General features: G+C 34.6%; 2 protein-coding genes and 1 long non-coding RNA gene across 5 annotated transcripts; 1 reads left to right on the top strand and 2 right to left on the bottom strand.

Annotated features, from left to right (window-relative positions):
- Positions 1-2,783: 2,783 nt before the first annotated feature.
- On the bottom strand, positions 2,784-12,414 carry LOC127706813 (uncharacterized). Its single transcript, XR_007984583.1, has 2 exons — positions 12,358-12,414; positions 2,784-6,072 (listed from the first exon to the last, which is right to left on the bottom strand). It is a non-coding gene; the product is annotated as an uncharacterized LOC127706813 (long non-coding RNA).
- A 6,375-nt stretch (positions 12,415-18,789) lies between these two features.
- On the top strand, positions 18,790-28,829 carry LOC127706809 (uncharacterized). Of its 3 annotated transcripts, XR_007984580.1 has the most exons (7): positions 18,790-21,544; positions 22,098-22,311; positions 22,878-23,015; positions 23,315-23,377; positions 23,664-23,755; positions 24,173-24,262; positions 24,619-25,057. XR_007984580.1 is itself a non-coding variant. In XM_052211495.1 (5 exons), the coding sequence occupies exons 1-5, from the start codon at positions 25,173-25,175 to the stop codon at positions 28,782-28,784; spliced, it is 483 nt and encodes a 160-aa protein (XP_052067455.1). In that variant the 5' UTR covers positions 24,575-25,172; the 3' UTR covers positions 28,785-28,829. The 3 variants fall into 3 exon arrangements, 1 of the variants encoding a protein (XP_052067455.1); XM_052211495.1 differs by lacking the exons at positions 18,790-21,544; positions 22,098-22,311; positions 22,878-23,015; ... (1 more) ...; positions 23,664-23,755; positions 24,173-24,262 and adding exons at positions 25,656-25,834; positions 26,421-26,485; positions 26,831-26,925; positions 28,654-28,829 and having other exon boundaries at positions 24,575-25,185; XR_007984581.1 differs by lacking the exons at positions 22,098-22,311; positions 22,878-23,015; positions 23,315-23,377; ... (1 more) ...; positions 24,173-24,262; positions 24,619-25,057 and adding exons at positions 26,831-26,925; positions 28,654-28,689.
- Positions 28,830-34,354: 5,525 nt separating this feature from the next.
- Positions 34,355-55,843, bottom strand: LOC127706808 (uncharacterized). Its single transcript, XM_052211494.1, has 2 exons — positions 55,787-55,843; positions 34,355-36,282 (listed from the first exon to the last, which is right to left on the bottom strand). The coding sequence occupies exon 2, from the start codon at positions 36,263-36,265 to the stop codon at positions 34,580-34,582; it is 1,686 nt and encodes a 561-aa protein (XP_052067454.1). The 5' UTR covers positions 36,266-36,282; positions 55,787-55,843; the 3' UTR covers positions 34,355-34,579.
- Between the last annotated feature and the right edge of the window lie 16,246 nt (positions 55,844-72,089).

The following is a 72,089-nucleotide window of genomic DNA, read 5'->3' as shown; positions in this document are numbered from 1 at the left end:
TAATTGTATTTATACATTGAAAATATACACTTTAATGGTATAGGTGTAATTCAGTTAGAACAGAAAAAATGTACTGATTGTGTGTCATGGTTGGATACTCCATATCCTTTGTTTTTCTACACGTACCTTTCGTTATATGAAACTAGAGTAATAATCCTTTGCTGTTATGTCAGGAAAAAAATCAATGTTCACTTTCTATAATTGTTTTCTAAATATTCAATAATTTATGACCTGCACTTGTCTCAAAACACTAAGCAATTTTATTGGTTGCCTGTTTAAACTTTGCAAACCCCCTTTCCAAAAATATGATTACATAGGGACTTTTCATTTAAAGTGTTTGAGCCAAGAGAGGTAACTCTAAATTATGTGTGTTCCTATCATGGAATAAATGACACTTTTTTTTTAAGGTCTGTTTCTTCAAATTAGTTTAAGCAAAGAAGAAAGGAATTGTAATCTTGATTTTTGGTACCCGTTCGGAAATAGAATCAACGATCTCCCACACTCCAGACAGGGAAGTTACCATAAGATCACTAAAGCAGTATTAAACATATGTTAGAAATGTATTTCCGTTTTTTAAATTAATATTTAAAATGAATAATATTGTTTCAACTTAATATAGCCGTTTATTGATTTTTTAGATATTCATTTTGAAAACAAACAAAATCTTTTCTACATAATTAAGCTCAATCTAATTAAAAAAAAACAGGGGTCCATGAAACTGTTTTAAGCTTATCATTAAAATCATAGGATTATTTTGGATCCCACTGTTGCTGATAATTTGCGTACAAGCAATATTTCATCTAGCAAATTCAAATATATAATAAAAATATAGCTTCATGTGCTTCTTTAAGAGATGGAATAGAAATTTTTCAAATATTCTCAAAAAATCGGTTTCTTTGACATTTATATATTTTGGTTAGACATACCAAACTTTTTGGTTTCAAAAGATAAACACGCAGAAGGATTTTTGTAAAAACATTTTGAATATCTTTCTTTCATTTCGATGTTGTGTTTTGTGTAGTGTTACAATTAAGTAATCGTATGATTAAATTAATGGATCTCGTGTCCATAATTTATAGTAGTAATTTTACAAATCAGCTGTTTACGTTTTTACATCGCTGTTTTTACGATGAAATTTCACCTCGTTCAGAATATTTACGGTTGGTTGGAAGGTACGTTTATGATAGATGATGTGGGAATGTGTTTACCTTTTTAACTTACTTATTTTCTTAATGTAATCACTTGTATTTTAGCCGTAATCATCTAAATCACAACAGTGTCATAATTTATTTACTCGAGCAGCTATATTAGTTATGTATAGGCGGTTTATTACACGAGATTGCTTGTTTACATAACACACGTTTTGATTGGTTGATCTACTAACCCAAAAATTATAAATACAAGGTTGACAAAACGAACTTCAGATCTAATCTCATCGTCTCCAAGAGCAGTCAAAAATAAGCTAGTCATTATATTTAGTCAACCTTCTAAAAATGTCTAAATCACAGTCATCCTTAAGTGTGGTACGCAGGTTTTAAATGTTTTAAGAAAAACTAAACCTTCTAACGTTAGATTTACCCATGGCTATTGTTTGTTTTGCATAAGTCAGCCTTCAACCTCCGGGAAATTCCCCGTCAACCTTCGTTCTACTTAGTCAATCTTCTATCGGTATAATAATATGAGAGAGGTTTTCTGGAAATCCACTTTCATTTTAAGAGAGAGAATCAACTATTATAAGTATTTTATAATATCGGTAACGGAAGGTTAAAAAGTTCAACCTTCTACCGAATCAACCATCGAAAAAAATCAACCTTCTTGTAATTTTAGTCAACCTTCCTGACCTATAAACTGGATGATTACGGCATGTTGTATATAGATATAAATGTAAAGTTGTCAATGAATTGTAATTTTTTTTATTTTATAGATGATACATAAAGTACATCTGAAAGTTATACCTGACTGAGTTATTATTTCAACCTTATACCAACTCAAAGGATCCATGCAAATCATATTCGATTAAGCCTCTTATTCTAATTAATCTTATCCACTCGGTTTAAGGGACGAAATCGTTACAGTATATAAAAATATATGTGGTATGATTGCCAATGAGACAACTCTTCACAAGAGACCAAATAACACAGAAATTAACAACTATAGGTCATCATACGGCCTTCAACAATAAGCAAAGCCCATACCGCATAGTCAGTTATAAAAGGCCCCTAAATGACAAATGTAAAACCATTCAAACGAGAAAACTAACGGCCTAATTAATGTACAAAAAAATGAACAAAAAACATGTGACAAATCAACAAACGACAACCACTGAATTACCGGCTCCTGACTTGGGACAGGCACATACATAGAGAATGTGGCGGGGTTAAACATTTAAGCAGGATCCCAACCCTCCCCCTAACCTGGAACAGTGGTGTTACGGTACAACTTAAGAACGAACTATAAAAATCAGTTGAAAAAGGCTTAACACATCAGATGGATACAAATAGAAATACATCTAACAAAAAAGTACTTGTACATCCCAACAACAAAAAGACACTAAGTACAGATCTGAGAATACTAGTAGTTACTAACAGCTCGTTCAAAGCCAATAACAACTAATAAAATAAATCATGCGTCTAAGACTAAATTATCAATCATTACACATCCAACATCAAATGGATTTAGTGTAAAGACGTCATAAACAGTCAGAGAAAACATGACCTTGTGCAATGCCAAGATACAGGTACCGACAGATTGTAGATCCATGAATGTGCATATATATATAACAATAATATTTAGTTTGCTTTTAATTTACTGAAAACAAAATCAATATTAATACCAATAAAAACAATATTAAAAGATCTAATTACATTGTTGAATTGGTAACCTTTTAAAAAAAATTTTATTTAAAGGATCGTTTCTAAATTTCCGGGCACTGGAAACAACATCTCCGTAAAAATGAGGATGTGCTATCCCGTTTGAATTAAGTTTTCTACAGGTACAAAAATGTACAACCAAACTTCAAAACCAAATCTTTATATCTATGGAAGAATTTAGGTTTTAAGTAATTTGTGGTAACGAAATTCCTGACTTAATAATTTACCAAAAATACATAGATTACGTTTATTAAAATCGAAAACGTCACAGCAGACTCGGGCATAGCGAACGAGTTGTTATATATAAACACTGTAAGATGGTGCCAAAGGAACATCACCATCCAAAAAAGGAAAATTAACAATAGGTAACGAAAAATCATCTCTATTGTCGTAAATTTTAGTTTCCCGTGTAAAACTGAAATATCCAAATCTAGGAAAGGACAGTTATTACCGTTTACATTTGATTTATTTAAAATAAGTTCCTTTGGGTAAATTTCGGCAGTATATTTAGAAAATGCTTGATTATTTAACGAAAAAATATAAAAGATAATGTTGTTGAATTTATCAATTAAATGCAATTTAGACGGGTCTTTACTGAGTTTGGTCATAAACTGTGATTCATAACAGTACAAAAACAAGTTGCTATTGTTTATTTGTCTTTTTGTTTCTAAGCCACGGCAATGTCACTTTTTTTTCGTCTTATGAGTTTGAATGTCCCTCTGGTATCTTTCGCCTCTCTTTTTCTTTACATAAGTATGCTCTGTTTAACAATTCTTTGATACGTTCATTTTTATTAAATTTTCATGATTTAAAAAAACAGCCTTTCTATGTATATTTATATTTTTTAAAGTAACATCATCAGTGATTTGTTCCAATAGCTGATACATAATCAAGCCAAATGTTATGTTAAAATAGAAGGGTCCAAATGTTCTCGTTTTCTAGCGAATGATTCAAATAAGTTAAAATTTCATCTTTTCTTCATAAGTCAACATAGGATGTCGGAAACGAAAGTTACGTTTGCGACTCCATTATCTTCCCTTTAACTTTTACTGTATGTCCTTCAATCAGTAGAAATAAACATTTCATACTTTGACGTCGCGAATAATACCTTTTTTAGATCGATCTTGACATCATTACCTCTCCTGAATTTGTATCATTTCCCCATACGAATCCTTTCAACAACTTTTTAGGGACTCATAGGTGGCTTATTGTAAGGCTCAATTTCTGACCCTATCAATTATATCCTCATTTTCCATAATCAAACCAAATTTCTAGCCCTTCATCCTGGTCGATATCCTATTGCTTATTTATTGTTGTTCTAAAAATGCAAGAAATATGTGCCACTGGAGGTAAAGCAAAACAACCCATCAATTACTAGTCAGTTGCATTTTCCATGTTTTCCAAATCCAGACTTTGGAATATTTATTTTAAAATCTTCTATGCTCACAAATATTGATAATTGACAACAATTCTCATTTTAATCCAAACTTTTCGTGTTATTTTGTTCATTTCCGTTCAATTTTATATAAAAACGCTTCTGCACACCTCCCAGCAACCAATAATAAATTGGTTGTTCTGTCATAATGTAAGGCTTGTGTTTTTTGTAGATGACAACTATCTGGGAAAAGCTTTCTACCTTTTTGTCCATTTGGTGATATAACTACCACATTGCCTAAGTTTTCACCAACAGCATACACATTACCTTCGTTGTCCACAGAGATCTCTAATGGATGCTGAAGAATGTTTTTGTCTGTGAACTTCCAATTAACTGTACCTTCAAAGTCACAACATGTAACGGAATCGTTATCATAGTTTGTATAGTAAATATTGCTCCCATGGGTGTCAATATATGGGAATATTGAATGCTTAGTAGATATTATATCACTTACAATTTTACCAGCAAGGTCAATCTCCTTTATACCATCGGAAGAACAGTAAATTACCCTGTCGTGTCTTTTTACCAGACCACAGGCAACTGATCGAAGCTGAATATTCCTTTTAATCCTCTTTTCTCGAATATCAATGACAGAGATACTACTAGAAGAGGATACAGCAATACTGTTATCACTTTTTATGTATGTAAGATCACTTGCAGACGCCACCTTTTATTCAAAATTCTTTTCACCGTCATTCCCAATAACCAGGACTTTCTCTTTATCAAAGCAAGTAAATGCCATGCTCCTATTAGGTAAAATACAGCACCCCTTGACGTTTTTAGATTGTGTTTGTATTTGCTGTTGCAACTTTGCGGAAATATTGTCAATCGTTTTGTTGTCTGATTTAGGTACAAACATCTGGGCTTGTTGTTTCTTCTTTCTCCTTAGTTTTGTTTCAGAAAATTTGGTTTCCAAAATAATTTCTCCAAATCTTTGTACGCTTTGTATGATGGTGTTAACTGATTCATCAATTTTCTAAGTAATCGTCATGCTATTCACCTTGTCTCCATCAACGCGTGATAGAGTAAATTCTTCTTCTTTGGCTAAATCCTGCTCTATTTGTTTGATTGACATAAATAATTGTAGATCAGACGCATTGTGCTTGATATTGACAATTGTATTTTGGTAATTTTTTAATTTATCTTCTTTTTCTTCTAATGCTTTCGACAGCTGGAAAACTTTTTTACTTTCGGTTTCCTCTACTTCTTGCAGTTTATCTACCAACTTCTGCTGTATTTGATTGAGATGGGTATTGATCTTAAAACGAATGTTCTGAATTTGTTTTTCAATCTGTTTTCTGTTTTCTGATAGTGTAGTTATATTTCCCTTGTATACCTTTTGTATTTCTTTAATATTATCTACAACTTCAGCAAGCGTTTCCTCAATTTCTTCAAAAGAGGTCGAGGTCTTTACGTTCTTGACGATGTCGTCAAGATTGATTACTTCGCTGCACCCTTTATGGCCTTCCATGGCACATTTGCCACAACACGGTAATTCATGATCTTTACAGTAGAAAAGGAACTTTTCATCATGCTTGGTACACGACTGAGGGATCTGCAGAACATGTAGAGGTAGTTTCTGATATTCAGTTATTGGCATCGTCTTGTGATGTCTGGTTGCCTTCGCTAAGCTGTGGTGTTCTATACAACCAGAACAAAACCCTTCGTCACACTCTGAGCACCAGGATACGGTTGGTTTGGTCACATGACGAAGATCACAAATACTACAAATATGTGCTGCACTAGCCATTATAAGACTACGTTTAACTGCAAAATAAAAATTAACATTGCGTATGGAGATTTAAAACAGACAAATCAGATGAACGTCACAAGAAAAAAAAATGCTACATTTATGATAGTATTGTTACAGTTATCCTGTCTTTAATCTGAAGATGATTTTCTGAAACGTGTGCTACTTTATTTGCCCTCTTTCATTTAGTGTGTTTATCTTATTTATTATGCATTCCACCCAAATAATTTGTACCATGTATACGTACTTCCCGTTATTTTACATGATATATGTTTATCTTGAATGCCCCTGGTTGTATACATGCCTAGTTTGTTTATGTTTTAACAGTTATATTGTCGAGTAAATTTTACAACATTTATTATATGTGCTTGCCATATACATGTATAATGTATAATTCGTTGATATTAACCCGTTGCTGTGTTTATTGATCCACCGATGATACATGACATGACATCATCGACATTTATCAAACAATTCTACTCAAACCGGCACAAGGGAGCGTCTTAAACTTGTAGTTATGTGAGCCTGTTTGCTCCATTTTGAAACTCTCCCTGTTGTTTTGAGATGAAGTAGAGCAATAAAAGCGATTTCATGTTTATACAGTTATAGTCATAATATAAAATTGAGATGTGGTATAATTCAAAATTAAAGACCTCTTAATCATATAAACAGCAAACAAAAGGACGAGAATGTGAACCGTTACATGTTACATAAGGGCCTTCACAATGAGTAAATACAGTTCATAGATCTATAAAACACCTGATTTACGCTTATACATACAACTACTGACTTACAGTCTCCTGGGCTGGGATGAGCAAATAAATAAAACACTAAACTTGTTTGATAGCGATCATACATCCCAATAACCTTGGACAGTGATCATGCACTAAACATTTATCATGTTTATGCAAAGTATACAAATCATCAAAACATAATGAAATGACTAAAGACAGAAAGGACCGATCTAACAAAACATGCAACTACTATTAGAAGTACAGACAGCATGCATTTTTGGGTCACTTTGCAGGCATAAACAACAAATTATTTATGTTAACTCACTTACGGTAAATGGGGCGCAATTTGGCATTTTTTTTTTTTTATTAATTTTTGTTTGAAACAGTATAATTCATATTGCCTAGTTAAAATGTATATCAAAATAACTCTCATGCCTGCGGTAATATTGCATAAGTTGCAGGGATTTTGCAATAAGTCTGATAGATTATCGATTGAAGACCATTTATGATTTCTTAAAGAATCTTCCATCATATTAATTAATGCACCAAACAAAATCCCATAACCGTTTAAGAAAAAAAAAACATCCGATGAATTCAAATATTCAAAACTATATGATTTTGTAGAAAACCAAATTTGGCTTCTGCTTCTTATGTATGGGGAATAAATATACATGATGTAAAAATAGCTTGCAAAGCAAGGTATTTAAATGTTCACCAAGACTTTAGCAAACGAAGCAGCAATTTAGTTGCTACAGGTGATATGGGTTTTTATCAGTTGATGGTCTATCAAAATTTCAAATTATTGTATCGTGTTTAATGTGACAAAACCAGTATAATATGCAAAATGGTTTATACATTGGCGATTAGATGAAAATCGTTACGGGATTATAGAGCTTTACAGTTAGGGCGTAAATATGAGTGAATTGATAATGTAGAAGATGATATTAATTTGAGTAATTTGTTGGCTTCTATACAAACTTCTGAAAAAGAATCTTGTTATTAGGAGATATGGAATGATAAAAATTATTTCATTAGTGATAAATCAAGACATTATCGATTGTTTAAAACTTGTATTGGCACGGAGCCTAATGTTAAGTTCGATAATAATAGATGCCACCGACGTATTTTGTCCCTATTTAGACCTGGTTCGTTATAATCAATTTGAAGTTGAAACAGGACATATGCTAGACCACTATAATCTCTACAAGTTTGTGTATTTTTTATGATAGGGGCAAAATTGAAGATGAGAAGCACTTTCTTTTTAATTGTTGTTTTACTTTGATATTAGACATGAATTATATGCCAAAGCCTGTCTTTTAAATGTGGATTTTGATTATCTATCTGATATTGAACAAGTCAGTTATCGTATGTGAAATGATAATATGGTTCCACTTTCAGCTAGTTCAAAAAATGAACTAATATTTTATACATGTACAGTTGTTGTCTTTTGTGTATATATTGGATGCCTGTTTTAAGGATAGTGTCTCAAAAGTTGCTTTCGGCTAGCATCCTTTAATTAATGATAGGTTTTTTATGATCTTGTGAACATATTTATGTAGATAATGAATGGATGGTGACACTTTTATAAAACTGGATTATCATATATATATCTTATCTCATTAATCTTATCAAAATTGGTTCAGATGGAATTTGTCAGAGAAGACATGTCCCGGCAGGCACTCAACGTTGAATACACGTTGAAAATATGTTGAAATTTGGTTGTAGCTTTGATTAACGTAAATACAACGGATTATCAACGTCAATCGTATCAACGTTTAAATCACGTCATTGAATCATAATTGATTTTTGCATAAAAATATCAACATAGAATTGACAACGTTAAATCAACAATGAATTTAAGTTGATGCTTTCTAAGTTTTAAATAGGTTAAAAATACAACGTTGATAAAAGGTATATTTAGTGTCGATAGAAATTTCGATCCAGAATGAACCAAATTTGGGATAAAAAGGTTATATTTATGTTCAATATGAGACAGTTGTTAGTTGACAGAAGAAGTAAGAATTATTGTCGTGATACTTTTTGGTAATCAGACATATACATATTAGCGGGAAATCGTTAAACTGTTAATAATTTGGAATTCACTATCGGATAGATTTTGTTTTTTTTTTTGTTTTTTTTTTTTTTTGTTATTGATTTCTTATTGTTATTTGAAACCCGAAGACAGGCATACATCTTTAGCAGATTTCCCTTGTAGGACTCAAATCTATGGCGGGTTCCAGATCTATGGCAGATTCCTAATCTATGGTAAATATGACGTCATACCATCCCCAATCTATGTAACATTTTTTAGAATCCTAATCTTTGGTATTTTTTTTAGTTTCCTAATCAATGGCAATTTTTTAGTTTCCTAATCTAAGGCGGATTTCTAGTTTTCAAATCTATGACAGATTTTCTGCAAATGGCGGACTAGTCATGACATATCTGACCAATGATTTCAAAGCTGCCTTAAATAAGTCGAAATGTCAAAAGGTAGCGAAAAATCTGCTTTTAAGTAAAAACCAGTATAAGAAAAAAGGAGTCCGTCTAGGAAGCGTTACCCATAACCATTTGTGAAATGAACATAGATAGACTGTAGGGGTGAAATGATGTGCCCCAGAAGAATAAGCACTTTCTACTCTGTGCATGGTACCTGTTTGACCCTTCGTTTAACCAAGTCCCTAAACAACCCGAAACGCAGTTTGACTTTTAACCTAATGTTTATTTGAGCATTGATAAATATTTTTTAACTGATGACGATTTAAGTCATAGTCTTGTAATGAACTACGACTTGCCTCAAACACGTGGATTTCTTTAAAAAAATCCGTATTGCTCCAATAGTACAGTTATTCGACATAAATATAGCAGAAAAAAATGTAAAAATCTAAGACCGATTTTTTTTTTTTCACCAATCTCAAGAAAGATTATTTGCTACAATAGTACAGGTAGTCACTGTTATGTAGCTGACAACATGCTATTCGTTATGTTAAATAAAACGAAAATTAAACAGAACATATGGATAAAAAAAACAACAAGAAAACAGCATATCACCACGACAAATTATGAAAGAAAAGCAAAAAGCAAACCAAAAAGCAACAAACTCGAAATATAAACAACAAAAACACCAAAAACATATGCATTTGTGTGAAATTGCCTGCACCAATGATTTTGCTGCTACGAATGACTATGGGTTTGTTCGCTAGTATTCTTATTTTGTCCGAATCAGATGATTACATCTTCTCATTTGCAGTGATTTCGTTAACGTAAACTCGAATTCTGAAATATAATTCAAATTATGGATTAGGGTCCTTGAAAACTGGCCTTTTCTTTTCCTTCTATATATTACGTAATATCAAAATCGGCCATAGATTTGGAGAAAACAAAAAAAAAACTGCCATAGATTTATGATTTTTTTAACATTTGTGACGTCATATTTCCCATAGATTAGGAATTTGCCATAGATATGGAACCTATCATAGAATTATTGTCGTGATACTTTTCGGTAATATGACATATACATATTAGCGGGAAATCGTTAAACTGTTAATAAATTGAAATTCACTATCAGATTAATTTCGTTTTTTTTATTTTGTTTTGTTATTGATTTCTTATTGTTATTGTAACCTCAAGACAGGCATATATCTTTAGCAGTTTTTCCTTAGATATCCGCTCCAAAAATTATTATTTGACAAAGATTTCTTTTTGTTAGTATTGTTTCTTTCTGTTTATATATAGGTTTACTGATGTTATAGATATATTTAATAACTATAGTGTTGTTGATATAGCGATGATGAGTTGTTGAGATATCTTGTATTTATTTTTTGTATCTTGTTCTCTTATCAAAATAAATGCCTTCCATGTTGCATCTACCTTTAAACTGAGTCTACTTTAACATGTTTATTTAGTGGTATCAGCTTTAAAATATATTTTTGTTTGTGGTTTGTCTATTTTTCTATTTTAAAAGCACATATTTGGCTTTAGTTGGGACTTGGATTTGCCTTGTCGATATGTTTTTGTGATTGATTATCTTAAGTTTACGTTGTCTACAAATTTTAAAAGAGAAAACGGTTCACCCTTCCCTATTAATAGATCCTTCCTTACCCACTAGCAGATACATGTATTAAAATAGTCACTGTCTGCCACTAGAGACTAATAGACCTGACGTATTTTCCAGGTAGATTCCCCTTTCAAAAATTGCTGCATCCACATGTTTACAAGAAAACACGATATATATTCAAATTAACATGATAAAAGCGAATAAATATTTTTTAAATTTTCGAGGTAAAATATTTTAAATACGCAAACCTGATTTTTGTTTTTCATTTGGTGAATAAGTACGGCCGACATTTCGAATTTATTTGCGCCATTTTGAATACCTCAACAATTTCTCCAACGTTTTGTTTATATATTTTAAGTCAACAGTTTGTTTTTAGCATAGCAAAGTAAGTATATTGTTAATTCATGGCATGCTTTTATGTATAACAATTTGATGTCAACAGAATAGTAACTGTAAGTATTCGATGTCCCCACAGGCAGTGATTTGTGGCATATTAAAAAGAGATTTTGTCACCAATACTATTTAATGTGCTCTAACATATTTGATTACCCAATTTTTTTAAAGTTTATCTTATCGAATTCTTTCCAAATTAATTTTTTTGTCATCCAATCTGAACTCAATTTAAAAAAAAACCCACATGGTTACCCTCAGTATTTTTTTGTAAAAAATAACAATATCATCAACCTATTTTCTAATAATCAATTCCATAACATTTCAAAAACTTTTGATTCTAGTTTCAGGGGTTAAATTTGTTAGATACTGGACAATCAGAATAAATAATGCATTTGCCTCTTGAAATGAAGATTGAAACTATCTCAGGTATAGTAGACATTATATGGATTTCATTATTCTTTGTTATGTATTTTTTTATTTCATAGCTCCTTCCGTTTTCAAGTATTTATAAATCTGTGGCTTTCAAATATTTGGGTTTTTGAGATCCTCTTTAATGTCAATCGAGACATGTGCTTGCGACACCCCAACTGTAACAAGTGTTACTTTTACAAGCACAATTCAACAGTAAAGAAAAATAAGTGTAGCAAAGAATCGTCCGTCAATTTTTATGGATATAGTTTTTTCAACAGATACATTTTCTAAAAATATATATGGTTTACATGTTATTCTTCTGTTCAATTTTCGGTCATGATTGCCGTGCTAGTTGAACATGTTGAAGAGGTCAAGATCTTCAAAACAAAGTCAAATAATGTGCGTAATTCAATATCCTTTGGATTCATAATCATCTCGAGTTTGGTTTCAATTATGTCAATAGTTTAAAAAGAAAAAAGATCTTTGACACAGATTAACTCAGAAAGTAGATGCTCACATCCAGTACCACCCACTGACCTTAATATCATATGAGCTAAAAATAATCGATCTGCTACGTAATTAAACATGATAAAAATGAAACAACATTGTCGTTCAAAATACTGCCTTAAAAAATATCAGATTCCAAAGTATCCGATAATGGAAAAAACCTATTGACATATCAATGTATCAAATGGAAGCCTTGTAAATACCTGAAACGAGCTTTGAGTTCTGACAAAAACAGCGACGAAAACGAGGAAGGTATACAGGTAAAAATAGAAATTGATCACGTGGTGGCCGGGAGATATGACTACAATGTAAACCGATAAACAAAGCAGTTCAAGGATGTTTAAATGGCGGTTTAATTCAAAGGTTGTTTCGAGATTAGAGAAAGTATATTAAATAAGGTAAGATTGATCAAACAAAACAGGAATCGTTGATTATTGTGACAAAATATAAGTTTAAGACATAATAAAAACCTTCGACACCATATGTTTTACAGATCTAATCACCACCACAGCTGTTGAATTACAGGATTCGACATCTTTCAACGGGATGTTATCATACTGATATGTATTTACAACCTGCTAACATTTTAGGTAAATGAAGTAGGTTCCAATACAAAAAAAAATATATTCTTTGACTAAAGACAGGGAACTCGATATAAATTTACTTCTTATTCTTATCTACTAAAATTACCCGCGCAAGGGAGTATCTGGAAGGGGGCTTCATTTCTGCATTGTTAAACTTTAACTGTTTTTTTTCGATTATCATTCTCTATCTTTTTTAAATTTTGTCCATTCTTTAAAATATTTTGTATTTTTTTTTCTACATTCTGTTTTTGCTCATTATAATCTGATAATATACTCTAAAAACTTTTCTAAACGTTCAGGAGGGTTACTTTAAATTAAAAATTTGAAACATACAGCCGGATCAGTCTTTTCTTATATTTCAATAATTCAAGTTTGAAAAATTTCAACAGTAAATAAAATATTATCATGATTCAACCAACTTTAGTGTTAATATTTTATCAATGAAACTGAACTTTTCCGGCTAGGCTATAATATATGTTAAACTTGGACGGTGCAAATGGACAATACGTTAATAATATAAGGTATCGAAAAAAACATTTGCTGGACATTATAAGTAGTTATTTACTATACATTGAATATAAATGAATTTGCATGGGTGTAATTTGCAGACTCAACAATAGTAAAACACAACTGGAAACGTCTTTAAATCTAAGTACCAAGTATGAATATGTGTGCACTTCAGAATATTCTATGGTTTGTATCCAATTTTCAAAACGAAAACAAGATTATGTTTTAACATGTTTAAGACTATATATGATTATGCAAGAACAACCTGCTCTCAATCGATGTTATATTTGTTCAAGTTGTGATTCGCATTTCCCGGAAGTCCCGCTAATGCATTTTATTCGTATCATATGTTTTACAGTACATGGACATGGTGATGAAATGTATTTTTATTTTTTTTCTTTGTATTTGTCTCTTTTTTTAGTTTTACAGACAATAAAAAGACATGAATAATGGAAAAGCGGAATTAACAAAAAGAACAGTGTAATTACTAACGTGAATATGAATTTCCTTTAAACCTCTTTGCATGTGTCTGGACCAAAAGTGAAATATTTAAAAAAAAATGTACATTATCTGTGATTCAAACAACTTCATTGGTTTAAGTTCAACAAATCATACTTATACTAATATCTAAATCTCTTTGTGCTCTCAATAAAAAGGTATAAATGATCCAAAATTCTGTATTCGATTTCTTGATCCAACTGTACAGTAGCAGTTATAGAACATACGTTGTTCGTTGGATGATATCTCTTAGTATTCATGTTTATCTTCAATCATACAGATAAGTGTCGCTTAGTCAAAATGAAAATACTCCATATATTTCTCAGTAGTTCCTATTTCAAGCGATTGTTTAAAGTGGACCACACCTGAAAGCCGGTTCATTGATTATGCATATCAATACAAGAAAATATAGGATATACTTCATTCAGACATCAGCCCAATCATAGCACAATATCAAAAAACACTATACTGTCTTAGATAAGTACATATGCAATCTGTGAAGCACTTTATTGTTTCAAATCTAGTGAAGGAATGACTGTAATATTTTGTTTCTGTCTATGACGAAATAACATAAAAAAAAGTGATGCACACTGCATCAACTGCGTAGTGGGTTATTTAAAAGTGTGCACTATATTTTTCATGCATTTGTATTTGACAAAAAAAATATTACAATCAGTCCTTATAATGTAATTCAAAATTCCATGTTTAAGTAGTAAATCACGAAAAAACTTGGTGACGTCATGGTCACATGACAAAATGAGCTGATAGACAAAAGAATTTCAGCCAATCAGAAGACGTGTTACATCCAAAATTAAATTACGAACTGTTAATTATTTTAACAGAGATTATCAAATAGCTGTCATCAACACCAAATCACCGTATTATTACAAAACGGGATTGAGATATAACTAAAAAACAAAACAACACAAGGTTCTTTACCTAGTGGAGGCGCATTGCACCATGCGTTTTCTTAAATTTGAACCATGTTTCTTAATTTGCTCGAACAATTTGAAATTATTTAAATTAACAAAAACGAAAATATATAAGCTGCAAAAAATACATTGGGACTGTCGAAGAGATAATCCCCGTATCATATACTTAAATAAAATTTTATGTATATGGTATGCGAGATTTTGTTTTAAAATTCGATGTATCAGGCATGTGCACAGTTCCTTGAAGAAGTAAAATAACCAGATTCAAGGTAAATGAGTTACTTTTCAGAGTTATAAGTTTGATACTCACAAAATGTTAAAAGTTCGACTTTTAAATAGAAATTAAAAAACAAACATTTTAGAATAAATATTTTTTTCCCTACGTAGCCTAAAAGTGTCAACTTCATTTGATGTCAAAATTCATGATAAATCAGGTAAAATTTCGAAAACAAAATCAAAATACATAGTTTTGAAAATCATATATTGATCAAAAGTGATCAGTGATCCCGAGGATTGACTTAGGTATAGAAAAATAGTCCCTTTGACTTCTACTATCTGGCAATAAATTCCATCGTGAGGAGGTGTTTGCTGGATATATAAATACACAGTCACGTCCGGTCAGAATGGATACGTTAGACCTGAAGAAAGATTGCTATCAGTCTATCAGCTCATTTTGTCATGGGACCATGACGTCACCAAGTTTTTCGTGATTTACTCCTTAAAAATGGAATTTTGAATTACATTATAAGGACTATTTGTAATATTTTTTTTTGTCTAATACAAATGCATTAAAATGTGGTGCACACTTTTAAATAACCCGCTACGCAGGTGATGCAGTGTGCATCACTTTTTTTTTTTATGTTACTTCGTCATAGACAGAAACAAAATATTACAGTCATTCCTTCACTAGATTTGAAACAATAAAGTGCTTCACAGATTGCATATGTACTTATCTAAGACGGTATAGTGTTGTTTTGATATTGTGCTATGATTGGACTGATGTCTGAATGAAGTATATCCTATTTTTTCTTGTATTGATATGCATAATCAATGACCCGGCTTTCAGGTGTGGTCCTCTTTAAACAATCGCTTGAAAAAGGAACTACTGAGAAATATATGGATTATTTTTATTTCGACTAAGCGACACATATCTGTATGATTGAAGATAGATAATTTGCAACAACTCTTTGAGTGTTGTTACCTGTTGCAATTGATACTTTAGACTGATTGCCTTCCCATTTCAATTTTACCCTCTTTTTCAAGTGGCAGGGCAAATTTCCCGTCATTGGTCGAGGCACACCAGTTTTGAAAAACCTACTGTTTTGATAAGTTCTTAAATTTTGTTTTTGTCCTGGATATACATTTAAGCCACCGGCGTCAAATTAATATCAATCAATCAACCAATCTGTATAAAAGTTTTAATTTACAATTCGATACATGTTAAAAAAAACGGACAGTAAAAACGCAGAAAAGTTAACTGTATTTGTAATGTCCTCCTGTTTTTTCTCTAAACTCTTTCGCTTTCATGCACTTTCCGTCTTCATGTCCCACCCTTTCTTCGTTACTGTTTCAGTTTTTCCTGTTATTAATTTTACCTTATTTAGCACACAAGTGCATCATTGCGTTGACAGTAGCTACGCCACTCTCTCAAAACATTGGTCTCATAATGACACTGTTGCAGGATATTCTGTTTCAACTAAAATTTACAGGTGTATTATACAGGAAGTTTTTGAATTAATAATCTTTTAAACGATGTTGGGTTTTTGCGTACGTGTGTCCTTTGGTTGTTGTCTCATTGACATCTATCCCAAATTTTCTTTTATCCTTCTTTATTGTTTTTTTATATATAGAACAATAATCAAATCATTCATAAACCGTCAATAATGCATTTCAATTTATATTGCTAAGTATTTTTAACAAATAAAAAGACGATCATTCGAACCACTTTAACCTTTAAGTGCTCTATAAAATGCATACAACTATTCGTTTTCAAAGCCTTTTGTTAAAGTTGTGCGTCATTATCACTACAAACCAGTACAAATCTGAAATGGTCTATATCTGTACTCGACTGTACTGATTTTTACTCGACCAGTCTGAATTGGTCTGAATTGTACTTGATTTTACTCAACCTCAATCTTAACCATACTCAACTGTACTGAATTGTACTTGACCCTTTATCTTTGTCATTCAAAAAGTCTGAATTATTACTCGAACAGTCTCACCCCATTCTCGATCTGTACTCCACCAATACTCGACTAGTTCTCTACCTATTTTTGCAGTCTGAACCATACTCGACCAAAGGTCTGAACCAAACTCGACCAAAGTCTGAACAATACTCGACCAGTTTGAAACATACTTGACCAAATAACCTTATTTTTTTTTTATTTTAACTGTTTATATAACTATCTTTTTAACTGAAATATCAACAGCCTAAATAAAGTAAAGATATATTTACAGATATTTTATTCTTACATGATTATCAGATCTATCAAATCGAGATAGGCAAATTATTTAATTTTAAAGTCTGAGTCTTGGTAAAAAACAGATTTTCTTTTACCTGAAAAAAAACACCTGTTCTGAGGGTAATAAAACCTTATCAAGGTGCTTCTTGTTTGCCTTGTAGGTAGTTCATTTTAACAAAAATTAGTTCACCTAAATTCTTAAATTAAAACTTCATAGGTTTCGTGGTTACATACAAAAGATATGTATTTATCGTTTTAACTGACATAATTATAGTCAACAAAATCACTGAAATTGTTTAACCTTGTATCAAAATTATATCTAATCTTATTCTAATTTGGAATATTCATATATAAGGAATAAAAAATTAAATAAATTATTGAAATTGTTCTTCGGCTCAATGGCAAACTATAAAGTAATCCCAGCAGGCACTCAACGTTGATTAAACGTTGAAATCAGGTTGAAATGGTAGCATACGTTTATTCAACGTTGAAACAACGTTAAATTTTCAACGTTTAATTATAAACATATATCCAACGTTTATTCAACGTTAAGTATTTCAACGTTTAAATTTCAACGTTGAATTAACGTTGTAAGGAATTTTGAAAATAACTATATATATGTATTCCTAAACAGTAATTAAAAATTAAAGAAATTAAAAAAATTGATAAAAAAAAATTATTGGCAAAAACTAAAAGATGAAAAAAATGGTCTGTTCATTTTTCCCGTTTTGAAATCAAATTAAAAATTAATATAGTTAAAATTAATTCGTGTAAATTTTTTGAATAAATTTAATCACACTGATATACATGGCAATTTAACTTTGTCATTATGATAATGAAAATTATATCATCTCCGGATTTAATAACAAAATAACGAAATCTCAGTTTGTCTATAGTAGCTATATATTCATATTTCGCGGGATTAATGCATAACAGGAAGTTTGAACACTTTACGCATGCGCAAAACAACCACGCGGCCTTTTTGCTATTGTATACGAATATTTCAAAAGAGCTAGGAACGAAGAAAAACTATTTATTTAGTATATATCGATATATAAATGGTAAGTGATTGTTTTTATGAGGCCATTACGGCTATTTCAAATACTGAATTATATCAATATTGCACAATCAGTGAAAATGATGTCAACAAATGTTTATTATCTTCACACGTAAGGAAGGGATTGAACCCTCTGAATTTTACTTTTGAAGACCAATGTTAGAGCGTGTATGTAATCTGTTCACTTATGTAGAAAAGTTTGTTCAAGAAATAAGATTAAAACGATGATTGTCATCATTTAGACAAAGAAGATGTACATGTAAATGAAAAAAGGGGGAGGGCGGTACTGTATGCTAAATTTAGTCTAGTAAATTTGCATAAAATTTCTCAAAAAATTGTCAAATTCCAAACCATTCAGTTTTCTGTAAACTTTTAATTTAAGACAGACGAAATATGCCTCCTGTCTGTTTGTGATGCTCTGCGTCATGTACACTAATATACAGAGTTCTACTTGAAGAACGAAAAAAAGATATTTATATACATGTATTGACAGGAATAAATACAATCTGGCCACACAAGTTTTGGTTGTCACGCCACATGATAATATTAGTTTGAGTAATTGCATGATGCATGTTTAACAATCGTGTGCCTGAGGGACACATATGTGTTGACTTGACCTTGGTTTTGCCAATGAAACACATTCTCTTACATGTACATTGTAGGTCAATGTTTTAATCTATGCAAGCCTCTCGTCATGTCATGGGGATCAAAGAGTATTTTTCTTCAATTGGTTTCAATTAATACAATACCCAAAACACCTGATCATATTTATGCCTCCACTGTAGCAGAGGTGCATTAAGTTTTACTCTTGTCCGTGTGTACGTTCGTTTGTACCCAAGTAGGTTTCTCATAGATTATTCAAAGATTTAGAATGTGTCAACAAAAACATTCTCTGTAAACAAACTGATTTTTTACAAAGAAATTGAATACAATAGAAAACTGTTCCTGCCTGCCGTTACTGATAATTTTTAAATGTTTGGGGGAAACCAACATTTATTTTTTCAATGGCCTTAAATGTATGGAAAGCAAGACTGTCAAGAGGGATAAACACACCAGCATGTGATACACCTCTGATTCTGAGAAAACACTATGGTCAAAAAAATATTACAGAAAAGCATTAACTTTTTGAGTGTGCAGGAAACATAAAACTGGAATTTCTTCCAAACTAGATTATGTATGTGTACTTATTTTATTGTCAGATGAATGTCCTGATAAATATTATTGTTTTTAAGTCATAAGTCATAATTGAAATGCTGTGGTTTAATTTGGACATAAATAAGTCTAGGTAGGTTGTAATTTGTACATTTCAAAGTTTGTTGACAATGTGTGTTACTAACTTTACTAATACAAAGCATGTTTTATTTTAACAGTTGGCATGTCTTACTTAAAAAACTGGAGAAAATATCATACAGAGGCTGACCTTCTTGCTCAGTCCAGTGAAAGTGAGAACAATGAACAAAATCAAAATGCTGTAGATAGATCAAGAACTGATAGAAATAATTCTGCATCTGATAAACATTTTTGCGATGGTAATGATAGTAGTGATTCCCTTGATCACTCATTTGTACCTGTTTATACAAGTAGTAACGAAGAATTAAGTTCTACAGAATCAGAATATGACACTGATGAAAGTGAAAAGGCAGATGTTCCAGATTTGGTTCAAGATCTGTCAGAATGGGCTACCAAAAACAACTGTACACGTTCTGGTTTAAATGATTTGCTCTCTATTTTAAGAAAGCAAGGTCTACGCGTTCCGTGTGATGCAAGGACCTTATTGAAGACTCCAAGATCAATCGCGTCCATACAGAAATGTGGAGGTGATTATTTGTATCTAGGTATAGGAAGTGGACTGCTTAAAGTACTTGCCACTCAACAAGAATATTTTGAGAAAAGCAAATGTAGAAAGTTAGCATTAACATTCAATATAGATGGTGTCCCACTCTTTAAATCTTCTGGAGTGCAAATGTGGCCTATTCTTTGTAGTATTAAGAATTTTGAGCCTTTTGTTGTTGCTCTTTTTTTGTGGAAATGCAAAGCCTAGTACAGTAAATGAATACCTTGATGATTTTTTGCATGAACTTTGTGCACTTAAACAAAATGGATTAAGGTTTAATGAAACTGATTTTAATATAGTTTTAGAAGCTATGATTTGTGATGCGCCAGCAAGAGCTTTCTTGAAATGCATTAAAGGACACAATGCTTATTACAGCTGTGAAAGATGTGTGATAAAAGGCACATGGAAGGGTCGAGTAGTGTTTAACATTGGTGATGATTTACCTCCTTTGCGTTCTGAAGCATATTTCAATAACTTTGAATACAATAATCATCAAGTTGGATTATCACCATTAGTGCATGCAGGTATATCTTGTATTAAAAATTTTCCACTGGACTACATGCATTTAGTTTGCTTAGGAGTGGTTAAGCGAATTTTACAATTTATTAAACAAGGTCCAAGAGAGTGTAGACTTTCTCACCAGCAGATTCAAGTTTTATCTGATCGTCTAATGTCTTTAAATGGGAAAATGCCCAGAGAATTTGCAAGACAACCACGCTCTTTGTATTATTTAGATAGATGGAAGGCTACCGAGTTCAGGCAATTTTTATTGTATACAGGCCCAATAGTTTTGCGCTCACTTGTCTCAAACCAACTGTATGACCATTTCCTGTCGTTGACAGTTGCTGTTTCAATCCTCTTGGAATCTAACGATGAGCGTAGAAATTCACTAGTTGAATATGCAAGAGAACTACTTGTATATTTTGTGCGAAACTGTCATTTAATTTATGGAGAGACATTTGTGTCTTACAATGTCCACTCGTTAATACATTTGGCTGATGACATAATGAACTACAACAAATCAATGAATGATTTATGTGCTTTTCCATTTGAAAACCATTTGCAAAAACTAAAAAAGAAGGTAAAGAAAGCTCAAAATCCAATTGCTCAAGTAGCAAAACGATTACATGAATTGGAAAAAGCAAAGTGTAGACAAATACCACAAAAAATCCATATATATGTATCAACAAGAAAGAAGGACAGTTGTTTTTTATTGAAAAACAATAAGTTTGCCTTCATAAAGGAGAAACGAAATGACAAATTTGTGTGTGATGTTTTTGGACGACATTATTTAGAAAGCTTTTTTTCTAAACCATGTGACTCTAAGATATTGGACATTTTAGTGCTGAAAGATATAAGAAGAGGTTCACAGAGGATTTTATTGGACCGTAACGATTTCCAGAGAAAGGTTGTTTGTCTACCTTTTGACAGAGGTTATCTTCTAATTCCGATGCTGCACAGCATGGAACGTTTCTAAACACTTCTAGAACATGCTGAACTGTAATTGTCAGCTTGGGTAAGTGTCTTTTAATGCATCACTGCATGTTCACTCATGAATGTATTGATCATGTTGATTCCTTATAGTTTTTGATTGCAACAGCTAAAAATGTTAGATCTCACTTTAACATACAGAATCGCATGTATTTATTGGTAATGACTAATGTATGATGTTCAGTACATGTACATTGTAAAGTGATCAACGATACCAAGAGAAAATTGGACCTCAGGTCCAAAATACTTGTCAGCATTTGAGAAAAAGTATTGCAACACTTTACACATGAATTTGAGTCAAGATCATAAAGATCAAACAAATGACCTGTATTATTAAGAACATTATAATAAAAAAAATTAAACATATTTTATTCAGTTTTGAATTTTAAAAAAATCATAGAAATGATACATTTTTTTATACATGTTTTAATATATCAGTATATACTACACATAAATTTTAACAGACTCAATGAATTTCATTTATATGTACATTGAAAATCCAGAGGTTTTTCTTCAGGTTGCTCTTCATTATTCAAGTGTGTTTTTGACGTTGTTTTGATGACTTAATTTTATTACAGGAAACAGTCAACATAAGGAAAAAGTGGTGTAGGGCAGTATGGATAGAAGAAGATCATGAAGAAGAAGGTGTAATTCCTATGATTTGGACAGATGGATTAAATTTTGTAATGTGGCCATCATGGTCCAAAAATATATCAAAAGTGGTGCAAGAAGGACGCCAACCAGATGATCGGTGGGAAAAATTCAAGCTGAAAAAGATCAAACATAGATCTGGTTAGATTCATTAGAATTTATTATAGCATGATCATTTCTTCAGTTCGAGTTATTTATACATAGATAAAGGAAGATGTGGTGTGAGTGCCAATGAGACAACTCTCCATCCAAATAACAATTTAAAAAAAAGGTAAACCATTATAGGTCAATGTACAGCCTTCAACACGGAGCCTTGGCTCACACCGAACAACAAGCTATAAAGGGCCCCAAAATTACTAGTGTAAAACCATTCAAACGGGAAAACCAACGGTCTAATCTATATAAAAAACCGAGAAACACGTATATATTACATAAGCAAACGTCAACTACTTTACATCAGATTCCTGACTTAGGACAGGTGCAAACATTTGCATGTATATGTTTCAACACTCTAAACTACAGTAAAACTAGATAAATACCTTATTTTTTTATGTGATATTGTTTTCATAGGTTAAATTTAGATTTTCATAGGTTAAAATTTAGATTTTTATCAATAATTTACAACCCAACTTCCAGGTCCTGAAGTCTATTGTATGAAATTGTAGTTTCAAATCTTGTTTTTTATATGATTTTTTTGTGCTTTGTAGATAGCAGAAGAGAGTGTGACCTATATGATGACACAACAACTGCAGAAATGTCTGTTGACGATGAAAATGATGATGATGATACTCAGGAGGTTTCAAAAAGAGTGTCCAAAAAAAAAGTGTATGCTGATTATTTTGTTGGTATGTAATACAACTCTATGGTGCATAATTAAGCAAAATTTGTCTTTTTTTGCTAACAGTATATAATATATAACTGGTCTATCTACAGCTTTGTATGTCTGATATGTGTCTTCACTTTTAAATGTATAAAAAGAAAAATATATCAGTGTCTAAATTTTATATTTTTGTCCCGAGGTTAGTATAGCTCTGTACATGTAGCTCAATATACATGTAAATAATTGACCTTAATAATAGGTTAAAGTTGATTTATGTAAACAAGGACTTAATTTAAATGAACTACATATTATCTTTCAATGTAGATAATGACCAACCAGCTGTGGCACAGAGTCAGAAGAATCCAAGATGTAAAGGAAAAAAGAAAGGTAATTTATGAAATTTTCTTAACCCAGCTGTCTATATTTAATTTGAGAATTTTAATAATTAGATAAAAAGTTGAGTATAAATCATATGATTGAAGAAAAGATTTTGTATTATATAAATAAATGCTAAAAAAAAATTGGCGTGTAAATGTACATAAATAGTTAGATTTATAAGGTTTTGTTTGATATAGTTGTTTATTATTATTGAGCATTTTTCTGCAGTGAATTACGTATTATGTTAAGATCATTTACTGAAATGATGTTTTTATTTGATCCTTTTTCATTGTAGTGAATGACCACCCACCAAATATCAAAGAGGTACAAATACCAAAGCTTCCATACCACCAACACCTCCATCCAATATAAAGGATAGAAATCAAGGTAAATAAGTGCATTTTTTTATGGTAAAGACAGATTATTTTAACATTTTTTTTTATCTATATGTCTGTTCTGTATGAGATTCAAGTTTTAGTTTGGGAACTCTATGGGAACATCAACCTGTTAAATGTTTTACACAAAAGGAGAGATAATTTATTTGTTAGACAACCATGACTGTAAATAAAGTTGAATATGGAAATGGGGAATGTGTCAAAGAGACAACAACCTGACTATATAACAGACAACAGCAGAAGGTTACCAAATGTTTATTTATAGAGATCACTGTTTAATAATAAATATTGATGCTAGATTAGAATTTTGACTTTTTTTCTTGATTAATTGATCATGAGAATGAGATAATTATATCAGGCCATTATGTCTCCTTTGTCATATTTTCTCATGTTATCTTCTGTTTTGTAGATAATGACATGGCAGACACAACTGAAAGCTCGCCAAGAGGTCCAACACCACCACCATCACAACCATCCAGTACTCCTGAGAGAAATCAAGGTAATATATAAACACAAAGTTTTTTATCAAACTGATTCAAAGTTTGAAAATTACAGGCAGTGAGTGTCATGAACTCAATCCACATGCTGCAAATTTTATTTTCATAGCGTTTATTTAACAAGTTCGCAACTATAACAAATCAGGCTATACAAGGTCTGCTCTGACTCAGAATAATATCACAGGGTCAATATTCATGTCGTATTATTATGTGAGTCCTGAATTTGTGTTTTTACTTGCAACTGGACTTAAAAATATTATTCATCCCTATATATTGAACAAAAAAGGGTTCACCCTGGAAAATTTATATATTTTTAACCAGATTTATCAGGATATTTTATATAACATTTTTTTCATAGGAAAAGAAGTCTCCAGTGATGATGAGTCGATATTAAGAAGTGGTTCCAAAGTCTTGTCAAGTTCTCAAAGGACTTCATCTTCATCCAAATGTAATAAGACTTCTGGCAGATCAAGATCAAAATCATCTATTGAGCCTGGCAATACAAACAATACCCCAACGTCTTCATGCCGTTCAGGCAAATCCAGATCATCAAGACAGTCCCAATCATCAAGACAGTCCCAATCATCAAGACGGTCCCGATCATCCAGACGGTCACGATCTTCAAGGCGGTCCCGATCATCAAGACGGTCCAGATCATCAAGACGGTCCCGATCATCAAGAAGGTCTATATCTTCAAGAAGGAGTAAATGATCTTCAAGGAGATCAAGAAGTCATCGTAGGGAGAGGTCTAGATTTCCACCCTACAGGGCCGTTCCATCTTCATCTAGAAGACTTCCTTCAAGATCAATTTCACCAATCAAATACAAATCCAGTCGTACCAAGAACTTGAGGAGGTCATCTAGATCAAAATCTGCAAGTCCCAGACCTGTGAGACATAGGGATTCATTTCCCATGGAGAATGGAAGTAAGTACATGTATATGAAAACTAATCAATATGTATAGATGGGATAATATTGTAAATGCTTAAGTTATACATTTAGTTTAATGAATGCTATTGGAATTGGATCTGATGTATTAAAAAGAGTTGCACATGAAAAAGTTCTCTTGCGCATGTTTTTATAAATAAAAAATAAAAAGACTGAAATATTTGTACATATTATATGAGAAATCTTCAAGTTGTTAATGTTTGTGTCATGTTGGTTTTTTGTGGATAGTTGTCTCATTGGCTATCATACCACATCTTCTTTTTTATATTCAAGATTCATTAGATTTGGTAGAATATGAATTGATGAACTTTATTTTCATATTCAAAATATGACCAATATGCATGATATGGTGTAATTGTTTTTTGATAAACATATAATTTGTTTCTCAAAATGAAGGGTCAACAATATTTGATTTATACATGTACATGTGTGTTTACTTTCATTACAGAATATCAGAAGAGGGTAATATACTTACTCACTGAGACAAGAGACCTTTTAAAACATGGTGTCAAGCCCACTATTGAAATTGAAGACGATAGTGATGAACTTGTGTGTTGTGAAAGTTCAATTGAGTTTGAGTCATTTGATACAGATTTATTAAATGACAAAAAGAAATATTCAGTTGTTGTGAGTATTATTTTATTGTCTTGTAGACTGACGACATACAGGCATTTTTCATCTCTACCATTTATTTGATTTCATTAATTAATTTATTCATGTTTTAGTCATTTCTAGAAATGTACTCTCGTATTGATAATCTAGTGAAAGATATTCAATAATACACAACATTAGATTAATGCTTCATTATAATACGTTATTCTGATTGGCTAACTGTACATCACGTGTTATTCCTTAAGCAATTGCATCACTCAATAAAACTTATCATTCATGATGACACGAGGTCCCATAATAAAGTGCACAGGTAAATTAAATAAAAAATTTATGTAAATCGTGTTTTCATGATCCTAGCTAAAAAATGTAATTATAAGTATTGAATGCTTCTTTTTGTAACTTCATAGGGTTGTAAAAGCGTTGATTGTGCACACATTTTTAGAATGAAGCGCTTCCAGGCTTTATACAAAATGTACTTTGGTCAACACTTTTGAACCCCAATAAAGTTACAAAAAGAAGCATTCAATTCGTAATTGAATTTAAACTAAACATGTAAATTGTATATTATAGGAAAAAGTAATGTTTTATTTTTATATTGTAGAAACATTTGATCAAAAGAATTGGAGGTTCTGATTATGGAGATCACATTAAAAAGGCAATGTCAAGGTATATTTTGAATCTCTTTTCGTTACTTTTATTTTAAGCAAAATATTTTTCTACAGCAATTTAACACTGTTAATTTGTGCAATGATCAACAATGCTACTTAATCTTACCTGCATCAATTTTATGGTCAAATGGATTTGTAACATGTTCATGTTCATGCTCATTAAACATAGCTGAAGGTTCAGGTTCTTATAAGATGTTGCATATAAATTTAAATAATTTGAATTAGTTTGTAAGAAGGGAACATGGCATAACATATTATCTCTTTATCTTGTTGCTAGTCCTGCTTTTTAATTGTAAGTGTAGAATTAACAGCTATCCATCAACATGAATTCTCTATTTTACAGATGTTTGTCGAACAAAGTGATGTCACAGATGAATTTGAGTGGTGCCAAATCAAAATTAAGTTTTGGGAACTCTAATGTGTATAAAATCATCAAAGGTAGGTTATTTTGCCTGTATACATCAGTTGTGTAATATATTTTTCAAAAGTGCTTTATAACCATATTTTTTTATCTTTTTATTGTTTTCATTTAGCATGTTAAGATAAGCTAGGTAAATTGATTTGAATTAAGACATTCATACAATAGAAAAAAGTAACATTAGCAGGCGCGGATCCAGAGGGGGGGTTCCGGGGGTTGGAACCCCCCTTTTTTTTGGACGATCAATGTATTTGAATGGGGACATGTAGTTGGAACCCCCCCTTTGTCCTGGGTTAGGAACCCCCCCTTTTTGAAATGGCTGGATCCGCCCCTGATTAGATATACCCACCATGCATATACTATGCTAACACATCAATATTACAACAATCTCATCAGAATTCTAAACATTTTTATATATATACAACTCGTCTAAACATCAACCCACCAATGTTAGATCTGTAAATAAGCTTTCGCAACATTTTTGTTCTTCCCACACTGGAATTGGAACCCATGCTACCGAGATATCATGACACCAAATCGCCTGCACTGTAACCAGCGCACTAGACAACACTACCACCTGGGCTTTATAAAAATGAAGCTTTCGGTGGCAATATATATATATTAGGTTACATTGTTATAGACCACAATGATATCGTCAAATCTTCTTTGAATAAAAGGAAACTTGTACACGAGTACATATATAGTTCAATGATAAATGATAGTATCCATTCATAATTTTATAATTCTTTTTTTAGCTCACCTGGCCCAAAGGGCCAAGTGAGCTTTTCTCATCACTTGGCGTCCGGCGTCCGTAAACTTTTAGAAAAATCTTCTCCTCTGAAACTAATGGGCCAAATTTAACCAAACTTAGCCACAATCATCATTGGGGTATCTAGTTTAAAAATTGTGTCCAGTGACCCGTCATACCAACCAAGATGGCCGCCATGGCTAAAAATAGAACATAGGTTGCTGCCCCTGAATTGATAATTTTAAGGAAATTTTGCTGTTTTGGGTTATTATTTTGAATATTATTATAGATAGAGATAAACTGTAAACAGCAAAAATGTTCAGCAAATTAAGATCTACAAATAGGTCAACATGACCAAAATGGTCAATTGACCCCTAAGGAGTTATAGCCCTTTTTAGTCAATTTTTAACAATTTTCTTAAAATTTGTAAATTTTCACTTACATTTCCACTGAAGCTATTTGGCCAAGTTTATTATAGATAGAGATAATTGTAAGCAGCAAGAATGTTTAGAAAAGTAAGATCTTCAAACACATCCCCATCACCAAAACACAATTTTGTCATAAATCCATCAGTCTCCTTTGTTTAATATTCACATAGACCAAGGTGAGCGACACAGGCTCTTTGGAGCCTCTAGTTTAATTTTCTCGTTAGTATTTGGAATGTTTTCGGTTATTAACAAAAAAAATAAAAACCTTATATTAGCTAATTTAATTATTCAAATCTTGGACAAAAGTTTCTTCAATATATATCAAAAACCACCCATGATAAAAATTTATTTACATGTATTTCCAATATTCTCATATTATTCAATAAATTTTTATACAAGTCATATGATTTCTAAATGAGCGTTGAAGTTATGGGTTTATTGTTCAATGATTTTGTAAGCTACTATATATATATATAAATATATTTCATGAGGATATCTGGAAACAAATTTAAGGTGAAATAAGGAAATCTTAGCAAACTAAAGTTTGTATTTATTATTTTTATTTTTTACAGAGGTCATTCTCCTGAAGTACCAGGAAGTATCAGAAAAAGATATAGCAGACAAAGTCTCTGCCTATTTGAAGTTTGCCCCAGACAGAGCTGGAGGAGGTGGCAGAAAAAAGGATAAAAATAACAACAATTGAGATTATTGAAAGAAAAATGAATTAAAAATTATCATTGCATACATAGCTAGAGTTCATGTTTTTCTTCAGTGATTTGATTTATATTCATGTAAAATAGGATATCTATAGGTGAACATATTATTATTAATTTACAATATTTGGTATGGTTGATATCTTGGGTTTCTTGTTTCTATATGTTTTAGGATCTTCCTTTCCTCTTGTGGGATCTTTTTATAATCTACACTTATTTTCGGTGTTAGAACAGAACTCTCTTGTTTAATGATTGTCTGACGAGTGAGATGAGGACATTTTAGGACTAATTGAGACCTTATTTCTGTTTACTTATACTTTCATTTGAATCAAGAAAATTTTAGGAGACTATATATTGCCTTTATTAAAGTGATTCATTATGTATTATGCGGTTTTATGAAAAAGTAATTCCTGAAGAGCTAATTATTCATGTGACCAGTGTAATCTATCAATTGAGCTTATGAGAACACAAATAACTGCAAATAGAAATTGCTGAAATGATGGAGCTTAATTGTATTTATCTGGATCAAATGACATTAAAAACTTGTATAGCCTGTCTATCACCAATAAAAGCAACACAAATTTGGAAAGCAGGTAAAAAATTATGTATGCAGGTTTATAATTATCAACCTACTTTCAACCCCTGTTCAACCTTGAGTCAACGTTGAATGGATGTTGAAACTTCAACGTTGAAATGACAACGTTAATTCCAATTTTCAAAATCAAACATAAATTTGACATTGTTTCAACGTTGAGAAACAACCTTGTTTCAACGTTGAATAAACGTTGTGTGCCTGCTGGGATAACTCCTGCTTGCACCTGGGCAGAGAGTAATAAATTTTAAATACAATCCTTTGAAATTAAAAAAACATCCTGTAAAATTTAAATCACAAGGCCTCTTGAATTCATTAGAAAAATAATACACGAGTTTAAAGAAAAATGTGATGTTCTTTTTACCTGTAAAACACACCTGTACTGAGGTTCTTAAACTTTATCAAGGTGCTTTTTGTATGTCATGTCTTTAATTTTGACAAAACTTTCAAGTATGGTTCAGACTTGGTCGAAAATGGCTAAGACTTGTTCAAGTATGGTCCAGTCACCTATAAAGTTGTTAGGAACTGGTCGAGTAAAGGTCGAGTACAAGATCAGACTGGTAAGTATGGTTCAGACTACAGTCGAGTAATATCGAGTATAAGTATATACATACCAACATTGTTAATTAAAACATTTACTTTTAAGCTACTATGTAAAATTTGATTCAAAATGAAACTTAATGTGTTGGTTCCTTGAATATATGTTTAAACTAACTATTCGAACGGAATTTTTTTATAATAGTAAGATATAAAGAGATGTAGTGTGCCAATAACAATTATCTTTTAACCAAAGGACAATGTGAACAATGAAGAGCAACAGTACAATATTTAACAATGAACAAAACCCGCAACGTATAATAAGCAAAAGAAGGACGTAAAACCTTCCAACAGCCACACGTGTATGTGACATTTACATCCAGTATGTAACTAAACTAAACTAAGTTTTATACGTTCATTAGAAACTTGTACATGTTACACTTAACGTAAACGAAACTTTAACAGCTTATTCGTTTGCTATACTGCAACCAGGAACTGGAGCAGCACACAACTATATTGCATATCGATGGAAAAAGGGCAATAAGAACAGTGTGGTCACATGTATGTAAAAGAGAGGTCAAAGGTAAAAGGTCAAACTTCAAACATATCATAAATTGACGCATGAGGAAAAAAAGAAGGAATTTTCTATGATTTTCTGAGCCAAGAGTGTCAAAACGACAATTTTAACTAATTGAACAACTGCCATTGCAACTGTTACATTTCTTGTCACTTTTCACCACAGTGTATGAGAGAATTATTTTTTTTAAACTGTAATACACCGGTTTCTCAATATATTTGAGTTATTTTTTTCCTTTAAAAACAAAATTCAAATACTGGAAACCGTGTTTTTCCATTTTGCATTCTGCCAAGGCGAATGCAAGGTTTAAAAAAAAGCTGTAACCTATCTGTAGGTTCAGTGTAAAACAAAATGAGTTGTATGCCATACACATTCTTTTTGTGGCATAATTCTGGTAAAAATGTATAGTCTTATTATTCTTTAGCGAATTGATTGATTAAAATGTTAATCTGCCAATATTGTAATTTGGCAATTGGCCAAGACCCTTATATAACTTGTGTTTGAAGAGTCAGAAACATTAGTTCTTGCCTTCTTCAAATATGAGATAAACAGAAAAAATATTGCTTCACACTGGACAACTTTAAACAAGAATCAAAGGTAGAATTCAATCTCTTCGTCATTGTTTGAGCATCTGCTTATCGTTTTAACACGCTTCGCGTTCTTGACTCAGACAAAGTTCAGTGCAAGACAGATTTAGAGGTACAAAGTAAATATTGCAAGTAATCAGCAGACATTTGTCCCTAAAAAAAGGTGGGATTTAATCCATTTTGGTCTTTACAGCCAACGTCTAAAGGAGACTGTTGTAGTGACTGTGCACTATGCGAAAAATTTCAAATACTGGTCTTAAGCGAAGCTCTCAGGACATGTTGCAAGTTGATTCGTTTGACGGATAGAAATGTACACTAATAATGAGGACATCTGTATCTTGAGATTTTATCACTATTTGACTTTCTTGTTTCGCCTTCCGATCGCTTTGTCAGCAAACATTGAACGTAGGATCATTCGTATTTGCATCTTCGTGTGTCCTGAATAAATGTTGAAAGTCAGTAACCTCTGCTGAAGAGAACTTTTTCACAATAATCGGGTAACAAAAAATACCCACTAGAAATAGTTCATCCTCATGCGAGGTCAACAGAGGGACTTGGCATGATGACGCTCAAAATAATTTTTCCACTCTGGTATGGTCGACCATCTATTTCTTGGATTACCTTTTTGACTAGAATTTACACCAGTTCGTTGATCTCTTTTGGCAGGTTTAATAGAAAGTTTAATGTCTGTTTTATAAAGACATCCATAACTGTAGAAGCATTGAGGATGCATGATTTCTGATTTTGAATGAAATGTAGGGCCAAGTATCTGAAAGTGTTTAAAGTTAAATGTCTTAACATTTAACAACTGTCCTAAGTCCATTTCGTTTCTGATCAGAGTGGTTGGTTGACCTTTTTTGGGACGTCAGGATTAAGCTATTTGATTCTCGGGAATTCGGAATAGCCATTTCAATGGTAGGGAATTCGTGATTTTATCATATCGTGATGCGGGAACGAACATATTTTTTCAGCAGGAATTCGGGATTTAATTTTATCGAGATAGATTGTTTTCACTCGATTATATATTATCTCTCTTGTACCATTAACGAACCTTTCATATGACACTTAAAGTGACAACTAAACAACATATCACATAAGATCGCCGCATCTGAACAGGATGGACACTCTTTGACTATGACTGTAGACACTAAAAGTAATTAAATGTTAACGTATTTTACTTCTTTATGTTTTTACTTGTACATACAAGTTATATGGTTATATATGGCGATTTTTAATAGCATCTACTTCAAATTTCATTAGAATTCGGGAATTGACATTTGTAATTATCTTGGTTTCAATTTTTAATCTAGGTATTTGGCCATAAAATTCACAGTTGTCTAGTTATAGAAACGAGACTACTAGATAACGGGCATGGATATTCGGTATACTTTAATTAGGCCGTAAGTTTTTTCGTTTGAATTGTTTTACATTATAATTAGTCATTTCGGGGTCTTTTATATCTGACTATGCGGTATGGGCTTTGTTTGTTATTGAAGGCCGTACGGTGACCTATAGTTGTTAATTTCTGTGTCATTTGGTCTGCTATGGAGAGTTGTCTAATTTGCAATCATACCACATCTTCTTTTTATATTTAAACAAATCTGCCTAACGACACATGACATTTTCAAAAATTTATAACATATTATTTACCTGTATCAGAAGCTGTTATTTGTATATTATTTTTGCGTGGACTCGATGCGAAGATATTTGAAAATGTTAAGATTATACCATTAATTATAGTTTTGCTTTTACATGCATATGCAAACTCGAATGCATTGTAATCGATGACAACTCAACTAGAAGCTCTAAAGAGCGCTGTGTCGCTCACATTGGTCTATGTACATATTCAACAAAGGACACTCTCCAACATTGTAGATGAGAATAGAATTAATGAAAAAAGTATTGTATTGCTGATTATTTAGTCTGTTTAGTTTCTAGCTATCTTCTTTACTTTTTGCTCAAAAAACAAAAGAGGGTAAAAAAAAAATCCTCATTTAAGGGCAATCACTCCTTTAAAGAGTGACAGTCTCCAATCCATATCAGTAAAGTTTGACTTGTTAGTAGATCTTGACTTGCTGATCCTTTTTGTGATTTAAAGTGTCTATTTATCTAATACATTTATATCATATAACATGTATAAGGCAAAACGCAAAAATAAACGGTGAAAATGTTATAGAAGTGCAATACCTCCAAAACGGAATGCTCTGACAAGTTTTTCCATGTGTCTTAATTGTAGATCATGTCTTGCTGCTCATTTTTGCTTATTTAAGTTTATATCTATTTATTATAATTGTTTAGATATAAGGCAAAAATGCCAAAAAATTGGTAACAATCGTCATCAAAGGGTAATAACTTTGATAAGGAGCCGAATGACGATTTCGACCATTGTGAACTTTTTTGTAAATCTTGGCTTGTTAATCATTTTTGCAATTTAATGTTTCACTTTATCTAGTATACTTTTCAAGATAGTAGACAAAAAAGGGGGAAAAATGGTAAAATTTGTCATTTAAGGGCAATAACTTCTGTAAGAAGTCGTCTAACAGTTTTGGCGTATAAAGACAATTGGTAGACCTAAACATTCTGAACATTTTGGCTCTGTAAGATTTTCTCTATTTATAACGGTTTTCAAAATAATAGACAAAACTTGCATTTTACCCCTATGTTCTAATTTTAGTCACGTCGGCCATCTTGGTCAGCAGGCGGGGTCATCGGACACATTTTTTTAACTAAATACCTAAATGATAATTGTGGCCAAGTTTGGTGAATTTTGGCCCAGTAGTTTCAGAGGAGAAGATTTTTGTAAAAGTTAACAGACGAAGACGTACGACGACGGACGACAACGGACGACAGACGGACAGCAGACGATGACGGACAACGGACTACGGACGACGACAGACAACGGACAACGGACGCCAAGTGATGAGAATACGTCATCATCATCATCATCATCATCATCATCATCATCATCATCATCATCATCATCATCATCATCATCATCATCATCATCATCATCATCATCATCATCATCATCATCATCATCATCATCATCATCATCATCATCATCATCATCATCATCATCAGCATCATCATCATCATCATCATCATCATCATCATCTTGGGGGAATCGCATGACAACCAAAATGATCTCTATATGTCTTTCTAATTGATTGTGTCGCTTTAACATATATGTTCAGTATCTCCTATTTTCTTTTAGTCACAATAAAGTAAATTTGCTACTTGAATATACATTAACTACAACAGAACAAATTGTGGTGCAAAAATTAATAATCAGTTTAGAAAACTATCAAAATAACTATAACAATGTGTAAAGTCATTTTTAATGTATTTCATATCCTTAAGCTAGAATCTCATCGTTCAAAACATAGCATAATAAGCGGTCATTTCACATGTTTTTATTAATTTAGAAATCATTATGTTTTCAAATGGAAATGTATATATATTTGCTGTTTGTTTTTGTTCATATATTTTCATTCAGACAATAGTGTACTTAAACACATTGTCCTTGCCGTTGGCAACCAATAAGGTATTGGTTCGTCTTTCACAATAGAGTGATTGTGGACTTTTAAGGCCGTCTTTTGCAGATAAAAGTTCCCTGCAGTTTTGTCCATTAGGTTCAATAACAACCACATTACACGAATCTCCACCGATAACAAAAATATTGCCACTGTTATCTACAGCGATACCAAAAGGTGTTTTCAAAATGGTTGTATCTTTGAATGTCCATTTCACTCTTCCCTTAATATTGCAACATGTTACTGTATTTTTTTCAAAGTTTGTGTAAAACAGATTGTCATCAAATGTGTCAACATATGAAAACGCGGGGATATTTTCATAACTGATATCAGTTACTGAGTTATCTGTTAAATTTAACATTTTCAGACCACTTGTTTCAGAGCAAAAAAATAGCATGCTCTGTCTCTCTGCTATGCCGAAATTCATATTCACTGTATTCAAAGAAATCGATTTCTTCACTTTCTTGCCGGCAATGTCAATAACCTGAATACAGTTATCTGGTAGATAAGACGTAACAGCAATGGCATTTTCGCTTTTAACATGAGCTACAGCAACAGCAGACGGTAATCCGACAACAAAGTCTTCTGAGCCATCAGTCTTTAAAAATATCACTGTTTTGGTCGTAAAGCAAGACAAAACCATTCTGCCATCAGGTAACTGGCAACAACCCCTAATATTTGTTAATGAAGTGGAGATTTTCTGTTGCAACTTTAATTCAGTATCATAAATGGATTTAGTTTGGACTTTTGGAATAATCATCTGAGCCTGTGCTTTTTTCTTACAAGCTAACGAAAGATCGCATAATTTGGTTTCAACTACAATCTCCCCAAATCGTTTCAAGTTAGTCATAATATTTTCAACTGCTGCATCGATATTCAAAACGATGCTCTTGCTTCTTTCGCTTTCATCATATGACTTGAGAAATGCATCCTCCGCAGATATTTTAGTCTCTAGTTGTTTTCTTGCCATAAATGCTTGGAAGTTTGAGGCATGATGCTTAATATTGTTTATCTTCTTCCGGTATGTCGTAAAATACTGTTCCTTTTCGTCCAAAATTTTCATCTTCTGTTTTATTTCAAGGCTCATGTTTTCTTCTGAAGTTCGTACTTCATTAATTGATTTCTTCTGTATTTGATCAAGGTGATTATTCATTTTCAAGCGTATTTTCTGAATCTCGTTTTCAATACTTTTTCTGTTCTCTAATATTGTACGCAGATTCTCTTGGTGAAATTTCCGTACTTTTTGCATGTTATCAACTACTTCAGATAATGTGTCTTCTACTTCTTCGAACGAAGAAGAAGTCTTTGCATGTTTTATTATATCGTCAAGATCAACTACTTCTTGGCATTTTTTATGACCGTCATTGACACACTTGCCACAGCACGGTGTTTCGTGATCTCTGCAGTATAAAAGAAACTTCTCATCATGCTTGGTACAAGACAGAGGAATCTGCATGACATCTGGAGGTAGTTTTTGATATTCAGCTATTGGCATCGTCTGGTGATGTCTGGTTGCCTTTGCCAAGCTGTGATGTTCTTCACAACCGGAACAAAACCCTTCATCACAATCTGGGCACCACGATACGGTTAGTTTGGTCACATGACGAAGATCACATACACCACAAATATGTGCTGCACTAGCCATTATAAGACTACGTTCACCTGCAAAATAAAAATAAGCATTCGATATGGAAATTTTAAACAAACAAGCAGATGTCTGTCCCACAAAAAGGTGCATTAATGACCCTATATGTTTACAGTTAGCCCGTCTTTATCCTTATAATTCCTTTGTTGATGAGTGCTACTCTAGTTGCCCCCTTTTAGTTAGTTTGTTAATCTAATCTATTTTACAATCCACTTGAAATATTGCATCATGTATACTTATTTCCTGTCATTTTATGTTATATATTTTTAATGCCTCGTGGTTGATAGTACAAACTGCATTGTTGGTAATTTTGCAGACATATACAACAAGGTCTTTATTCAAACGCACGTACGTTAAATGTGGCGCTATTTTGCGAATTTTTGTTTTTGAAACAGCACTTTTTCTTATTGCTTAGTTAAAATGTACATACACATAACTTTAATACTGACGGCCATGTTGTGTTAGATGCAGAGAATTTGCAATATGTCTGATACAGTACCTTTAATGTTTGAGACCATTTTACAGAAAACTATTAAAATTGGAATACCTATTGATTTAATTTATTTCTCGTATGAGTTCCTAAATATTTTTCCATCTTATCAATGACAGTCACCTTACAAAATCCGCTTTCTGTTTAAGAAAAAATAGCATCCAATAGTTTTAGCGGCATTAGCAACTGTAACAATTTTATAAGAAGATTTTTGAATTTGGTAAATCATAATCAAAGACTGTCTCTGTGACTTTACTTTTTCTATTTAAACGAGTCCTAATAAAGAGTTTTTACAACAGCTTTCAAATAATATTTTTATAATGTTTAGAAGTCTTTTACGAGAGTTTAATGCTAGCTACGTATCGGTACTGCTACCTTGATTTCAACATAATCCGGTTTGGATGTGAATCTTTATATGGGTCATTCAAGTCTTCAATCTTGTAAAGTTTCTAAGCATTTGAGTTTTTCGTCCAGGGAGGAAATATAAGCAGAATCACAGAAAACCTAATTATTTATGTGAGATATACAGACTGGCCATGCAGATTCAGATAAGACGATGACAAACGTGATGTCCCATCAAGTTTTAATCAACATTATATGTCCAACTAAAATCCCAATGATAGCCATCTGATCAACGTTAAACAATGTTTTTAAACTAAGTTATATATATATAGCACGCCTTTTACGAATTAACGTATTTAATTCACGAAAAGCGTAGCTTTGAGTGGATTAAATATGTTAATTAGTAAGGCGTGGCTATATATGATTTGTAACATTAATGGGTATGACACACGTCAAAGGTCAAATGCTGACCAATAAAACTTTACTGCACTTTTCAATATATGTCAATAAACTAGTGGCGTGATACTATATCTGATTTTCGAAAATTAACAACTGCAGCAGATGTCAGTTCGATTGGTCAGATACACATGATATAGGTACATTAGAATGAATTGTTGCCGTGGGATTTAGGCTCCATAGCTATTTACGTGTTATAGAATATTTTTTCTCCCAAAAAAACTCTTGAAAAGGGGGCGGAGGGATGCAAAATTTTATTTGATGTTTATCTGCCCTCCAACTCGAAAATGACGTGTAGTTTCAAATGAGTTTTATCGTTGTGATAAGAAGGAAACATTTTATAAAAACAGGTATCCAACCAAAATAATAGTAGGAAAATTTATAGACATTTCTACTACATTTTGTTTTATTCTTTCATGAAGGGGAGGAAATTAAACGACTAAAATTCCAGTGACATTTTTTTTTTTTGGAATATTTATGTTGTCACGATAAAAACAATTCATAATTTACTAGGCGAAGGAGGCGGAGCTAGACAGTGAAATAACAACTTTTGAGATGGAAGTTAGAGCACTGGTCTAAGCTCCTCCCATTCTTTGCTTTTCCTATTACAAGCGACACACGGCGGGACTGGAGAGTGCAATGACTAAAAAAACATTCAGTTAACGCACTCCTCTAAAAATAACCGTAGTTAACTCACTCGAAGATCAAAGGAAAAATTACCATTCATGTTACGAGTTTAGTTTGTAAACGACCTTCCAATCATAAATCCTGTTTAATTTATGAGCACTTTGACGTGCAGCTTCAACAATTTTTGTTCAAACTAAACAAGAATCAGCGAATTCCTCTGTGTCAATGTCTTTTATTCAAACAGTTCTATGTTGGCATTGCCTGATGTCATGTTTTTATCTGACTGTTTATGACGTCTTTACAACTAATCTAATGGAAGTTGAATTTGTTCAGATTGACATTTTAGTCTAACATTAATGATTGTTTTCGTTGGTCGTTTTATGCTTTCAAATAGCTATCAGTAGTGTAAAAAGGCCGATTCTTCGGCACTTTCCATTTTTAAGGGGAAATCTACCATAAATCCAACTTTTTTTTTTACAATGTAAATGGACCAGCATTTTAATTAGTCTAAGGGTAAATACAAATTTGGCTTTTGTAAACAATGGTAGAGACACCTTAAAGGGATGTAATCCTAGGGTAGAAACAAAATATGACTTTCGTACAAAAGATGGAGGAACTTAAAAGTTCAAAAATTACAGACAACGATTTTATCAACGATAATGTTTTCGAGGAAAAGGCAAAGGACCAGAGCCTGGAAACCCTGAAATGGAAGGAACTCCCAATCGGAGTGATTTATAAAATCCTGGAAGTGGTAGAAGTAGATGGGAAGTTTGGGAGGAGTAAGATTCTCACCTTGAAAAACAGAGAAGTAGAAACGACAAGGGTGTGGGCTTGCAGTATACTGAATATAGAGAAGGAACCCTTGGAAGGAGCCTTTGTGAGAAGTACAGGCTTAGAAGTCAGCAAAAAGAACAAACAGGAGTACTTTTCCTGCAACCTTGTGAGAAAGTAAGTTAAAAAAAAAAAAAATAATGGGCCGGGTGGGGTTCAAACAATTTTTCCGATCCGACATTTCTGCAGGATTGGAAAAGTTTTTTTTTATGCTTGAAACGTCACACATCATGAAATGAAGCGGAATGGAGCACATCGTGAAACGATGTGTGGAGTGAAGTGTAACGGAATGATGTGTGACGTTTTTCACGGCGCATGCGCATTAAGATCCTCACTAAAAGTGGTGGAAGGTTGTCGGAGCTTATCTTTTTCATCGTAGTAGTTTTTGAGGCAAGTTGTGATTTTCCCAAACTCAGCATCATCAATTTGTTCATCACCAGCCAAAGCAGTACTAATACATTGTTCAACCAAAAATTTTTTGGCCAATTGCAAGGTGTCGCGGTGTTTTTTCTTCTTTTTCATGATACGCCTTGAGATTAGTGTGAGTACCATCACGCCAGTGGCACTCAAGCAAGCAAGGGATCCTAGGGGAAGGGAGGCTATAATACCTATACCGGTCAAAGCTGAACCCATGGTGCAGCTGGTTAACACCAAACTGCCCACAGAACAAACACCCAGTGCTACAGATACAACTTTGTCCAGACGTTTGTAGATCTTCAAGGTATGTTGATACTTATGTATATCCGCGTTGAGTTGATCTTCCATACATTCGACTCTGGTCTGTCGGTATCCAGAATCTAAATCATCCATTTATTTATAGGAGCATACCGAGGAGGGGAATATTTTTGAAGGGGCTTTTAGCACCTAAGATCAGATCAGCTCCGTCGTGGAAATGCTGACCACGCTTCAAGTAGAGTCCATCACCATAGGTGATCCGGGCGTTTGAAGGTTTGAGGTAGAGACCGTTGCCACTAGGTTTCACGGTGCAACCACCAAGACCACTCAAGGCTCCAACACCCAAGGCGGGTAAAATGTTTTAGCTAACATGGGGAGTGCCCTCATTGCCAGCCCCGCCAACATAGGTAGGAAGCCACCCACCTTCTGCATGTTTTCCTTCAATTGGGTCGCACTCAACTCTAGGACCATACCACCAGTACCCTTTTGTAGAAGCTTGGCGATCTTTTGAACCTGGCGGGTGGTGAGCCACAAAATTTGTTCGCCTTGCAGGTTTGCGTGGGACAAACGAATGTAGACCGGACAACCTTTCTTAGCCGCCCGTTGTAGTATATCTTGACCTTTTGTCAAGTTCAAACCTTGTTCATGATAAGTCATGTATTTATACCTCACGAAGATGAAAGCGGATGGTGAGATGTTCACCCCTGAAATCGATGGGCCTACCAGCTTGATCGGTGAGATACGTTTGCATGCGATTGATGGTTCGCAAGGTCACCGGCAAGTATACTAGATTCTTTAGGGTTTGAATGATCTTCATACCAGGACCGTCTGCGGGAAAGAAGCTGTAGATGGTAGACTGCTGTGTACCATTCACATAACTTCCATGGATGATATCACTTTTCACCAGAATGCTGTTGGTGCTGATGATATTTACAATGTGTTCCCCTTCCGTATAGCCGTTTGTGATCATATCGAACGTGTAAGTTTGCCGCTCGAATCCCAAGACGGTGTTGATGCTATTGACAACGTTGAAGTCTACTTGATAGTGTCTGGCGAGGGTCAGCGTTGCTCTTAGGGTCGCCCGATTGCATCGATGATGATCTTCGTTTTGTGTTTGTTGAGCCGTAGCCGCCGCTGGATCTCATTGTTGATGTCTTCGATGTCATAGGAACCTGTGCTCAGTGCGATGGGAAACCAGTTGGCACCATCGTCGGGGGAGTAGCGGAAGGAATTGTTACCTGTGTGAATGTTGGGGATGGAGTTATAGATTTCCAGGTTTACCAATGCCATCTCGTAGGCCTTGGATTCCTTGAGTTGTAGTGGGGGGTTGAATCGGGTAAGGATTTGGCTATCGTTTCCAGAGACGATGAAGGAAAACCCATGCTTTGGGTCGGTATTATCGACAATTTGCTGCAACAATGTGTTGTCCATTTATTTATGGTAGACCATTGTCAAATATCTTTGCTTCCACTCTTCGATACCGTCATACTGCTCCTTGAGTTGTTTACTAGCCTTCACTACGATCGCATAGACTTCGGCGGGGTGACTGGCAAAGAGGAGTTGTAGGTGAATTTTATCCATTTACTTTTAGTACACAACGTTCATCTTTTGACCATCGGATTCAAACTGTAGGATTCTGTCGGAAATGACAAGTGCAAACGCCTCGGTGTTGGCTGGAACATTGCGGGCGAATTCGGCCCGGATCTGAATGTCTACAGTAGATTCTTTGAGACGCTCAGACTGATGACTCACATCGATTACAAACAAGGGGTACAAGTCGATGTAATCGGAGGGATTAATACCACCATTACTGAGGAGACTTTCCATGTTGTGGAATTTCTTTCTGAAGTCAGAGGCCTCTTTGAACACTCTGGCGATCCTATTTTCGTTGAAAACTGCATTATAATCGACTGCTGAATACCGTTCAGCGTTGAGGGTGACATGGATATTTCGCAATCGACAGTGATCGAACTCGGCAGCATTATGGGTTTGATCACCACTTCTGTTAGTTTGGAAGGCAACGATGATATATCTAGGCTTTTCGCGACCACTCTTGGCAGCTAGACGCCAGTTAAACTGTGAGGCTTTGGGAACGGCTATGGAATCACACTGTCTCATGCGAAATCCACAGTGGATTTTGGATTTACTTTGGATGGTTTTGTACAGTTGCATCTTATTTTCGTCTGAGGGGTTGATGTGAGGGACGAACCACGATGGTTTACTCAGGACGATCTTTGCCGGATCGTTGACGGCAGCTGCTCTCAAAATGGCATTAGTACTGTAAACCGGGAAATTTTCGCGCCGTCTTTATTTCGCGATTTATTAACACAATCTAAATTCGCGCCGTTATGAATTCGCGATATCCCAGTGGTCTATATAAATATTTTCATAAATGATTTAGAATGTGAGCAGCTGCACATGTACCGTAAATCAAGTAATAAAATCAATCAGAAATCTTTTGTTTTCGGTTCATTAATGTTTAGGATTAAAAGTTGTGTCATGTTTGCTTGTAAAAACACATACAAAATAAACAGAAAAGAAACATAATTTAGGGTAAATTAAATGTTGTTAGGATTAATGCCAATTAACCGATCTTTTTATCTGATTAATCTGTGAAGCAGATTCAATGAGGCAATACTTTTTAAATTGATTGGCAGGTGTCATTTACATATTTGTAACGAGCGTTGTTTACCTAACAATATCCCGTAATGTCCGCTTGCTTAAGATGTCTTCCATGTTAAGAATATTAACTTGAGTTAAAGTCATGATTTATAACATTGCTTTTCATTTAGAAATACAGTTATGATTTGAGGAATAGATCTGTCGTCTGTAAAAATCGATGTTATACAGTGGTCCTGTACATATCCTTGTTATATACGTACATGGATGGTCTTCATCTTATGAAAAAAATATCCTTGAAATTTTCGCGGTCGTTTTATTTTCGCGTTTCAATTCTTACCGCGAAAATAGCGAAAATTTCCCTGTTTACAGTATTTGAATCGCGAACGAGTGAGAGTTCGTGTCTGAACCCGTACACTATTTTGTTGTAATCATCTGCGAATCCAAAAATATGTTTTAGGGGGATGGCAAACGAAAACGATCCTTTGTTGTTGGGCTTGGTGATAATGTATATATGGCGGGCTGCAAATCCAGTGTTCTCAGCCTCAGCATCGGCGGAAGAATCCTTATACCACAGTTGGTTGAGACCCTGCGATTTGGAGAAGTCGTCGGGGTAGGTTAACATTCCAAGCATAGTGGTGGCGATGCCGGGGTCGTTAATATGTTCGATCTGCTGACCGGAAAGCCTGTAACTGATGCTCTTGAAGAGATACATGATAGCATTATGGGTGAGCGACACAAGATCGCCATCGGCATATGCTGTGTCATCATTCTTGAGAAGTCGACCTTCCACCACGAGATAACTTTCGGCGGGGTGTAGGAACAAATCCTGGGTTTCGATGTTGATTCGGATTTCAGCACCGGGATTGTTCAGCTGGGCACCGGCTTGTGGTTCGTATTCTCGAACCGACATTCCTGGAGACTTTCGTCGAAGGTCAACCCTTCGGTGATTGTAAGGATGTCAGACATAATGTATTTATTTATAGCGTTGGACGAAGTCGTGGATGGTTTTGATACCAGAGCCGGAGATTAGATTGTTTAACCGAACTTGCTCTGGCTTCTTGCGTTGAACACTAGGCTGTTGAGGGGTTTTAATACGTTTCCTGGGGCGGGTCACTTTATCAACCACATGGTCGACGGCTTTGGAAGCCCCTTTCTCAACACCTTTCAAGGCCGCATTGGTGGCAGCACTCACGGCCTTACTTCCTAGGGTTTGGGCGGCAGAGGAAGTAAACATGCGTCCAGCCAAACTGGCGATTGTGTCAAACAGTCCTTTACCACCGTAGGCGTACTTTCGAGCATAACCTTTCTTGATTTGCAACATTAATTTTTAGGATACTACGATGAAGCGCCTTATATTCATCGATGCTAATATGTCTACCCCTTTTCATAGCATCGATAATCGACACAATTTCGTTGCGCATACCATTATTTCCTGCTTGGTATGCTGCAGCACAGAGTTCCAAGCGATCGAGAAGCTGTTTAAAGTTGGAAGGAAGAAATATGGTTTGCAGCCCACTACCAAACTTATCCTTCTTGTAGATGTGGGACACGATTTCCTTCCACTTGTAACCCTTATTCGCCTTCGGGGTTCTCGAGAGGGTGGAATTGCCTTGATACATGGCACCGGAACTTTTAGGATCTGTGCATAGTCCTCTAGGTCTTCGGGCTCGAACGATTCTGGATTCTTTTTTACCATGAGTTCCCAGAGGCCAAGGGTTCCTTTGTACCTCACACCATCTACGAAAATATCATCATCGTCAAAAGTAACTGGTGAGCTTCCGATGAAGATACCATCGTTTTCAGATCAGGTGTGGTCGGCGGAAGGAGTCATACTGAGCTGCAAATACTGCTGTGCTCGTGGTCCGAGGACGGTGTTTGTAGGTGGTGCGATGGGTAGTGGATCAGCAAACTCGGGCGGTGGAGGAGGGAAGGCTGGCACTGCTGCAGGTAAATCTTCGATTATTTTGGTGATTTTTGAAGCTGCTTCCCGCTGAGCCTCAACAACAGGCTTGAACACCCTGGAAAGTCCAATCTTGTCGAGACGATGCTGCATATTACTGGCTTGAATCTTCCGCTTGGTGTCTTGCAACTCCCTGGCAAGTGCCTCACGCTGCTTAGGGTCGGTAATCTTGATAAACGTCATTTATTTATAAGATCGAACGCTGTCGAACGCCCCTAAGCGTTGGTGTGAACGCCCCATAGCGTTGGTTTGAGCACCCCTAAGCGTTGGATCGAACGCCTTTAAGCGTTGGTGTGGACGCCCTTAAGCGTTAGGAGAAACGCTCCCAAGCGCCTGGGGGAAGGTTCAGACGCCTTTCCCAATCGCTAGGGGTATCGACCGTATCCACTACGGTTCCCTTTTTCTTTGCAAGATTAAAGTGTCTGCCGCATAGGTCTTTACCAGGGCGGCATGGGTGTGTGCACTGATGGCCTCGAATCGTCTTGGTAGGGCATTGGGGTTGAGAAAAGCGCTCCACCTTACCATACAGACGGCCAGAGTTCCACGCGTCGAAATCACCTCCACTGCTATCGATCGTGCGGGTGATTATGCGACCGCATTTCAAACACATGCTTATCATATCTACTGGGTTCCACTCAAATTTACATTTGCATGACCAAATACTCTTTGGCTTAATAGGATCCATAGGACCAAACTCCAGCTCCAGTTCTATCTCATTCTCCGACTCCTCACTCTCCCACTCCAGAAAGAATTTTTCATACTGATCCATATCTATATCAACAATATTGGATGCCATCCCTTTATTATAATTAGTTTACATAGAACTCTTCTAATTTGCATCGATATTTTCCATTTGCCTTGGGGCTTGTGAGATCGATGGTTACAAATCCATAGGGTTGGGACCAGCAATGCTTACACAGAGCGTCAAATTGTTCCTTGGTAAGATCGTTGCAGTGATCGCGCCGAATATGATCGAGACTCTTAGCATCTTGCTGGAAGAGATAGATAAAGTTTGCGTTTTCTCGGATCGTTTGTCGGGGTAGTTTGAAGTAGTTCTGACACAGGTAAAAACAATCGACGTTGTTGTGACGACCGCGCACGTAGTAGTCTTCACACGTGTTCTGTTTGCTCAGCATCAAATCGTCGAACACCATGAGGTTTTTGCGGCTGGGATCGAGTTCCCGGGGGTCTGGTACATCGATCCCTTGCTCGAAGAAAAAAGTGTCAATACCACTCGGGTGTCGTGGTGGTAGTAAGGCGTCGACCACATCGATCAACGAGTAGGGTTAATTGCTCTTACACTGTAGGAGGTCTCGAATATCTTCCTTAGGGAAGCCTTTTCCCAGCGCTTGCTGCAACAGCTGGTAGATGGGCTGGTGAAGTGATTTTCCGAAGACGTACAATCGATCGTAGTCGAGCCATCCATCGCACAGGAGTAGGTTGTTCAACAGCGTTGTCTTACCACAGTCCGACTTCCCAATGATCAACCCTCTGATCGACCGCTGCGGTAGGAGGTAGTGATTGCTCCTCTTGGGGGCGTTGGCACTGTAGGAAATGTCTTCGACGTTCATTTATTTAAATAAAATAACGATGATCTTCTGCGTAAAATGCCGTAGGAAGACGGACACAGTTAACCCTGGTGAAACAATTACCAGCAACGGGCGACGGAGGAAGTTTGGCAACTGCAAGGTGTGCGGAACCAAGAAGTCTCAGTTTGCTGCTACAACCGGTGCAGGGTTCATGAACAAACTAATCAACCGATTACCCATGGAAATGCATCTCCCCGGACACAACTTCACCGGGCCAGGGACTAAACTTAGCAAGCGACTACTCCCCGATGGCACCCCGAAGGCTTGGTCCAAACCCATTAATCGAGTGGACCAGGCTGCATATCCTCACGATCTTTGTTATGCCCAGCACAAGGATACAACCGCACGCAACTCCATCTGTGACAAAGCTATGCTAGCCTCGCTTAACACCATTCCCAACCCTACCACACGCGAACGCATGGACCGCAGCATCGTCGGACCCATCATCGGTACCAAAGCTCGATTCGGTCTGGGTGTTAAAAAAAAAGTTCGCTGGACCGATGATTTAGCTGCGGAGTTGCACAAACCAGTTCGACGTAAGTTTCAAAAATGCCGTGTGGTAGTGGGTGGTGTGGATAAGACCTGGGCGGCCGAATTGTTGATGAGTGCCTTTTCTAGAGACAACAAGGGAAATAAGTTCATCCTGAGCATCATCGATGTCTTCTCCAAATATGGCTGGTTGATACCACTTAAAAACAAGAAGGGGGTGACGGTGCGAGATGCCTTTCAAGCGGTGTTCAAGGAGCGTATGCCCAAGAAGCTTTGGACAGACAAAGGCACTGAGTTTTACAACAAGGATGTAAATCAGCTGCTTCAAAAGCATGATATTGAGCTCTACTCCACCGAAAATGAGGAGAAGTCGAGTGTGGTTGAGCGCTGGAATCGCACCATGAAAGAGAAAATGTTCAAATATTTCTCGGCCAACTCTACACGCACCTACATCAATGTTTTGAATAATCTTGTTCGCCAGTACAATACCACCAAGCACCGATCCATCAAAATGACCCCTGTCGCCGCAAGTCACAAGGAGCATGAAAATAAGGTGTATTGAAACCTTTATGGAAGCATACCTCCCATGAAACCACCACGATTTCGTGCTGGCGATAAAGTCCGAATCACGTAGAAGAAAGGTACATTCGAGAAGGGATACACACCCAGCTGGACTGAGGAAGTATTTACCATTTCCCTAGTGTTGAACACTCAGCCGCCCACCTATCGCTTCAAGGTTTTAGTGGCGAGGAAATTCAGGGATCCTTCTATGAGCCCGAACTTCAAAAGACTGATCAAAACATCTACCGCATCGAGAAGGTCTTGCGCCGGAGAACCCGGGGAGGGATAAAAGAGCTCTACGTCAAGTGGAGGGGGTATCCCACGGAATTCAACTCTTGGGTCAAAGCTGCAGATGTGCAATAGACTAGTCAAGTTTTCTTGTCCTAATTCATAGGACAGGAAAACTCTGCTGTGTTACCTTATAATTTCATAAGTTTCGCCTTGATTCTGTCGATGCGCTGGTCCTCCTCAGATATGGAATCCAATTCGCGCCAGCTACTGTCCGTCGTGTGATAAGATTTCACCTTCTGTTCGATGGTGTTTATTTTCTTTTGAATCGCCATGCTTAGATCTACATAGTTCTTCGCATACCATCCTTTGGTTACCGGTTCATGTGCCGCCACCCCCTCTGGAAGATTGACGATCGAGTATCCCTGCATATCCAGGGCACCACTCATCATACCGCCGGCCATAGGCAAACACTTCACCACATCTTTCACGAGACCGTTCAGGTGTTTTTTCATCGCCTCGAGCTCTTTTGAAATTGCTTCAAGCGCAGCCTCCAGGTCATTGATGTCTTTTATACCATCTTTCATTTGTTGGGTTACCCACCGTTTTGTCACAGCATCCGAGCTGTCCTGGGGATGTCCTAGGCTATTGTATTAATACGATTGTCGTTCATATCCAAATCCTGCAGCATTCGCCAAAGGGATGCGCGCTTTCTTGCATGAGATCCAAACTTATCCATTTATTTATAGAATGAGAAGACCGCGTCCTCTAGCGACTTCCCCGCCGACAGCATATTTAACACGTACAAACAAAAGTGACCACACACCACCGAGCCTCGCTGCTGTAAATCATCGGTGCTATATCGAATTTCAGGCTGTAAGTAGTTCACCATCTCGTCAAGCGGTGGCAATCCATAGGAGTCAAGTAATACTTTACCGGCCCACGTTTATACCAGCAGGTCCAATGCGTTCCAGGACCTTCCCAGCTATCGTGATTCAAGATTCCACATTCGATGCGGCGCGGGCTGGGTGGTAGGGTATCTCGCATGAAAACCCCTCTGAAACATAGGATTCCTAGGTCCCTGGTGGCTTTCACGAGGTCTACATTCGAAAGAGGTTTATTGGGGAGGGTTATGTTGTGCACACGTATGCTGCTCATTTATTTAATCCTAGCTTGCTGAGGTGTTGTAAAATCCTGTAATAATTTTTGGTAAATTCCCTCATCGCTAAGATCTTTTCAGCTTCTTGTTCTTTAATCTCTTCAGCCTTTCTCTTCTCCAAACGGTCTCTGAGTTTATCTTGTTTTTTATAGAGTTCCATCTTCTGGCGATATTCATTAATACATTCTTGACCCAACCAGCATACCTGGTGAATTTTGTATAATTGTTGCGTTTACTTTTACCCATTACTTTATTTATACGAATCAAAAGTGGCCTTTAGATTTCCTTTTCGATTTTGTAATGTCCATGGACAAGAGTACTGATCCCATCCTCCAGAATATGTCGCTTGTCATCCTTGGCCGAGAGTGCTATTTTGTTGATTTCCTCGGTGTAGATCTGGTGAAGGCGGCTGCGGATGATGTTCATCGGCTTACATATTTCCAGCTGAGTGTCTAGGCATTGTTTGTACTCATCAAAGGTGATGTTTTGTTTGATGACAGACTTTGTTACTCCTTTTGCTCTCTTGGTGGTAGTGTGGTCGTTCATCTTGTAGGAGTATAACTTTGCCCGGAGACCTACAAACTTTGTCATCACTTTACCACCACACTCGTCCTTAAACATTCCAACCACCTTTTTGTTTACACCGGTGGGAATGCCTGAAGGATGCTCGGTAGGGTAGCTGGAGGTATCGAATTTTTCTTGGATGTGTGGTGTAATATGTCCTTGTAAAAGTCCTCGGTCTTATTCTCATAGGCCAAGATGTCAGTGTCGGTAAAGAGCAGCTGGGCGTTGTCACCGTACATCTTCCTGATGAAACCGTAGTGAACGTCATACGTCAGGATCTTTGAAATGTCCAGAATACAGGCTCCCAAATACACAGGCTTATCAAACTTAAGCTTGGTCTTTTTCATGTGGACGGCTGCTAAGTTGTTGGTGAAGACGACCCGACGATCGAAGTTGGGTTTGGCCACAAGCTTAAGTGCCTGCTTCTCACTATTGACCAGTCTGACGTCCACCCTCTTGCGGATGTTCTCCATGGTCTTTCCAAAAACTGAGACATTCATAAGTTTGAAAAAGTCTTTCTCAGAATCGGTCTTAGCTTTGGTGCGGAGAGCGGTGTTAAGATCGATGTAGTGTTTGAGCCATGGGGATTGTCTAAACCTGATAATCCGACGTGTTTTGGTGAGTTCCATGCCCATCGTCATGTACATTTTGAAATTTTCGTAGTGGAGAGTATACTTTTCGCGCTTACCTAGGTGAGGCACTAGCTTTATTTATCTCCACATTCTCTGGAGCTAGTGGATAGTCATTGTGAGCATCATGAAGCTTTTCGGGGTACTCCAAATCACACTCCACCATGGCACCATATTCATGGTCATCGGGGTACTCTAGGATCTCCTCAATCTCCTCTGGCTCTACCCACTCAAAGTCTCCCGTGAGCAGAGATTGTACCATCGCCCATCCGTAGAGGTTGTTGGCGTCAAGATAGGTCAAATACTTAGTTGGCTGGGAGCTATCAAAATTCTTCATGTAGGGATTGTTAGCCTTGCCATGTCGATGAGAGATCATGGCGACACCTCCTCTGGTTGCATTCTCAAACATCATCAGCATATCAGGGTCCGAGAGGAGTTCTAGTCTCACTCCTGTACATTTTAGCATTGCATCGTAGGATAGTCCTGGAGATGTGAAATAGTGTGCAGGGTCGAGTTTATAGTTAGCCATACATATATTCCTGAAGTCCTCAAAAATATCCTCCAATATGGCTACATCACTTTCCAGGTATAGATTGTGGTAGTCCCGCAAAGTCTTACACCTAAATTCCTTAAACATCTGCTAAGCATGTGCATAGTCCTCGTCGCTGATGTGTGTGCCATGGAGTTTGCTGACGAATTCCTCCTTGGGTGGTAGTTGTGTTTCCTCTAGCTTGGAAGGTCCATCCATGTAATCATAGGGATATACTCCCTTCCTGATCATACGTTCATATCGATCGCCAAAGCACTTCTTTATTGCCCCGAATTGTTCCTTTGTAAGATTCCCTGCCAAGGTTTCCAGGGAGTTCGGTAGAAACCTGTATGAATCTATGAATCTATGAATCTTCTTTCGAGAAGCTGATGTATTTCTCATCGGTGTTAGGGATGCAGTTTATCTTACCTTCCCCAACTCCTAATTCGCTCACAAAAAGATGGGCGTCGTATCCACTCAAGTTGTGGAAAACAATGGGTACATGTCTTGGAAGTTGGAAGTCCAAGTTGCACTGGTTGTGTGCTGCGCCGCGATACTTACCTGTGAGGTGATCGTGATCGCGAACCTTGTCACCAGCTAATTCACCACCGCAAATGTGACAGTTTGTAGTTGCTTCAAAAATCTCCTTATCAGCGTTGGTCATCTCTATAGGTTTGTTTTCCTTGTAAAGCTTAGCAATCTCCCTAACTTCCTGCTCCATGCACTGTACAAACTTTTTAGCTGCATCCTCTCCACAGTAGATGACTGAGTCTTTGTAACCACCGTGAGCATATTTCACCCAAAGCAAAAACCTGATGGTTGATGTTGTTGATATGCCTTTGTGTAGGCCTGTGATGGATCTGGCTGGTAAGTGTCGACCTTCTCCGTAAAACACTCGAAATCCGCATAAATGACGAATGGAACCCTCATCAACTTTTTGTGGTTATGGAAGACTATGTGGGTTCCTTCCTCTGGCATCTCGATCCTTACTGCATCCTTCTGACTGCAATACTCCATATTCTCGTCCAGGATATCCTGTCTTGAGAAGTGAGACAAACACCTGCGGCAAAAGAACAGTTCATGACCATGCTCTGAGATTTGACAGCTCAAAAATCGAGATAGGCTCTTAATCCAGCAATAGTGCTGCTTGCTCTCATTGGTCAGGAACAGAAGATCCACATGTCTCGAACCTGTATTCTTAGATATTCTGAGGGGATATATTTGGAGGTCCTCTTCTTCATCTTCACCCTTCTTTACACCGTCAAAGCCAAAGAATTTAATGTTTAGGTCGGTGTTCTGCCTCTCGAATTTGTCAATGGCCTTTAGCGAGACTGGAAACTCAATGCCATCAAAATTGAATTCATCAGCCCACTTTTTGTACTGACCCACCCGTTTGGTACAGTGTTTGTCAACTTCCTCATGATGTAGGGCTGAAAGAATGGCCCAGCGTAAGCATTCCTGATCAGTATTCTGCACATTGATGATAGCTTTCTTTTGAGCGAGCGGTTTTGGCAATGCTATGTAGGAACTGCCCTTGAGAGGTTTAAACTTGTTTAAGTGGATTTCTAGCTTTTCAATATGACCAAATGTCCACCCACTACCTTCACGCATGTATTTAGCCATATTTTCTTTGGCCTTCTCGACCATAAATGCTATTTCCAACTCAAGGTCTGTGGATTCGGTGATGGTGGTAAGGGTTGATCTAAAGTGGGGAATGACGTAGATATTTTCTCCGGTCGCTGGGTTTGTTTTTACCATCTCCACCTGTAGTACTAATTGCACTTTTAGGGCCTTCTTTTTGGTGAGTGCATCTGAAATTGTGCTGGCGATAGTGCTTTGACTTACATTAAAAAACGTTAGCATATCATGCTGTTTCAAGGGTTCAATGGTGATTGTGCCAAATACACCTTTCAATGCATCGCGTCGGTTAACAATTTTGATTTCCTCTTCAACGGGGGCATTTTCAATGTTCTTTTTCACCAGTTCGGTCAGGTCAGCTCTCCCTAGTCGGGAATAGTTGGTAATTCCCCGTCTTTTAGCAATAGTCTTCAGTTCCTTTTTGGTAAAAACCTCTTCGCGAGTAAATTTGTGGGCAGTATTGGTCTCAATTAACTTAACCAATTCCCCCTTGGGTTTCCTACTATATCCCTTAAGACCCTCCTTCTTTGCGATTTTTCGAAGTTCTTTCATGGTGGTTTTCACCACAATATTCCCTACAACTGGGGTATCCTCCTGCTGGCGTGGTTCTTTACTGTGTCTCCAGCAGAGCCCATCTTTCCACGGTTTGCTCTTGCAGAATTGTCCTATCTTCCTCTTCAGCGAAGCGCCGCAAGTTTTTGGTTCTTCGGCAGTATCATTCTCAATATTTTGAGGCACCTTCGTACCACAGTGCTGAAAAATGTTGGTCCTTTCGTCCATATCTTCCATTTTAGGGTTGCTACAACACTGCTGCTTTTGGGGAGTTGGGGTAATATCTTCCATTTCTTCCATTTCCAGAAAGAATTTTTTATACTGATCCATATCTATATCAACAATATTGGATGCCATCCCTTCATGTATATCAATTTGGGGAATGCTTCCTTCTAAGGTATTTGAGGCTGGGGTATCTCTGACGTTTTGTGTAAAAGACATATTGGTATTTACCCTAGGATTACATCCTTCTAAGGTGTTTGGGTTTTGTGTAAAAAACATATTGGTATTTACCCTAGGATTACATCCTTCTAAGGTGTTTGGGTTTTGTGTAAAAGACATATTTGTATTTACCCTAGGATTACATCCTTCTAAGGTGTTTGGGTTTTGTGCTAAACTGAAAGACATTCTTGTTTTTACCCTTAGGCTAATTGAAACGTATTGCGTTTGCATTTTATGTTTGGGGTTGGGGTTCCTATGCTGAATTTGTGCTTAAAATGGCAAGTGCCGCAGAATCGGCTTTTTGACACTACTGCTATCAGTAACTTCGAGTACTCTAAGATCTGTTCTGTGTGTCTATTGTGATTTTGTTGTTTTTCTGTGCTTTGTATTGATCTGTTAAGTTAAGCCCTTTACAACTGATTGTATAGTTTGTTCTTATCTTGTGCTGTTACATCACTGCCCCAGGTTTGGGGAGGGTAGGTGCGTCCGCAACTATTTCTTGAACCCTGCCATTTGTGTTTGTATCTGTCCCAAGTCAGGAGCATGTTGTTCAGTGGTTGTCGTGTGTTGTTGCTGTTTAACATATTTGTTTTTCGTGTATTATTTTTCTTTTAATAAATCAACCTGTTTGCTTTCTCGTTTGAATTGTTTTACATTTTGTTATTTCGGGTCCTTTTAAGTTTACTATGCAGTATGGAATTTGCTCATTGCTGATGGCCATACGGTGAACTATAGTTGCTTAGCTTCTACGTCATTTGGTCTCTTCTCGAGAGTTGTCTCTTGAAAATCATACCACTTCTTCGTATATTTATACTTAACGAAAATTTACCTACCAAGGGTCATTAAGTTGGACCATCAAATATCTTATTTTTAGTTTCCACCAAGTTGTTCCAAACACGAAGATGAAAATAGGATTTAACATATTTTCATTGGGGTATGTGGCACCAATATCAGTGTCCTGTGAACTTAAATTTGTATTGACAACGCAGTTTTAAACAAGAAGCAGAGTAATATAAGTTGTATATATATATATCCAGCTAGTGTCGCCATGTTTGCCCGTTGATCAACGTTAAATAGGGTTTACAGATCACTGCAATCATCCATTTCTTCGAGTTTCAAATAATTGTGCTTCTAGTTCCATTGACAAGGCTGAAGCTAGCGAACAATAAGCCAGCGAACAATCAGACGATATATCTTAACACCAAAAATTGTAAAAGACAGTAACGGCCGTTCGAATAAAAGCTAGCGACCAATAAGGCGATATATTTAGCTCTAGTCGCCATGTTTGCCCTCTGCTCAATGTTAATACATGTATAGAGATTAGAGAGTAGTTGCCATCATCCAGTTCTTCACATTTAAAATAATCGTGCGTCTGGTTCTATTTCAACAGGCAATTTTTTATAATTCTGATTGTCCGGTATTAAAAATTACCTGTTGAAATTATGTTTCAAACTTCCTTCGGCACAGTTTACCTTAGATAGATTTTTTATTCTGTTCAGGTTTCTTTTTACATAATTTATCAGTAGGCTCCTGACGTTTCAAAGTACTTATACATCCCCGGCTTTCAAAGATCTGGGTTTGAGTGTTCCCGGTAAAGTTAAATCCAGACAAGCTCTTGTGACGAATCAAGTCTATAAAGTATGGAACGCCACAGCTGTCTTATGTGGTACTCTCATATTACGTTTGTTGTTTTATTATTACTTGATGATATTTTGTCTTTACATAATATGGTTTTGACAAGATCTTGTGACGCATTAAGTTTATAAAGTGTTATTTGACTATGCAAGAGATCACACTTTTCGACCAGGCGATCTGTAAACGCTAAGAGAACATAACTAGAGGCTCTCAAGAGCCTGTGTCGCTCACCTGTATTTACTGATGCTTTGGAAATCATGTAAAATAAGGTTAAAATCATAATTAATAGTATTAGATATTAGATATCATAATGATATCTAAGATAATAACAAAAAACTGCATTTTTTTTTTTTTTAAATTACTAACTCAGGGGCTGCAACCCAACAACTGGTTGTCGGATTCGTCTGAAAATTTCAGGGCAGATATATCTAAATCTAATGAACAATTTTGCCACCTGTCAGATTTGCTCTAAATGCTTTAGTTTCAGAGATATAAACCAAAAACTGCATTTTACCCCTATGTTCTATTTTTAACCAAGTCGGCCATGATGGTTGGAAGGCGGGGTCATCGGACAATTTTTTTAAACTAGATACCCTAATATTGATTATGGTCAAGTATGGTTAAATTTGTCTCAGTAGTTTCAGAGAAGAAGATTTTTGTAAAAGATAACAAAAATTTACGAAAAAATTGTTAAAAATTGACTATTGAGGGCAATAACTCCTAAAGGGGTCGACTGACAATTTGGTCATACAACTTATTGGTAGATCTTACTTTGCTGAACATTATTGCTGTTTACAGTTTATCTCTATATATAATAATATTAAAGATAATAACCAAAAACTGCAAAATTTCCTTAAAATTACCAATTCAGGGGCAGCAACCCAACAATAGGTTGTCAGATTTGTCTGAAAATTTCAGGGCAGATAGATCTTGACCTCATAATCAATGTCGCATTGACCCTGTCAGATTTACTCTAAATGCTTTGGTTTCAGAGATATAAGCCAAAATCTACATTTTACCCCTATGTTCTATTTTTAGCCATGGCGGCCATCTTGGTTGGTTGGCGGGGTCATCGGACCCATTTTTAAAACTAGATACCCTAATGATGATTGTGGCCAAGTTTGGTTAAATTTGGCCCAGTGGTTTCAGAGGAGAAGATTTTTGTAAAAAGCTAACGACGACGGACGACGATGACGGACGCCAAGTGATGAGAAAAGCTCACTTGGCCCTTCGGGCCAGGTGAGCTAAAAATGGTTACAAAAGGAAAATAACTGTAACAAAGTCCTGTCAACGGAAGGTGGAAAACGACAGTCGTTAACGAATATTGCCCTTTGGACCAGGTGATCTAAAATAATCGATGTGCTAGGTGATCATAAATGATAAAAATTAACCAGCCTTTCAATACAAAACACTACTTTAAAATGATATGATTGCAAGGTTAACGATCATAGGAAAAGTATTACAAGTAACAGATCACTTTACCAAATTTAAGGCCGATATTTACCTTAATTAAGCTTGGAGTTTTGATCTAAACAGCGACCCACAAGGAAGGTAAACAGGTAAAAATAGAACGTAAACACGACAACAATGTAAACTGGTAAACAAACAGTTCAACTGTGATGTTTAAATGGCGGTTCATTTCAAAATAAGATAAGAGAATGTAAATTTAATTACGTTGATAAAAAATGAACATACAGTCTGGAAGCTTAAATTTGTAAAATAATTATTATGTAATCTTCTATAAAAAATAAAAAGAAATCTGTGGCATAATATTTTTTTTTTCAAAATTAATCTGTGAGGCGAGGATATAATTAATGTTATTGTATTCAGGAGCCCAATACTTATATTATATTATATCCATAATTACATATGCCTACATGTAATTGACATCTTGAAATGTTTCAAGACCCTTATGACCTCTATACTCCATTTCAGGGTATCTTGAAATAATTCAGGACCTCCATAATTCGACAATTAATGACCTGAAATAAAGCAATGTTAATCGATAATATTTGTAGAGGTCCTGAAATACAACTAATGCAACAACTTTCAACAATCCACACCTTATATTAATCACAACCAATCTGTTTAAAATAACATGTTTATAAATTTTTATGGTGTAGTTTTTATATATTTGTAGGCCTCTATAGTGCGATGGTACGCTATGTGCGATGGTCACGCTACAGTGCGATGGTCTACGCTAAAGTACGATGGTGTCTCACGCTAAAGTGCGATGGTTGTTTGTTTGCTAAAGTACGATTGCATATATCCTGGTTCCCGGTACTACGTTCCAGGTATTAGCTAAAAACCATACGTTGTCACGAGGTCCCGGTACGGGGTTATTTTTAAAATTTCAAAATGGACCGGAAGTCGACATCTGGAAGTTCGCCTCAGGTAAACAAAAGCTCTAAATTTTGGACTTAGAAGACAGAAAATAAAAAATGACTTTGCACATTTCTGCAAAAAAGTATTTCCTTTAATTTAAGGTATTAATGATTCAAATTGGGACACAGACGAAAAATGTGCAAACGATTTAATCCAAGCACATCCAACTTGTCTTACAAAAAGCCTTTAAAAGGGCTTGTTATGTGGGCCAGACTAGGTTTAACTGTCAACGCTAACCGCTATCCTACAAATTATGCCTGTAGACTTCATAAATAAGTATTGGACAAGATATAATGCAGGACAAATTCAAATTGTTTTGCATAATCATCGAAGTATAGAACTGTATAACGGCTACAATGTAAGTGTTGAAGTTTTGAAGCAAAATTATATATATATATATATATATTTATTCAAGATAAAAAGGCATGAATTTGACAGATACAAAATATTACAAAGACATGGATACAGCACTAGACATAGTTTATAGACACTAAAATGATATACATGTTTACTAAAAATTTTAAATTAAGAAATAAAAAATAAAATTATGAAAATTTTCATGATATTTTGATAATATGATTAGACTAGATTAAAAATGAGTGAAATTTAACTTGACTAGATTTTACACTGTAGCCTAATATCTTAGGATGACCCACAAAAGTTAGTAAAACTTATTTCCAGTGGGGTCCTTTTATAACGAGACTTCCAGTTTACACCAAGGGTTGACACATAGAAAATACAAGCACAAATCATTTAGAATTTATCACAGATAAATGGTCAAAGCCCCAGTATAATTAATAAATTAATGTCCAAATGTTCACCTGAAAATTTACTATGGGTGTAGACAAACTGGTGCATACATGAAACTGAAAGTTTTAAGGCATGACATGCCCCATATAGGAAAAAGTTGTATATCAGGTAGGTTAAATAATGTAAAAAAAACTTGACGTTTGATGTGCATTTTTTACCCCAATATGCAGAAGAATACAAAATAAACAAACACATGAGTTTCATTTGATATGGCCCACTCTATATCATGTTATATGTTCCCAGATAAGTGTATTTGCAGTCTTCATAAATGAGTTAAATGCACATGCAGCGAACGGTTAATATTTTATTTTTATCTGATCCCCAATTATTTTGAATGATGAAAACAAATTCATCTGGTCATCTGTTGCCACTGAGATCCTTCAGCAGCTGCTTACAGAACAATTTAAAACAAAACAAGAACTGATTAATAATATTTAATAATATAATGATAATAATAATAATATTATAATCCAGAACACATGGATTCATGACTAATTTGGGTTAGGTTGAAGTGTGTTACTTACAAAATTTTGACAATTTTATCATTACATTATTATCCATGGATTATAATATTTTACTACATTCAATTTTTATAAAACCTTATTTTATAACAATCATACTAATCATTAATAATCAATTATTTTGTTATTTTATTTAGTTAAAATATTATGTTGTATTGTATGTAGACTTTGTTTTGTAATTACATTGATTATTCTGCTCAGTAATTGGCGCACAATAAAATATCTTGTATCTGGATATAGACACAATCCCAGATTAAAAATTGAACTGCAAAGGGTTATTTCTTTTTTTCTTTTATTAAAATGTTTTAATTTCTTAATATTGATTTAAAATTCTGAAGAAATTGATTTCACAAGAATCTTTCTGGGAGTTTGAAGGAAATCATTCCACATTTTAATTTGTACCAGAAGCTTTAATCGTACATTTAATAATTAAAATGAATTTCAAAATGTTAGCGATTAAAATCACATGTTGACTATGATAATTTAAACAAAGAATTAAACTTCATGTAGAGTAACCAGAAGCTTTCTAATTTTACAACCCAATTATTACTTAATCAACCTCGTTAAAGTCTAGATGTCAGCAGTGTATTTCAAATCTGGTGTGGATCCAGGATAGTAAAAGCCAGATCTAGCAAACCAACAATTATCATTGTTTATAGTAATACAATGAAAGACTATGCATTTACCATATATGGAGCTTCTTAAAAGGGGCATGACTCCTCCCCACAACAAAATCTGCTTCTGCAAATTTAAATCTATTTATGTAGCTGCACGGTTGAGCTTATGTAATACAATCCAAGTTATATACATTTTTTGTACATCTCAATAACTGAAAATTAACTTATATTTTCCACTAAAATACGGTATATTTGTAAGAATATAATTCTTAATGAACACATTTATATATTTTTTTATACTTTATTTGTTTGGTTGTTTGTTCTAGGAGCAAATTTTTGTTCATTTAAAAATATAGGACAACAGAGTTGGTGTACGTGGGTTCGATTCCCACCCTAGGCATTCATTTATATCAGCTGGTGCAAAGCGGGCAGTTTAGCTTAGTGGCCCCACACTGAATCTGTTGTTCCAATGTAAAAAAAAAACAGGCAACCAGGTCTCACTATTTTTCTTATCGAAGACAACAAAACTATGGTATAACTGTGAAAATTATATATATCAAAGATAGCTATGGTATAATTTTAGGTTAGTGAGGTTTATACTCGGGTTGCATTCCCATAGGTTCTATATACAGCTATAGGAAGTTATGATCATGATGATAACCCATGTAAATGCAATTGACTTTTGATAGGTATATACATGATATACATGATATACAAGGCATGTTACTTGGAAGTATGTGGGCTAAATCCAGTGAAATTCAAGCTGCTGCCACATTATTTGGATGCAATATAAATATTTGGCTCCCACAGGCCCCTGTATATTTTATGCATCAGTTTAAACCTGATCAAAACCTTTTCAATGATATACTTTTATCAGGTGCACATTTCAACCCTTTAAATAAATCAACACCTATGGCTATACCAACTTTACCACTGCAAATTAATTTTCATGACCAAAAGAAAAAAAAGTTACATGAAATTGTTGTAAAAAAACACAAACAGAAGATAATCATGAAATAAGAATACATTTATACTACTGAACAGTGTCCTCCCCACATATTTCAAATAGCATCCCAGAGAATAGCAAAATCTTTATATCATCAACTAAACAATCCTATGTATGGTTCCTTTGGCTTAGATGAAAATGAAAAACCTGATCTAACAATATTTCAAAACATGCTCACTGTAAATTCAAACTCTTCTATTAACAATCAGTATGATGTTCTTGCTGGTCAAATACATATATGAGATGCAGGATACAATATGAATACCCAACTAATTTAGAGAGATTAAATAATTTAACCAACAGAAAGCATTGTTTCACTTTGCAATACAAAATTAAAATAACAGCTACAACTTTTAAATATTAATGAAAAAGACATCCCAAATCCTCCACCTCTTCATGAAAATCAACAATTTAATAAAGTGATGGATTGTAATCATAGTTTTAAACTAAAAAAATGTCTTGAAGTTGTTGTTTTAAAACATTTGCAAAGAAGAAAAATTGATATGAAAATGGCACAAGATAATGAATGTAAGCATCATTTAGATAAATCACCAATAAAATTATTTACAGCAGAAAACAATATGGACCCTTAAGGATGTACACCTGAGGAGCCAAACATTTCTAGAATTAAACTTTTTCTTAACCTGATTTTTGGGTTTATATGACTGTAAAAAAATAATTGGTGAAGAAAAAATTTCTGGTGGTGCACTTTTGCTACGGCCCTTTGAAAGTACCCAATTTTGATGATTTTCCCATTTTTCATCAATTTTTACCTATTTTTGGGCTATTATCGTGAAAAAAATCACAGTTCCACAATTAAACTTTTTTTCATACTTTCAATAAAGATTAAGTGGACCAATCTGAATAAATTTAACTAAAAAAAACTATAGGTAGGTGTTAATATAAGAAAATTTTATCATATTTTGATGCTTTTTTGTGTCAAATTTACCATGCTTTCAATTTTGTAAATTTGTGATTTTTTTCAGTTTTTAGAACAAAATGCATATTATTTCAACTTTTAGGTTATAAATGATTGAAAAAATACATATCTAAGAAATTTGAAAAGAAAAAAATGATATGGGATGTACATGATTCTGGTAAAATCATTTTTTGTACCCCTCACCCATTTTCTCAAAATTTTGGCTAAAAAGACTGACTTGATTGGTCATAAAATTTGAAAAATTGATTACTCAAAAACTACTCATTGTAAATACACAATTTTTTCACAGAGTTAAGTTTAATTATAACATTTTTAAAATTCATTGATATTTTCCACTTGTATCACATGTTTTGGAAATAATTCAAGAACAAGATTTCAACGAGACTGAAACGTCAGAAGAATACATCCTTAAGTACAGCTATTTACAAGAACCAGGCAGAGTGTGATAGATGAGGGTTTCAGATTTTTTCTATAAATTGCCTGGTAGAAGCAATAAATGAATAATGCTCACAAATTAAATTTTAGTGGGAAAATATGAGTGGTTGCCATGGTAACAGACACTCTATTTTTTGGTAGTTAAGCGTGGTAAAATCTTTCAAAAATCAGCTAAATCACTACAATTCAGAGACTGATTATGAATAGAATCAAACTTTTTTCATAAATTTTCATATATACTATTGATATAACTTGGTTTAAGCTTCATTTTAGTTAAAATTGCATGTCAACCAAATTTGTAAAAAAAATTAAAAAATTTACCAAAAAATGCATATTTTCAACTTTTCTGAACTGTGGATTTTTATGAAATTATCAAATTTTGTCGTGTGTTTTTCAGAAAAGTGCAAATGTGTACAGCAGAGTTAGCATTGTAGTAATTAAGTTTGAATACTTCTTTACCGATTTGAATAGAAAAATGCATGGGACTCTCTTTAATTTTATCACCATAGCAACCCATTTTTCCCTTGGAAATGAAGTTATTATTTGAAGAATATTGCAGTTTAAGAACTAAAATGTCCTTAATTGCTTCATAACCGATTAGAAAATACATAAAAGCATATGTTAACTCTAAAAAAAAACATTGGTAAGTGTTACTGACCTCAATAGTTACCCTGGAAACAAATATAATCCATAGCAACATCCATTCAAAAGATGTATAAATGGAAATTTATGTAAAAAAAATACATATATAGAGGGTGTTTGTTTTCGAATTGGAATATGACTGCATGCTTTGCTTCACTCACAGTGTTGTCTGTTCTTTTTCAGAAGGTTCAACAAATGTAATATATAGTGTAACATTAGGGTTGGAGGGTTGGGGGAAAAAAAGGGGGAGGGTATGTTTAATTCTTTAATTTTTCATACATGTAGATCCTTGAAAAGATAATTGCTGCAACGTTTGGTCGGATTTTGTTCAGAGTTCTTCATCTGATAAACAATTTATGAAAGTTTAACAAATGAAGAACTTCATGGGATTGCAATAACCCAACCTGGCTTATAGTTAGGCAAGATAAATATTGTCCTTTACCATTTGTAAGAAAATTCTTAATTTCTGAGGGCACACACAAGCCTGAGATGTTATCCCACCAGCAACAATCACAAACTTGACCTGTATCATAATAATAAGCTTAAAAACAAAAAATAGAATCATTTGGTCAAAGCATTTCCAAACTGAAGCTGAAGTGTGATGGACGGACTGATAGACGGACAGACCAATTGAACATATATTAAGTCGGTGGGGACTTAAAAAAATGAATAGTCAATTGGAGATCGTTGATATAAGAAGTCCAGTAATTGAATTCTGTTAATATATAGCTATTAACATATCATTAATAACTCGTGTTGTACTACTATTCCGCAATTGGATTTCTGGATTGAGATAGACGAATAGATACATCTGCTAAGTTGGAATTGTGCTAATCCCGGTAAAAAATTATGCTATTAACGGCAAAAATATATCAAAACAAAGTGATTGTACAAAATAATTGTATAAATTATGCATCATTCTTATCTATGCACCGTACTACATATATCTCATAATTTCATGATTCCGGTAACATTAGATCTTTTTTTGCGGGGAGGAGGGGATTTACAATGTAGCTGAAGCACAAATTTAATCCTTCTTAAATCCCCCTCCTCTACTTTTTGATAGTAAACATGTAATAAACAGCGAACATGAGCGCATGATACGCCCGTCGCATTTTCAAAGAATAAAGTTCAACTACTTCTCTTTATCATATCAGAATTTTTAAAAATCGAAAGGGAGCTTACGTCATAAGATAGAAACAATTCACCAAAGTTTTATGAGAACTGCTGAAAGCATTTTTGGGTTATTGTCCGAATACTGGAAAATCCCCCCTTTTCTAATGAATAAAACCCCATAACTCGGAAACGTAAAACCTAAAATTTATAAAAATTGAAATGAGGCTTACATCAATAGATATAAACTATTCACCAAAGTTTCATTAGACCTGCTGAAAGCATTTTTGAGTTCTTGTCCGAAAACTGTCCCCCATTTTTAATGAATAAAACCCCGTAACTTGGAAACGTTAAATCTAAAATTTATAAATTTCGAAAGGGAGCTCATGTCAATAAATATAAACAATTCACCTAAATTTCTTGCAAATTGGTGAAAGCATTTTTGAGTTATTGTCCGAAACTGGAAAATCCCCCTTTTTTAATGAAAAAAATACCATAACTCGGAAACGTAAAATCTAAATTCATAAAAAACGAAAGGGAGCTCATGTCAAAAGATATAAACAATTCCCCAAAGTTTTATGCAAATTGGTTAAAGCGTTTTTGAGTTAATGTCCGACATGTTGACGACGGACGGACAGACGTACAACGGTATACCATACATAATACGTTCCGTAAACGGGCGTATGAAAATGTATCATTTTTTTAGGTTGAATCTTCAAAAAAATCGTTTTGCTACTCTCAACGATTTTTCAACCTTTTAATGAATTACGCCCCCTATTTCCTCGGACCGTACGTGTATCCGTCTCTGTAACCTTTATAAAAGACTGTGAATTAATCTCGAGATTTGGAATCAAACCATTAAGCTGAGAAGGTGTGCATAAATACAAGATTAACAGTTAATTCGAAGACAAATTACAAACATGGTCTTATTTCTAACTGCAACACTAGAAACAGCGCAGTACATACCAGAGACATTAAGTCTCTGTACATGCCAATCTTATTTTGCTTTGTAATTGTCAATGCTTTCTAGTCCCATCAAGCTGTAATCGTTCATGAAAACAAGACTTCAGTGTCCCATGACGTGAAATAAAGAACAAATTTGTCCCCCGCGTTGCACATATTCTATCTATCCAAGGTACAAGGGCAATAACTAAAATAAACACTTTTTATGCCCGCGCCGCAATGAGGGTGGGGGGGGGGGATAAGTTTTACCCTTGTCAGTCTGTATGTTATTACGTCCCAAAGTTGGTTTCCATTTTCTAACTTTAGTTTGCCTCAACCAAATATTATGAAGCATATACACAATACTTATTACCACAAAACAGAGATCAAGTTTGAATTTTGGTGGCGTCACTTTAACCGTTCCCGAGTTATGCCCGTTTTGCTTTAATTTGCTTTGTTTGATACTTTAGAAATGTTTAAAACCGAGAATCAGATCAGTTTAGAACTGTATAGTTTGCCTAAAATGACCTGGTTAACTGAAGAAATTTCTGAAAGTGACCATTTGATCTTAGGAGAACCCCTCTGGAGCCCTTTCTTTTCCTCTAATACATACCATATAATATGTTCGACTTTTCATGTTCTACTTTATTTTTTAAACTAACGCAGCAAAAGCAAATATCTCACCTTTTCTCCTATAATGTCAATTACTGCCCATTCTGTCAATCACTCTGTATCTTTAAAGGAGTTCGGGTTAAAGGGTCATCCCAACCATGCATAGTAAATAATATATACCGATTCGATTGGCCAATAACTGTTTTAACACATGACGCCACCAATTTACTTGTACATTTTGGAAATATGCGGACGATAAATCGCAATCCACGGCTCCAAGGAAAGTTTCTTGTAGCGGGGTAAAGACGCCTTTAATTATGTAGTAATAAAAGGTTGGTAAGTTTTAATTTATTAACTTTTTTAAATTTAGGCTTCTTCCTAAATTGTTACATTATTTGAAGAATTGCGATTTAATGGTAGATTTTTTTATCGTTTCTGTTAGATTTATTCTCAATAATTATATGAATTAGTAAAGATTAAAAATTTGACATATTGTGTAGACACCTATAACTATTTTTGAAAACTGTATGTTGCCCGCTAGATGTCTTTCGATGTTTTTTTCGTTTGATTGCTGTCTTATTAACCTACATCTCCTACAGTTTTAGTTCCGTTTTGGTGTACTTTCAAATAGGTGTATCAAAACTGAAAGGGTTATTGAGTATTGATTAATTGCTTTTCTTTCCCTCAATAATATGCGTAGAGAAAGATGAACCGAGGAGAGATATACCTAAATTTAGAAAGTTAAATAAACAGAAAAAAAGTTTCACTTTCCAATCTTTAACTCCCCAGTCCCCCCAATTTTTTTTCCTACTGTATCAATTTTTGAAGACATGTCCATCTAAACGAAGTCTGATTAATCTGCAACTAATCCGCCGCCCCTGTTTTGAAACACACTTGGACATGATCTTCTTTAAATTCGATCCAGAAATAGTCACTTAATAGGAATAAATATTCAACAAGTCGTAATAAATTCCATTGAGCACAAAAACTACCGGGTAATCCAAATCAGATTTCATTGATTTGGATATTCAAAAATGCATTTCTTTTTTGGCAGAAATAAATAAAATAGTTATTATCTGGCTTGACTTTGAAGCACTTATTTAAGATTTGCACTGTACACAAAATCAAATATTTTTTGTCCTAGTTTAAGGAATGAGAAACACTTTCTATTTCATATTTTGACACTAAAATCATCAAAATTGGTTTTTAGTCTCGCTACACTCGGTGATATTTTTTTAATTTTATGGAATTACACCCCTTACAAAATCCAGGATCCGCCCCTAAAGGTAAGAGTACTTTTGAACTGTGCAGTATATCCACGTGAGTATATCTGAGGTAGTTAATGCACACCTTAGATGTGCATTATCCAGATTGTAGCACAATAAGAACAAAGAGATTTTACCTATGTTATGTGTTAAGTGTTCTTATAAACACCATGACTTTATATGTTTTCTTTTGGTCTGTCCGTCCATCTGTCTATCCTTGTCACTTCAGTTTCAGTTTGAGATGTTTCTATTTTTGGTTTGTAATCTTATATTTATAAGTGAGATTTCAAGTTGAGTCTCTTGCTGTTGGTATTAAATTTGTGAGAGTTATTGCGCTAGGAAATTGAGAATTTTGCCAAAATTTCTTAATTTCTTACAAGTGATCAAGGACAATATATTGCCAGAGCACTACTATCAATAATAATATGGACCTTGACAAAAGCTAGAATGGGCTATTCCAAACCCCATGAAGTCCATCATCTGTTAGTAACTTTTCATGAATAATTATTATTTACCAGATTGAAAACTCTGAACAAAACCTGACCAAATGTTGTAGCAAAAGTAAAATAAAATTCAGCAGATATTTTAATTTCCCGTTAAGGTCCGAGTTTTGACAACAATATTTTTCATAATTTCTTTTTGAACATTATTTATATATAGAATTTTTTCGTTTCACAAAATCTAGAGTTGAAGGAAATCCATTGAAAAATAAAACAGTGATTTAATTTTGAATAAGTATGATCGTAGAATCTCAGGTCCTTTCATGTCTTCTTCTTCTTCTTTAGGTTTTCAGTAGTCCTTCATTGATCTGAAGATTATTTACTGTTTTGCGCAGTGTGGCCTTTATATTTCATTTCTCTGTTCAGGTCCTAGTTTTGGCATCAAAAAATTGTTTTAATTGGAACATTTTTTTTTTTATTCTTATTTGTTCCTGTTTATCTTTTAAATTATAATATTTAAATGACAGTCACATCTCCGAGAGATTGATATCGGAATTCATCCTGTGAAGGGGCGTTTCCAGGGACGCCATCATTCAATAGTTCGCCAAATGACGGCGTTTGGTTTAGAAATACCTCCGATTTTGAAGAACGTTGTAAACAAGTTCAAGGTAACGTAAAGTCCGTCCCGGTCGTTATATTGGTATATGTGTAACATACTGAATATTGCGATCGGGAACCAGTCTAGATTGCATATCACGCTAAAATGCAATGGACCAATAGGGTAAGGTTCGAGTGATTAAAACGTTAAAATACATTGATTTTTAAAAAAATAGTCAGTAATTAATTTAATCTTTTTGCAATAGGTAGTATGCATATATATGTGATAGGCTTTATAATTTACCGGTAGGTTTAAGTGATTGTTTCTAAATTTAGAAGACCGACCACGTAATAATTGCTTAAAAGGTAATTTAGGTGTCACAAAATACTGTATTTCCTGTTAAATGAATTTTTAACAACCCGGACGTAATGAATATTTGGATAATTGGTGTAGCTTGCCGCTCACACAGTCTATCAATAACCTGAACTAACCAATCCCCCCCCCCCTCCCCCTCCACCGTCGTCGGAATGAGTAACATTTATTTGTAAAAGGCTTGAAGCCGAGCTTTCTCCTTTTTCGTAACGAGTACAAATACATGTTATATTTTCCTCCAATGTACAATCTATGTTTTAGCCGACAATTTATAATTTACGCTTAAAAACATTTACCTTTATATTACCGACGTTACTTTTCAATAAAATTGACAAAGTTTTAACCGGAACTGCAAAGTAAACTGCAACGTAAACAATGATTTAAATGTATCCGTTCGCTTCCAATAGAAGCAGGATACAGGATACCTATGCGTATACTATTTTATATCTATATAGTAAAATGGTCGGCTGCAGGCCACAAGTCCTTCTTCCAGCACCCGAAAAAAAACACATTTGCTTCAGCCAACAAAGCAATGTTAAGTTTGAAACAAAGTCATGGACATTTGGTTTAAATTTTTTTATTCAAATATTCTTAATTTATCTTCCGGCATGTACATTTTTGGTTTGTATAAACGAATGTTAACGTCATAATCCAACTACGTTTGTTACGTCTAAACTTTCGCGGACCATCGAACTTTAGCGTATGGAGGCATTGCACTTTAGCGCAGACCATCGCACTTTAGCGTGACCATCGTACTTTAGCGTTCCCATCGCACTTTAGAGTCCTACATATTTACTGAGGGGAAATATGAGAACATAAAATTATATTATGTCGTATTTTAACCATTGCTAACGTTAACTTCATGATATAAAAAAAAATGTCTCTGCATTTGTATGTCGTATGGATATAATGTATTGGATGAATGCCAAAATAGGGAAGCATTTAGTTTATTCATTGGAAAGTACTCTTGAATTCATCTCAGAGACAATGTCAAAGTGCCAGATACATACGGATATATAGAATTAAGAAGGTCGTACCTGGTTTATGTTTATATGACTGTTTTCCTCTATATCTATTTAATATTCGTGTAGTTACAACTGTTACGTAATGATATATGCTGTTTTGCTCATCTTGCTGCTGTGTTGATATTGCTTCCTAATGCGTCATCAATGAAACAAAATGTATGCTTCGTTTGTCATGTGACTTTTCATTATTCCTTGAGAATTCGAACAGAACAAGTGTTAGATAGATATATAGATAGATAGATAGATAGATAGTTTATTTCCATAAAACCATGCAAGTACAAATGTTACAGAGAAGTAAAATTAAAACTCTTTTGAAGCGATTACAATTGATTTTGCAATGCGAACAGTTTTACCTGTGAAAAAGGTTACGAAGTTGCAAGGAAATGGAAAAAATCAGAGGAAATAATAAAATCAAAACTCCATACAATGTATTCGTTCACGTGACTGATTACTTACTCTCTTCAGAAAAAAAAGCATATGGCACCACTGTTTCGGATTTTGAAGCTCATAAAACATCTAATCCTCTGAATAATTCTGTTAAATTCATTCACAATCTAGGCTCTATTAATTTAGAGTTGGTCGTAAATTTATTTTATTTGGGAATGAGGGTAGAACTTTACGGAAAAAGGGGGTAAACTTGTATTACTATTAATACAGTATTATCATCATTACAGTTATCAATTTGATATTTATGTATTTTGAAATGAAATGTGCATGATGATATTTGATTTGTTTTATACACCATAAGACGTTCTCTGTTTAACTTTATATTCTAATACTTTGTTTATATAATATCTCTGTTGTAGATGTACACTGTATGTGGTTATATCAAAGATCTACTTGGTAGGAAGAGCAAATTAAACTTATTTCAGATGTAATCCTTGAAATGGTTTCATGCACATAAGGCCAACAATAACAAATCATAGTTGATAAAAAAAAATTCGATACTATGTGAATTTTCTTGATATAACTGTACAGCAACAGTTACTGCGCTTACCTCTTTTGTTGAAATGACCATAGCACATTAACAAAATGGCGGGATGTATAAATACTGAGCCACGCAAAAAGGGTTTTACCCAAAATGGACTACATATGGTCATAAACAATAGACAATTATTATACTTCCTGTAAGAATGTCCTTCTATAGTTTAATTACTCTATTTTTGCATAGTTTTTAAAAGAAATATATAGCGTTAACTGCACTATGCGAAAATAGTATGTCTTGCTGTTGCAATGGACTATTGATTTTAACGTCAATCATTGTTTGATTTCACGTGAAAAGGCGGAGCTTTGTTGCATTAACAGAGAAGTGGGCTGGACTTATTAGCCTGATCATATGTGCGCTTGAAATAACGATGTTATAAACCACTAATTAAAGTCGCTTAATGACTATACTGTCGTCTGCAAAAAAACAAAACAAGCAAGATGTCGCGGTTTGGTCAAGACGACCCTACAAAATTTAGAAAAGAGAACTTTAAGTCCAAGAAAACTGGTCAACAAACAAATTTTGCTGTTAAAGTTTTGTCAGATTTCATTGTTGAAAGAGGTATGGAAATTGACATTTTGGAAGCCACAAAAGATGAAATCGCAAATTTATTGCAAGATTTTTATGCCAACATCCGAAATAAAAGTCAAGAATATTACAAGAAAAACACTCTTCTAGCCATACGACAGAGCATAAATAGATATCTGAAGGAGAACGACAGGTTTTTTGACATAATAACCGACCCTGAATTTACCCGAGCGAACGACAATTTTACTTCCCTACTCAGGAAAACGAGAGAAGAGGGGAAAGGAACTGTCACCCACCATGAGGCTATCTCACTGGAGGATTTGAAAATGCTTTATAAACACCCACTAGTTTTTAACACGTCAACTCCTCAGGGCCTCCTAAATAAAACTATATTCGAGACAATCTTATATTTCTGCAGAAGGGGTCAAGAAAATCTCTCACAATTGAAGGTTGATGAATTTAAAGTTGACTCGGATCAAAAAGGGCAGATGTATGTCCGTAAACTTACAACAGAACTAACAAACTACCACCAAGGTACTACAAATGAGACGGAGGGTACAGGGGGAATGATGTATGCTACTGGCACAGATAGATGTCCTGTTAAGTCTTTTGTTAAATATCTAAAGAAACACAATAATGCAAGTAACAGATTATTCTTGCACCCAAAGAATTCATACAGTGAACAAGATGATATGTGGTTCAGGAACGAACCCATTGGACAAAACACCATAAAAGTGTTTATGAAGAATTTGTCAAAGTCAGCAAAACTATCTAGAGAATACACCAACCACTGTATCCGGTCAACATGCTGGACTATAGTGGCTTCCCGTCACATCAAGACTATCAGTGGACACAGAAATGAGGCATCTTTATCAAGCTATTGTTATGATAATTCAGGTAAATGCTACACAAATATTTAATATTCATTGTGCAATTGCTCAAATTTGAATACAGTTAAAAGATATATCTATATATCTTACGCAGTACATCATGTGTACATATAATAACAAAAATATACATTGAATTACGACAATATTGTAAGAATATTTCTGCTTTCAATATCATAATTGAGTTTATCCAAAATTTTAATGTAAAATCTCAAAACGGTATTGGGTTAAATGTGTGAAATGACTGAGTACAATATTTATATATTCTTTATTCTAATGACTATTGTACATTTCTTTATTTTATTGTGCATGTTTATAAATTAATTTTACTGTCTGTCAATCATTTTCTGAACTCATATAAATGTTTTCATTGTTTTTTTATAAATACATTTCAGATAAACAGAAAAAGAGTATGTCTGATGCATTAAGTAAATGTACCTATGGAACATTACAACAGACAGAAAGTAGGAGTGTAACTAGTAAGTATAATCATGTAAACTATCAAAATAATCAAAGAAATGCAAAGAAAAAATGACCTAGGAGAAATGCATGTATTTATTTGTTTTGTTGGTACCATGAAATATAGCACACTACATTGTAGCATTGACTCCCATCAAATATTATAGCACAATAAAATCACATCGATAATTGTATTCTAATATTTGCCACTAAACTTGGTTTGTACTGTTTCAAGATAAGACAACTGTTCATATGGCTCCTTTTGTACATATAGTCTGTATATAATATATAAATAGTTCTCCTTACATGCAAGATAGTGCAAAAGCAAACTGAATTCTTTATATTACAGTTAGTTTGTCCCAGGAAAAGACTGTTTCTACCTTCACATCGGATGAGAATGAACAGCCAATACCACTACCAGTAATAGAGACTGTTTCTGCTGTTAGAAATAGTAAGAGGCAAGGTATTTTCTCCTTTTTATTTTTGTATTCAGGTACTATTGAAATAGTATTAACTATTCAACATATATTTTGGGTCAACAACATGAAATAAATGACAAAATGTTTGTCACATAGTCTTCAACAATGAGATCTTCCTTAAAGTCACTCTCCTACATGTCCCGTTACATATAATGGAGTTCATGAACAAAATGGCATTCAGGTGAATTAATTACATATTTAACACATGTAAATACATTTATGTCTCAACATTCTTCAATACATTTAAAAATGAAAGTACGCTTTTACTTGTTTTTGATAGTACAAATGATGTACCGCTATATGTGTAAATATGGCCAAAAACTATTTATGCAACTTTTTTTTATATTCAACTAGAATAATTTGTTATCTAATAGTATTGGTACTTTGTTCACACTCAAAAGCTGATTTTGTTTAAATATATCAGTTGAAACTGCACCATATAATCCAGATATCATTGACTTTCTGGGACTACCTGATGATGTTTTGGTGGACTATTGCCAATCAGTGGAGAATTCTGACCACCAAATAAGTGCCCCAAAGCAAATGAAGATGATGCAATTGATTAATATTTCAAATTGTACTGTTAATATCAATTATTACAATAATTGAATTTGAACAATAATGGAAAATACATTGTAGTAGATATTATTTGAATTATGCGGACATTTAAGAGACTTTAAAATACCGTAGTTTCTGTTCAAACTTTATTTTATATTTGTTTACATATGTTTACTGCTATTGAAACC

Source organism: Mytilus californianus, unplaced genomic scaffold, assembly GCF_021869535.1.
Source record: "Mytilus californianus isolate M0D057914Y unplaced genomic scaffold, xbMytCali1.0.p SCAF_6, whole genome shotgun sequence".
Taxonomy (NCBI): domain Eukaryota; kingdom Metazoa; phylum Mollusca; class Bivalvia; order Mytilida; family Mytilidae; genus Mytilus; species Mytilus californianus.
Note: the sequence above shows the minus strand (reverse complement) of the source record. Positions and strands in the feature narration are given on the sequence as shown.

Bases quoted from the DNA above. Each gene is read 5' to 3' on its own strand.
- LOC127706809 (XM_052211495.1), top strand. The intron at 26,486-26,830 runs GTATATTTTGAA...TCTATTTTACAG, and splicing joins ATTAAAAAGGCAATGTCAAG to ATGTTTGTCGAACAAAGTGA. The intron at 26,926-28,653 runs GTAGGTTATTTT...TATTTTTTACAG, and splicing joins TGTGTATAAAATCATCAAAG to AGGTCATTCTCCTGAAGTAC.
- LOC127706808 (XM_052211494.1), bottom strand. From the start codon at position 36,265: ATGGCTAGTGCAGCACATATTTGTGGTGTATGTGATCTTCGTCATGTG.